The sequence below is a fragment of the Pteropus medius genome, unplaced genomic scaffold, assembly GCF_902729225.1.
Source record: "Pteropus medius unplaced genomic scaffold, Ma_sr-lr_union100, whole genome shotgun sequence".
Lineage (NCBI taxonomy): Eukaryota > Metazoa > Chordata > Mammalia > Chiroptera > Pteropodidae > Pteropus > Pteropus medius.
The window spans coordinates 1,901,143-1,954,200 of record NW_024343105.1 but is presented as its reverse complement, the minus strand read 5'-3'; the positions used below and the strand labels follow the sequence as shown (position 1 = coordinate 1,954,200).

General features: G+C 49.8%; 1 protein-coding gene and 1 pseudogene across 10 annotated transcripts; one reads left to right on the top strand and one right to left on the bottom strand.

Moving 5' to 3' along the window:
* Positions 1-6,417: 6,417 nt before the first annotated feature.
* Positions 6,418-41,838, top strand: ZNF496 (zinc finger protein 496). 10 transcript variants are annotated; one of them, XM_039867169.1, is made up of 10 exons: positions 6,418-6,576; positions 6,768-6,974; positions 8,306-8,421; positions 8,793-9,172; positions 9,555-9,735; positions 12,275-12,351; positions 32,823-32,955; positions 33,323-33,427; positions 34,348-34,461; positions 39,500-41,838. In XM_039867169.1, the coding sequence occupies exons 2-10, from the start codon at positions 6,823-6,825 to the stop codon at positions 40,237-40,239; spliced, it is 1,998 nt and encodes a 665-aa protein (XP_039723103.1). In that variant the 5' UTR covers positions 6,418-6,576; positions 6,768-6,822; the 3' UTR covers positions 40,240-41,838. The 10 variants fall into 10 exon arrangements, with proteins under 10 accessions (XP_039723103.1, XP_039723105.1, XP_039723104.1 ...); XM_039867170.1 differs by having other exon boundaries at positions 6,451-6,576; positions 6,804-6,974; XM_039867177.1 differs by lacking the exon at positions 6,418-6,576 and adding an exon at positions 8,051-8,220 and having other exon boundaries at positions 6,836-6,974.
* A 1,668-nt stretch (positions 41,839-43,506) lies between these two features.
* On the bottom strand, positions 43,507-43,625 carry LOC120606051 (uncharacterized; annotated as a pseudogene).
* Between the last annotated feature and the right edge of the window lie 9,433 nt (positions 43,626-53,058).

The window sequence follows — 53,058 nt, the reverse complement described above, 5'->3', positions numbered from 1 at the left end:
CCTTGATCTACACCATTTTATAGAGGGGATTTGAGCACTTACGGATTTTAGTATCTGGGTGTGGGGTGGGGGGTGCTGGAGCCAACCCCCCATTGGTACCAAGGGTAGTTAAGTATTTAGTGAGTCAAAGTTATACATGAATCTTTGACTGAAAGGGTGATGAGTTCCCTTCACCCCTACATTGTTCAAGGGTCAGCTGTACTTGGAGTATTTGAGGAATGAGGAGTAACTCAAGACTCCTCCCTGTCTGGAGTAAAAATATGTGGTAGTATCAACATGTTCAACACCAGACAAGTAAACAGAGATATGTTACCTTAAGGGGTGTCAAACGCTAGAAAGTGTAAAGTTCACATGCAGCCAATTGAGGAAGAAAGAGGGCTGTGATGAGTAGGCACCTTTTAAGTATCTCTGTCTCTGTGCTGGGTACTTAAGTAAAAAATTTTTTTTGATCCATGTGTGCCATGTGCTATATTCCCATATCATGAATAGAAAAACATCTACTTCCTCCTAGCATCTGAGTAAGTTACAGAGAAAGGCGGCAGAAATAGGATGGACTGAGAAAATACTCAAGGTGAGGACACCACAATTATATGATTTAAACGGTACCTGGATGGGCAGGCTGGATGGACATGGAGGGGCTAGGATGAGGGTCTGAGCCCTGAAATGGGATCAGGACTCTGGCATGCAGCAAGCCCCTCTTCTCTTCAGGACAGATTTCAAAGTGTTTGTGTGTAGGCCTTAGAGCCCTGGCTCCTGAGGGTTCTGGTGAGAATGAGTGATCAAATGCTGTGGTGATCTAGCAGATCTGCGCATACTATGTGCGATGCCTCTTCCCCAGATGCAGCCCCCGCACACCTGCAGCACTGAGTCTTTGCCTAATTTCCTTTCTCTGGGCTTCAGTTTCCATCCTGAAATTTCCAGGACCCTGGGATTCGTCTCATTTAAGGAACAGACAGTAAGGATGAAACTTGCATAAATGGAAACATCCTCACAACTGCAATGATGAGGGCGTTTTCCTCCTAGTGGGGCTGAAGCCTGCCCAGGACAAATGGTCAGTGTCACGAGGACTGACAAGAGAAGAGGCAGTGAGGACAGACACCATGGAACATGCTTCCCCAAGCGTTGCAGCGGCTGTGATAAGCCACATGGCCCCACCTTGGAGTCGCTCTTGCTTTCTTACCACAGACCCCCCTGATTTGCTTGCTACACTCATCTGCAACTCCATGGCTAAGCCACCATCATCTCCTGACCGCCCAGTACCCCCAGTGGAGCTCCACTCTCCTGAGCCCACTTCTAAACAGCCTCCAGTGCAGAAGCGACACCCATGTCCCGCCACCCTCTCCCCCTGCTCCTTATCTATCTTCCAGCTGGAATCCAACCTTATGAAGACATGGCCCTTCTCCCTTTACCCAGTTTCCCTCCAGCCCTGGGTGCCAGGCTCAGGGCACCAGCACAACAGGTGTGTTTATTCCCACCCATCGGGGTTTCCCAGAGTACAGGCTGGCCCCTGTGGGTCTGGCCAAGCTGGTGTCAACCCCCAGTGCTCATGAATAGCTCCCAGAACTGATGTCTGGGGTATTGGTGCTGTTTCCTTCTCACGGCAGCTTTCCCCAGTGACAGCTGGGCCCTTTCAGGGTAGTTTCATTGGAGCTGCTGAGCAGCTATGTGGGCCTCTGTGTAGTCCTCCACACCTTTTTGCTTCAGCCACAGGAAAAGGAGACATAAAACAGACAACAGCCCTCTGTGACAGCTGAGAGGTCTGCATCACGAGAACCTTGGTAAAGCTGAGCTCCTTTACCCAGTAGCTCTCCAGGCCACAGCCTCTGCTGGACAAGGCCACCAATGCCTGCTGTCTGAGCCTCCTGGAAGCCTGTGAGCAGTCACAGTAAGGCTGGGCACTGCCGCTGCTCAGCCTGCTGGTATGGGTATACCCCACTCAGACCCCATGCCAAACAGCACAGCGTCTTTAATGGCAAAACACAACTCTCAGGTCTCCAGTGCCTGGTTAAGTGTGCAGGACAGGTCTGCTGCCCGAGGGTCCTGCTTCTAACTTGTTCCCAGGGGAGGCAGGTGTGCAGGTCCGGGCTGAACGGCAGGGCGGTTTATCTTCACATGTAAGCATGTCTCTGGAGCACTGCCCTCGTCTGAGGGTGGAGTAGTATCACTGCCCTTCCGTGTGTGACACTGAGTTTGGGACAGCTACACACCGTGTTTCACCATCCACAGTTCACTCTGTGTTCATTCTTTCCTTTGCGACAGCGCATTCCCCTTCTCGCTCTGCAAGATGAGCATGTCACATGCCTTTTCCCTGTCAGCTGAGGCCCCTGTGTATGGGGTAGCAGTCTCCAGGGAAACAGATGAATATGGGGTGTGGGTGTGTGTGTGTGTGTGTGTGTGTGTGTGAGAGAAGAGAGAGAAGAGAGAGAGACTTAGAGACATAGGGATTGGCTCATGTGACTGTGAGGTTGGCAAGTGTGACATCTGCAGGGCAGGCCAGCAGGCTGGAGATGCAGGGAAGAGGTGGTGCTGCATCCCTGCTCTGAAGGCAGACTGCAGGTGGGATTCCCTCCTCCTTGGGAACCTCAGTCTTGTTTCTTAAGGTCCTCAACTGATTTGACGAGGCCCATCACAATACGGAGGACAGTCTGCTTCACTCAAAGTCTACTGATTTAAAGGTCAATATCATCTAAGAAACACCTTCACAGCAACATCCAAACTGGTTGTGACCAAAGGTACTGTGGGTACTGTGGCCTGGCCTGGTTAGCATAAAATGAGCCCTGACACCATGCTTCTCACTTTCACACAGCATCTGAGCATTCAAGGGCCACCTCAGACTCATCTCACACAGCCTTCCCTGCTGCCCTTGGCCCTAGACCCCAGATCCCTCCTGCCCACTGGGCCTTGACATCTGCCCAGCCCCTTCGTCCTTTAAGCCACACTATGATTCCTCCCATCCTTAAGACGCGACCTATGCCCCCTCAACCACAGCCACTTTTCTCCACCCAGCACCTCCACTCTGTCACTTCTGTCTCCAAACTGTGCTCCAGCCCAGCAGCCCCAGCACCTTAGCCCAGCCCAGAGCCAGTGTTCTTGTGGGCATGTGCTCCTCACCTCCTTGGACCCCACAGCCACCCTTGCCCCACCGACCAGCCCTCTATCTCGAAATACACTTCCCTGTCTGGGTTTCCGAGGCTCAGAGGTGCCAGCACCTTAGGGTGGCTGCTCCTCCCATCCCCCCCTTTCCAGTCTCCAAAGCTGGTGTTGCCCCAGGTTGGTCCTCCACTGCTTCTCTACCTGCCCTCTTCCATCCAGGGGGCTCAACTGCCATGCCCTTCAACTCCAGATTTCCGCTCCAGCCTCAGGTTTCTCCCAGGACAGTCACTGCTGCTTGTCTTTTAGATACCTCAGACCAGTGAGAGCAAAGTCCACATGTCCCACACCTTTCCAGAAACCTGCTTCTCTGTCTGCTATACACTAGATAGACCCACCCCAGTCACCTAGCTGGGTCCAAGCACAGCTTTGGACTCTAAGGCCATGCAGCACAGCAAGGGGGGATCAGCCGTGCCTACCAAAACTGCCTCCGTCAGCCCACTAGAGAGCTACCTACCATCTCTCGCCTGCATCTCTGCAGTCCCTGCTTACCCATCTGCAGTGACCACAGTGGAAAGATGGGCCCATAGTGCCATGTGGTACACTATGCTCCAGCCACAGTGTTCCTGCTGTTCTTGCTCCAAGGGGCGTGAACTCTTGCCTCACGGCCTTCGCAAGCACTATTCCCTCTGCTGGAACACTCTTCACACATACCTCTATTGTGCTAGCCCTCCACCTGCTCTGCACTCAAATATCACTGCATAGAGGTCCTACCTGACCACCCCGGCAGACTTCTCCTCGTCCTGTTTTATTTTTCATGGTATCTATCATCAACGGCATTATACTGCAGAGTCATTTACTTATGATCTGACTCCCCTTCCAGAAGCAAGGATCTTCTGTCCACCATGGTCTCCCCAAGGATGGAACAGTCAGCAGCACATAGCAAGCATGTCATAAAAGCATACTTAATCAGCAGCAATAACATGATAACCAAGCAAGCACGCACCTTGGCTGTGAGACAGCTGGTGGTCCTCCCACAAGGTTTATGAAAGGGTTCCACGTCTGGTGCTTCATCTGGTGAAGCCTACCTGGTGCAGAAGAAAGCACCTTCCTATGGCCCCAGTGCCTCCCCAGCATTGACACCCCACTCTCCTGGCTCACTGCCCACCTCCTTGTGCTGCCCCTGCCCCCGCTTAGGGTCTTTGCATCTTTGCTGTCACAGTGGCTTCCTGCTGTCACCCAGGCTGGCACTTAGCTCCCTCATCTCAAACATCACTGTGTTACGACGAGCCCGCCCTGATGTCCTTATCCTGTGACCCAGCACCGTCACCTGGTGACATTGCTTTGCTTTGCCTTTACTCTGCAGCACAGACTACACAGCAGATCACTGAGTTGATTGTGCCAGGTGCTGTCCTCACCCCACCCTTCCTACGAGGTTGTGTTCACAGAGCTGCTCTGAGCATCTGGAAAGGCACCCAGCACTACGAGAACCTAATGAGTGCTCAATAGATATTTGTTGAATGAAGAATGATCCCACTCATCCACTCGATGAAGGAGATAGCAGCATCTTTGTTTTCTGGGTGAAGAAATCGAGGCACAGAAAGGTTAAGTAGGCCTGAGATCACCTGGTGAGGAATCAGAGGTAGGATTTAACCCAGGTACTCTGACTCAACCCCTGTGGTTAGGTAACTACAGAAGAAAGGCAAAGTAAGGACAACTTCTGAGCTGAGTGAGTTAACGGCCTGCAGGGAGGTATTGGTTCTATGAAGGAGCAGAGCTGGGCAGTGGGGACTCAGCTGATGCTGCGTGCTAGCAGTCTTGGTCCTGCATTTTAGCTGCTTTAGGGCTGCACTGCGCAGAGCAGTGGGTGAGCACAGGTTCCCAACACTCAACAGCTGGTTCCCCAGCCAGTTACAGGGCTGGTTTGGTGCTTTGAGAGAGGGTCTGGGCCACCAGAGCAGTGCCACTGGCTGGGCTGCTAGCTAAAGCACCTGAGCCCAGCCTGCCCTGTGAATCCGTGGTTCCTTCTTGGGACAACCTCTCCTCCTCCCTTGGTGCTGGCTGCTGTTCCTGGGTTGGGGGCATAACACCGAGTTCAGTGAAGTCTGAAGGGGCTGGCTCCCATCTGTGTCCCCAGGCTCCAGGTGAGATCTCTGGGTGACGCTGCCAGCATCTGGCATTTGGGGAACAGTCAGTTCACTAAAGAGCTTCACTCCTTGGCTTTGGTCCATCTGTTGAAGTCAGAGTCCAGGCATTTGACAAACGGTGGCTCCAAGTAACTCCCGGGTCATTTAGAGGAAGAAGCAGGAGGCATCAGACCACGGAATGAGAACCACTGGACAAGGGTCCCGTGCTTCATCCACCTACTCCCTCCCCTCCCGCTTAGCCACTTCATTTTCTTTGGGGGAAGTGGATTTGTTCTGCTTGCCCTTGAGACGGTCTGATGGGCACCAGAGATGTCCGCAGTTGGGTGGCCCCAGATGACGGGCTAGAGAGAATCAGACCTGCTGGGGGCCATGACGGATTTCGCAGAGCTCCGGAATCTGCAAGATTAGGGATGACCCGGGAGTTCCCTCCTGACTCTGGGGATATGTCTAGCAAAGGGTGGCAGCAAGTCGCCCTGTCTGGAGGTTCTGAAGGTCCTCACTCCTGCTTGCCCCTCACTGCCACATGACACCCAAAGTGCCCTAACCTCTCCCTGAACCTCCTCAGTGCATGCGAATAGCGAGCAGGGCTCCTCGACCAGTAGCTCGGCCAGTTGTGCACACCGAACCTTGTCCTGATGCTCAGAAGAGCCATGCAGCAGCTGCCTTCCTTAAGCTCAAATTCTGCAAGGCGGCTTCTCGGTAAGAAAGCGAGCGCTGACACCTCGGACGTCCTACCGAGGATGAGACCGGCAAGGGGTCTTCTTCTCTTCCGCCCTCCTTGCCTCTCCAGCGGCCACGGGCAGGGGGCGGTCACGGGGTGGGACTCCGAAATGGAGCAGCTCCCTTTTCCCATTCCAGCTTTCAGCCTCGGCTCCCGGATCGGCCCTTTCGGGCGTCCACGGCCTTAGGAGCGCGGGAATGGGGGGAACAGCGGAGAGGAGCCCCCAGACGCCTTCCCGCACGGTGCGATCTCGTGTCAATTGTGTCCTCGATCACCGCCCTCCACGCCTCTCGGGCACGCATCCACCGCGCGAGCCCGCGGGAAGGCCGGGCCCGGCGGCGGGACCCACAAGCCCGCCGGCGCCGAGGCCGGGACGCACGCGGGGCGGGGCGGCGCGCAGGCCGGGCAGAGGGGTGTCGGATGTCACCCCCACGCACACCTCGGCCGGGGGGCGGGGAACGAACCATTGAGACGCGGAGACCTCCGCGGTCCTAGAGCGGAGCAGGAAGTGTCCCAGGGGAGGGAGCTGGAGGGTCCGGTCTTTCCTTTCCACCGCGTCCGGCGGGCTCCGGCGGCGGCCAGGCCTGCGCGGCCCGCCAACGGGGACGCGCCGCGGGGGTGAGTCCGGCCAGGCTCCCGCGACCCGCGCGGCTCCCTCCCGTGCATCCCCCGTCCCCGCCCAGTGCGCTCCTGCTCCATGCTACCTCCGCCGCGGACCTCAGACTCAGCCCTCTGCGCCTCCCATCCCGCAACCCAGCGTCGCTGGATCTGCGGGCGGGGGATAAGGCAGCAGCAATGTTGTTTTTCAGGCGCCTCCATTTGCTTCTGTTCGTTCCCCTCCCAAGCTGAGCCCCGGTTTTCTGGATGAGCAGGAGACGGGGTCGGGCCCTGCAGAGAGCCCGCCAAGGGGAAGACAGCGGGAGGCCGGCCTGGAAGGATGAGGAGCGGCCGCGGAGACTAACGCCGCCGCAGGAGGGGTTTGAGTTGGACGCTGGGAAGGAGCCCCAGGCTGCGAGGTGAGGAGCCGGGAGCTGGTTACGCTGGGAGAGCGCGCGCGGGTCGGGAGAGAAGCGGGAGAGAGGGCAGCGAGGGAAAGCTCGCCCTTCCCGGGGCGTGAAATGCCCTCCCCTTTCCTATGCGCGGATCCCGCGCGGCCCCTCCTCCGCCAGCCGCGCTGAGCTCGCCCCGCCCGCCCTTCGGGAATCCGGCACCTACGTTCGTTCATTCATCAGGCAGCCCTCCTGAGCCTCCTACACGCCAGGTGCCTGGGTGACAAAGAGAAACGCCGCCTCCTGGTTAGGAAGGGCCGCGGCGGACAGAGTGCAAAGGATGGGCCCGGGGTCCCCTAGCTTGGGGCGGACCTGAGGAACCCAGACGCCCTGCAGGTGTGGGCTGCCGCGCAGGGTCGGTAGGGCCAGGAGGGATTAGAAGGGCTGAGACTGGGTTCCAGGTGCCGGAGCAGACACGGAAAGAACTCCACCGTGGGGCCCAGCCAGACTGCGAGACCTTTCCTGCCAGTGTGTGTTTTATGGAGAAAGAATGGGCGGACACGGGTTTTCCCGACTGCTGTTCGGTGGCTTTGTGGCTCCTCCAGCCTCCCTTGCCTTTCTGTGAAACAGTGAGGCCTGCATTCCACACGGGGCCCTTGGGGACCACTGAGCTGTTGGAAGTTCCGGCTGGTCTGGGGCGCCTCGTACAGTAGGGGTTGGAAGGCCAGCGACAGTGTCCAGGGGTCTCAGGCCTGAGTAGGGCGAGGGAACTTTGTGCGTTTCTATTTTTCCCTTGCTTTCTTTGGGTCCCGAAGTCTGTGAGTAGTGGCCATCACTGTGATGTCGTCCTGTGTCCACTGGGGAGAGGCAGGAGCCCTGGGCCCCACTGTGTTCCTGGGGGCTGTGCTGTCTGTATCCTGCCCCAGGAAGGGCCCTTTGGTGTGTTTGTGGGTGCCGTCAGCATGGTTTGAAGATGATAAAGGTTGAGAAGGCAGGTGGAGGGCAAGGCATCTTTAGTGTAAGTTCACTATACAGACTTTACTGAATGGGGGAGGCTGATCTGACAGTGCTGGTGTTTTCAAATGCGTGGTGTTTTTCTCCAGGAAATTTTAGGTGTGGCTGTCACTTGACGTCCCACTTTTTGTGTGGATATCTCCTCAGTCCTGTGCTTCAGCTCTGTCTCCCAGTGCTGAGGAGCCGGGAGCCGGTTACACTGGGAGAATGCTGACTCCCCTGGGCCAGCTCCGTTCGTCCTGCAGGTCCAGTGTGGAAGGTCGGTCCTGGCCTCCAGCAGGGTGGACTCCCACCTGGATGTGCTCTCAGTACGCCCTCCTGCTTGTATGTCTTTGTCTTTCCAGTGCATGTGTAAAGGTCTCGAGGCCGAGGACGGCGACTTTGGCTCAGAAGCCCCAAGATACCAGCCTGCTTGGCTCATCCTTTTTGGGTCCTCTCTGGGAGGACCTGGCCACCGAAGGTACCACAGAGCCTCAACTCCTCTCTCCTGCATGCAGCCCTGGTGCTCAGAACGCCAGTGTCACATTGGAAAGCCACCACTTTTCTCACGGACTCCCTGCCTTGTTTGTCCGGTTGCCCAGTTAGGGGGTCACGTAATGATAACGTTGGGGGTGGACCTTCTCTCTCTCCCTTGCGTAAGGACCCACCACACTGACACTTCTCACAGGTCCCAGTGCTTCTCCCAGGGCTGGTGTCTGGGCCTTGTCACCTTCCCCATCACCACCGCCTGAGCCCACCACAGGAGACCAGAGCATTGAAGCCAGTGATTTCTGTTTGGAAATAGGGTCGTCTTCTGCTGCTGACCCCCATCAAATCCCATCATGCCCACAGCCCTGTGCCCCCGAGTCTTGGCTCCGAAGGAAAGTGAGGAGCCCAGGAAAATGAGGAGCCCGCCAGGAGAGAGCCCTGGTCCCCAGGCGGAGCCTCCCAGCCCTGAGTCCTCCCGCCGTCTCTTCCGCCGGTTCCGCTATCAGGAGGCGGCGGGCCCTCGCGAGGCCCTGCAGCGCCTCTGGGGCTTGTGCCGGGGCTGGCTGCGGCCCGAGCGGCACAGCAAGGAGCAGATCCTGGAGCTGCTGGTGCTGGAGCAGTTCCTGGCCATCCTGCCGCGTGAGATCCAGGGCTGGGTGTGTGCCCAGGAGCCCGAGAGTGGGGAGCAGGCTGTGGCCGCCGTGGAGGCGCTGGAGCGGGAGCCGGGCAGACCTTGGCAGTGGGTGAGCAGAGGGCCGGCTGGGCTGTGGAAGGCCGTGGGGGGATAAAGGGGGAGCAGGGCGCGGAGGGCAGTCTGTGCCCAGGTGATTTGGGGGCCACACACCCCCGGCCAGGGGTTGAAGAACTCTGTCTTAGAGCTTGTGCTTTGTCTGGCCCACATGAGAGTCGATTTCCCAGTAAAGTAGGTTATATTATTCCCTAATGGCTCCAACTGGGGGACGGTTAAGTTGTCCCCCTGTACAGCCCTGTCCAAGGCAGTCAGCTGGAGAGTGGATGATCAGTAGGCCCAGGGTGGGGCTTTGCCCAGTCGAAGCACAATCGCTAGCCCTGACCTGGGTAGGGACCTCTCCACTGAAGCCTGAAAAGCCCTCTCTGGGACTGCAGCTCAAACACTGTGAAGACCCTGTGGTGATTGATGATGGGGACAGTCCTCCGGACCAAGAGCCCCAGCGGCTGCCAGCAGAGCCCCAGAGCCACCTTGCAAAGAGCCAGGACACTGTGCCTGCGGCCCTGCCTCAGGGCCTCGGACTCCAAAGCAGACCTGGCCAGCTCAGCGGGGACCCAGGTAGGGAGCCGGGGGCATGGGGGAGGGGCCTGCATACGCCACCCAGTTCTCTCCTGCCCTGAGGGGCCAGGTATCATTTTCAGGGTCTGGGTTCCTGCCCCAAGCTATTGAATCAGAACCTCCTGGGGGTGTCTGTTCTTTTCTTGCCAGCCCTCCTGCCAGCTGCCCAGAGTCCAGAGGTTGCACCTTCTGTTCTCTGTGAGTGTGCATCTCTGGGCTTTGTCATCTTTGGGGACAGTCAGGCACTGTTGCTGTCCCAGTAGGGCCTGTGTCAGGAGCCAAGTGTGGCCATGTCCTTCTATCTGCCCAAGTCCCTTTCCCTGGCTTAACACTTCCTGTGCTCAGGCTTGTTGCCAGGCTGCCAGGAAATACAAAAATACTCTTGGAGGGAACAGCATGGTGTCTCAGGGTTTGGGGCTTGAGTGTCACCTCGACATGTCTGAGCATCTGTACGAAGTGCATTGGTGGCTATGGGCAGGTGGCTTTGCATCTTCTAGCTGTGACCTGGGCTATGCTCCTAAACTCTGCACACCTCAGGTTCCTGGGCCGCCCGGTAGGCGCGGTCATCTCCCTTGCTGGGCTTTTGAGGGTGAAAGGGTTATACCCATTAAATGCAGAGCAGGGTGTTGGGTCCATGTGATTTCGGTTGAAGTCTTTCTTGTGGGAAGCTGTGCTGCTCTCAGGTTGGGTAAGTGGCCTCTTGGAGTGAGAGTTATTTTGGGTGGACTTACCACGTGGTGCTATAAATACAGGTGGGAAAGGAGCATGTTGGGAGGCCAGCACTGTATTCTTGAGATTCTAAAAGTTGTCCTTGGTGTTGTAATAAGCTTTTCAGTTTTAAATAAATCATATTACGTTTCTTTATGTGTGAAACTATGTTGACTTCTATATACATCAAACTCTTCAGCCTCTATTTGCTTAAAAGTAAAGATAGGTGTGTTCGTTTTCAGGGAGTGTCAGAATGAAGTCCTATAGACAGGGAGGCTTAAACCACAGCATGTAGCCTCCCAGTCCTGGAGGCTGGAAGTCCAGGGTCCCGGTGTCTGCTGGTCTCGTTCTCTTGTGGCCTGTGGATGGCCGTCGTCTCCTTGTGTCCTGACGTGGGCATCCCTCTGTGTCTCAATCTCCTTGTGTTCCTGTGAGGACCCCAGTCATTGGATTAGGGTCCATCCTAAAGATCTCTAGTTAACCTAACTGGCTCTTTAAAGATTCTGTCTTCCAATACAGTCCCTTTCTGAGGTCTTGGCAGTTGGAACTTCAACATCTGAATTTGGTGGGGGCACAATTCAGCCTGAACATGACAGATATAAGGGAACCAGCTGCTAGCCCAAATCAGCATTGTGTGTGATTTGGGCTAGCCTAGGGTATTTAGTGGCAGGGATGCCCACAGGAGCTGCAGCAGCCTGAGCTGGTGGTTCTGGGTGAAGATTGGAGATAAGCCAGTTACCACTGATGGGCTTTGGAAGAAGGGGCAGCTCCCCCTTTTCATTGAGCAATCCATAAAAGGACTGCACAGGCACCCTGAGGTAGTTCCTGAGAAGACCTTAAAGCCCTGGGCGCTTTGTTACTGGAATGAGCCTCCAGTAAAAGTCACATAGTTCCCAACTTCGAAAATCTTCCCCAAAGGTGAAGTCTGTTCAGAAGCTGAAAACTTTCCAAAGTCATTTGCAGGCACCAGGCACCATGGGGAATGGTGGGTGGGGCTGTATAGGTCATCCTCCAGAAGGAAGCAGGTATGAGAGCAGAGGCGAGTCACCTCTCACATCTACACCCACCCAGTCTGAGTTTCCAGCAGCAGAACAAGGGAGCCACCTGCCACCAGGACCCCATGTCCCTGCGGTCTGCTGCTCCAGACCCTCTGTTCTAAGTAGCCACTCCTGTGCCTGCTTTTTGCTGAAAGCTTCGCATTTTGGGTCTGAAAGGGGAGGGACACTAGCTTCTCATGTTAGCTTTGACACTGGTTTAACATGTAACCTGGGGTCAGCTGTCAGGGGATGAGAGTGCAACTTCCCAAGGCTTCTCTGTGAAAGGAGTACCTTTGAAATAGCTTGTTTGCGCATGGCTGTGCCCTGGACTGGCATGTGGCTTGCGAGCAGGGAGGGAGGATTGGGAGGGAAGCCCTGCTCCAGTATTGCCTGCCCCACCCCTGGCCACCCCGCAGGAGAGATGGTGGCCCCAGTACTGCCTGCTGTGTGCGTTCAGTGGCAGTGAGGGCGCTGCACCTTCTACACTGGCGGGTTGACAGTCCTCATGGCCGGCACCTCTACCCTGGGGAGCCCTGACCTTTATGACCATAATTTTGGAGCCTGAGGCTGAGGGCCCTGGACCTATGGAAAGCTGTGTCGCCACTTGGTGGCAGGGCACCAGGACCCCAAAGCCCTTGTTAAGGTTCCCCTCATAGTGTCTGAAAGCAGAGTAACCGATCCTGGTGATTGGCCAACAACTGTCCACCTGCATTACCTCGCTACCTTGCAGCCCGCCTCCTGTGGTGAGGAGACCGGCTGTGACTGCTGTGAGACACCCTTCCCATCTCTTTCAGCCCCACAGGAGGCACCGCCGCTCCAGGAAGCCAGCTTCAGGGACCCGCAGCAGATGACCTCCCTCCAGCCACCCCTGGTGAGTGACCTCCACAAGGGCCCTGGAGACCCCACTCTGCACCTCTGTATGCTGCGGCAGTGTGCCTGGCAGCTTGTGGTGGGCCACATAGGCGTCTCAGCCCCAACCCAGAAAAACTAAGGGAACATCCATCACTCCTCTTGCCTCAGAGTACTGGCTGCTCGCGTGCTGACTGAGATCTGCTGGCTGTGACATCCTCCTCGGGAGCCTTGTACAGACAGCAGTGGTGGAAACAAACACCGATCTGTCCTCTTGGCATCTTGGTGTCCCTTCCTATGAAAAAAGGGAGACCTCTCTACTCTTTTACTTCACAGACTATTTTTATTTAACAATAATCACAGTGATTGTATTTCAGAAATGTGGGGAAATAAAGGGAAAGACACCAACCACCTCAGCACCATCACATAGCTGTGCACAGGGCTCTTAGGGGATTTCCTGGCACTGTCCCTTCCGTGTTTCTGCACAGGCTTACTTTCTCACATGTTCTCACAGGGCGAGAGCTGGTCATGGGGTGGCAGGTGTCCTCACTCACCTCCTTCCTGCCTAGTCTCAGCCTTGGGCCGTGCTTTCTGCCGACACCGCGGCTGTTCTTCCAAGTGGTTTCCACTGTCTGGGAGCAGGCTCAGTTGTCACAGTGTCGTCTTTTCCTGTGAGTGTGGGGGCCGTGAAAGAGTGGCCCCTGTTTGGCTGCTGGTTCCTGGCAGGGGGAAGACTGAAGCACAGTGGCCATGCAGGTTGCTCTCAGCTATGCATTTAGCGTGACTCTAAACCTGGCAGGGGTGGCCAGCACAAGGGTGGGGCATCCATCCTCTGGGCTACTCAGTGGGATACAGCACGTGTGCTCCAGCATCTGTTGCATACTGTGATAGCTGTAGATAAAATTATCCTAAGGAGGTAAAACTTTCTTACTAAGGACTGATACCTTTGACCTGTGCGAGCCACAGGGGATGTGGACTCCGTGTCTGCTGAGCTTCGGTGTTTGGCCTTGAGAGTCCCTGATTCCTATAAGTGCTGGAGTGAGCAGAAGGTACAGATTTGATAAGTCAATGCTGTTTTGTCACCCCATCAAAGATCATTTGTGCCCAGTGCACTGACAGTCACCAGCATGAAGGGCTTATTTTTTAGAGTTTTTAAAAAATGTTTACTTTTAATTGTAAGACACACATCATATAACATTTGTGACTCTAACCATTTTTAATGCACAGTAGCGTTTTTAGGTGTTCAGTGATCTAAGCGTATTCACATTGTGCGGCCAGCCCCAGAGCTCTTTCGTCTTCCCAAACTGAAGCTCCCCACGGCCAAGATAGCTGCCCTACCGTCTGCCGCCTTCTCCATTTGCCTAACCTCCCCAGAGGTGCACACAGGTGGGGCCCCACAGTACCTGTCCTTCCCTGACTGGCTTGTTTCCCTCTGTAATGTCCTCATGGCTCCTCCTTGCTGCAACATGTGTCCGTCTCTGGCCTCATTGAGGCTGAACGACCCTCCATGGTGGCATGCAGTCACTGTGCTTGCCTGTCACTCCCTGGCAGACCCTGGGGCTGCTTTTGCTTTCTGGTTGCTGTGAACATGGGTGCACTCACAATTTTTTTAAATCTTTTTTTAGGTAATTAGATTCACATGCAGTTGTAAGAAATAACAGGCCCCTTGTCCCCTTTACACTAAATGGTGCCATCTTGTAGAAATAGAGTGCAGTGTCATCACCAGCATGTCGGCATCCAAATGCATGGGATGCAGAACGCTTGCTTTCAGAACAGTCCTTCGTGCTGCTTTTTGTAGCTGCAGCCACTGCTCTCATCCCCCTGCTTCTTGTTGCCAGCTCAAGAGTGCTCTATAGATGAGTCCATATAGTGTGTCGCCTTTGGGGGTGGACTGTTTTCAGGTGCTGTAATTCTGGAGCTTTGCCCAGGCTTTTTGTGTATCAGTGGTCCATTTCCTGCAGAGGACACCGCGGCCGGCTGACCACGCTCCTGTCCCTGGAGACCTGGGCTGTTTCCAGTTAGGGCCACTTTGTGTAATGCTGCTGCAAGCATTTGCACACAGGTTTTTGTGTGAACACCAGTCTTCTTTTTTCTGCAGACAGATGCCCAGGTATGCACTCGTTGGCTTGTTTGCTAAGTGCATAGTTTACAAGAAACTACTGCATCTTTTTCCAGAATGATGGTGCCATTTTACATCCCACTACATCCTCCACACCCTAGCCAGCGTTTGGTGTCACAGTTTTTTATTTTAGCCATTCTGATACGCAGTGATATCTCTTGATGGTTTAAATTTACATTTCTCTAATAGCTAATGAAGTTAGACATCTTTTTGCATGCTTATCTGCTATCTCTCTATCCTCTTTGTGAAATGTCTCTTCAATACTTTTGGCCATGTTCCAACTGGGCTATTTTGCTTGTTTTACTGTCAAGTTTTGAGATCTATACACTCTGCATACTCGTCCTTTGTCGGGTATATGCTTTATAAATATTTCCTATTCCTTTCCTATTCCTTTTATAGGGTCTTTAGCAGAGAAACAGTTTTTAATTTAGATTAAGTCTCCCTTGTCAGTTTTTCCTGTTATGGATTTTGCTTTTGGTATAAAGTTTAAGGACTCTTTGCCTGGTTTTAGATCCTAAAGATTTTTTTCTGTGGTTTTTTTCTAAAGGTTATATAAATATTCACATGTTACATTTAGGTCCAGGATACATTTAAGTCCACCATCTGTGATCTATCTTCATTTAAGTCCATGATCTCTAATGTTTGTATAAGGTAGAGATTTAGGTCACAGTTTTTTTGTTTGTTTTTGCCAGTGGATGTCTAGTTGTTTCAGAACCATTGGCTGAGAAGCTCATGTCCCATTGAATGAATAGCTTCTGCTCCTTTGTCAGAAATCAGTGAGCATGTTTGTGGCTCATCCTGGGTTCTCTGTTTCATTCCATCGATGTCTTTGCTCTTCTGTCCACTTATAGCACAGTTTTGATTATTGAAGCTACGTGTTGGTCTTGGCAGTTGGGTAGACTGATTCTCCCATTTTGTTCTTTTTCAAAATAATTTTAGCTGTTTTAGTTCCTTTGCCTTTCTATATGCAATCCAGAATAATTTTGCCTATATCTTCAAAAAGCCTCACTGAGATTTGGTGGGAATTTTGTGAAGCCTGTGTATCAATTCGAGGGGTGTTGACCTCTTTGTGACCTGAGTCTTTTGGCCTGTGAGTGTGATGTGCCTCTCCCTTCACTTCTGTGATTTCGTTCATTGCTGTTTTGTGGTTCTCAGCACACAAGTTCTGTATGTATTCTATTGGATTTATACCTAAGTACTTCATTTTGGGGGCAATTGCAAACGGAATCGTATTTTTTATTTTGATGAGAACATATTCATTTCTAGCATAAGAAACAGATGATTTTTGTATGTTTGTTTTGTATTCTGTGGCCTTGCTGGATTCATTTATTCGTTTAAGAAGGATTTTTTATGTGTGTGTTTGTTTTTAAATAGAGCCCTGTGGATTTTCTATGTAGACAGTCATGTCATCAGTAAATAAGGACAGTTTTATGTCTTTCCAGCTTCTGTGCTAGCAGTAGCGAGAGGAGAAATCCTTGCCTTGCTCCCGAGCTTAGGAAGCGGTTATCTGTCCCCATTAAACATGCTGTTAGCGCTTAGTTTTTGTGAATTATTCTTACCAAGTTGAGGAAGTTCCTCAACTCATATTTTTCTGAGAGGTTTTATTGTGTATGGATATTCGGTTTTGTCAAAGCCTTTCTGCTTCAGCTGACAGTGATCCTGTGGGTTTTCTTTGGGCTGTTAATGTGGATTATGTAGATTGATTTTTTTAATATCGAACTAGCCTTGCGTCCCCTGGAGTAAACCCCTTCTTGTCATAGTATAAACATCTCTTTATGTATTGCCAAATTTTGTTTGCTGTTATTTTGTTCAAGAGGGATGTTGGTCTGTGGTTTTCTTTTTCTTTGTCATCTTTGGCTTTGGTTTCAGGGTAATACCAGGTTCATAAGATGAGTTGAGAAATGTCCCCTCTTCTTATTTTCTACTAGAGATTGTGCAGAATTGGTGTTAATTCTTTGAACATTTGGTAGAATTCTCTAGTGAAGACATGCGACACTTGCAAGGATGGAAAGGAAATGTTGTTTTTGTTGTGCATTCAACTTCCTTCATGGTTGTGAGGCTGTTCATACCATTTGCTTCATAGTGGATGAGCTGTGGTGGTCCACGTTTTTCAAGGGATTGGTTCTTTTCACCTTAAGTTGCCAAACAAATTCATGTGCATGGAGTTATTTGTGGTATTCCTTCATCACCCTGTTATCACAGGGTCTGTGGTATCCCTGCTTCATTCCTGATTTTGGAAATGTGTCCTTCTCGATCTCTTTCTTTGTCAAGTCTTGCTAGAAGTTTCAATTTTTTAAATCTTTTCAAGAAGAACTAGCTCATTGTTTCATTTATTTTTTGCTATTTTTGTTTTCAATTTCATTGACTTTTCTTCTCATCTTTATTATTTTCTTCATCCAGCATACTTTGGGTTTATTTTATTATTTTTTATAGGTTCTTGAGGTGGAAGCTTACGTTTTTATCTTGGGACTTTTCCTCTTGTATAAGCATTTCTAACGCAAGCATTTCAGCACTGCTTAAGTACGTCTCACAAACTATAATATGATGCATTTTTGTTTTCATTCATTTTGGTCTATTTTTCATTTCCTTAGAGCCCTCTTTGACCCAAGGATTATTTAGAAGTGTGTTGTTTAATTTCCAAGGCTTGCAGATTTTCCTGTCATCTTTCTGGTATTGATTTCTAGTTTAATTCCATTGTGATCAGAGAACATACTGTTTGATTTCAATTCTTTCTAATTTGTTGGGGGTTTCTCCTCTCTTTCCAGGACTTTGATGGCCTGGTGTCTCGGGATGTGTTCTGTCCTTGTTTGAAAAGAACATATATTCTGTTGTTATTGGGTGAAGCATTCCCTAAATGCTGATTAGACCCTACTGGTCGATGGTGCCATTGAGTTCTGTATCCTTCCTTATTTTCTAATCGATTGTTCTGTCAGTTTTTGAGAGAGGGATGCTGACATCTACAACTGTAGTAGTCGATTTCTCTTTTCAATTCTGCCTGTTTTTGCCTCACATACTTTGCAGCTCTGTTTGGTTCATGTGTAGTTAGAATTGCTATTTGCATATTTCCGTGCACATTCCAGATTGCCTTTTTGGGGGACTGGCCATTTAGTATTATCACTGTCCCTCTCTAGTAATTTCCTTTCTGCTGAAGTGTACCTTATCCAGTATTAGTATAGCTACTTCTTTTCCTTTTGATAAATGGCTGCATAATATACACTCCCCATCTTTTTACTTCCAACTTGCCTACATGGTTGTGTTTGAGTGAGTTTCTTTTAGATAGCATATGCATATGGCACACGTCGTTTTTCTGCACTTTGCAAATATTGTGTTCTCATCATCGAGGCAAGACCGCCCACCAGCAAAAACATTACAACTCGTCGAGGGCTCAGATGATGGTTTGTATGTTTCAGCAATAACTTTTTATTTTAATTAAGGCATGTGCATTTATTTTTTAGATATAATGCTATTGTACATTTAATAGGCTACAATACAGTGGAAACATGCCTTTTATAGGCACTGGGAAACCAAGAAATTCATGTGATTTACCTTATTGTGATAGTCTCTTCCTTGCAGTGTCTGGAACCAAACCTGCAGTGTGTTGAGGTCTGCCTGTAGTTGAGTCATGTGTTTTAATCCACTCTGCCAGTTGCTGTGTTTTAGCTGATGTGTTTAGGTCATTTGTATTTTAGCATAATTATTGACACATTAGGGCTTATGTCTGGCTTTTTCTCCCGTTCTGTTTTTTGTATCTCTGGTTTTTTTGGTTTTTGTTTTTGTTTTTTGCCTTCCTGAGGATTACTTAAACATTTTGTAAAGTCCATGTTGATTTACCTAGAATATGGTCGAGTATATTTCTTCATATTATAAAGAAAAAGTATTCAACGACACCTGTTTAAAGATGGTAATGCAGACTTTATTCAGGGCCACCACACAGAGATTGTACGGGGGACAGGAGTTGGGCTTCAGTCCAAACACAGCTTGGACAAGTGGGAATTTGTAGCCAAGGGACAGGGTGGGGGTCAAATTGTGGAAAAATTTCTGAAAAACTGGAAAATTACCAAGAGGAAGCATCAGGGGCGATGGGGACTTTGGGGTGTTCTGAGACCCAGTTTCCAATATCGGGAGTCCTCTATGCCCACAAAAACCTCAGACCAGCAGGGTGTCTGAGAAGTCAAGTCAGTTCTGGCACCCTCCACCCAGAGAGAGCCTGGATCCCACAGGCTCAGGGCTCAGTCCTGCAAGGCTGTGCCCCTACCTTCCCACTCCAGACTCAGTCACAAGCCCAGGCTTGTCACCTGTGTTTCTGATTGGCCGGCTATAGATCAGGTTCCCACAAACCCCTCCTCGGATTTAATTTATTTGCTAGAGTGGCTCACAGAACTCAGGCAGCCAGTTTACTCGGCAGATCACCAGCTTATTATAGAGGGTATGACTCAGGAACAGCCAGATGGAAGAGAAGCACAGGGAAAGGTATGTGGGAGGGGCAAGGGGCTTCCCTGTCCTCTGAGCTCACCACTCCCTGCACGTACACACGTTCCCCAACCCTGAACCCCATCCTTTTGGGTCCCTTTGGGTTTCTATGGAAGTCTCATCACATGTTGCGATTAGTTAAATCATTGGTTATTGGTGACCTGTTCAACCTCCAGCCCCTGTCTGCCCTCTAATCACATGGTTGGCTCTCCTGGCAACTGACCAGTCCTCAGGTGGGGCTCAAAGCTACCTCGTTAGCATAACACTCTCATCACTTAGGATATTCCAGGGGTTTTAGGAACTCTGTGCTGGGTGGGGGATGGGGGGTGGTGCGGCCAGGAGAGTGGATGACCAGATATGTGAGCTCTGGCTAAAATGACCTAACAGGATTCTGCTTGAGGACAGGTCAGGGTGATCAGATGTCACCTAGGGATGCAGGTCGAGGAACCTGATCTGATATCCAGCGTGATCAGATATCATGCACAGGGGCTTCAGCTACACTGACTCAGCAGGGTTCTTGTTAAAACTGGATTTTACGAGGAAGCACACAGATGGACCCGGAACATGGTACAGAGCCTGACTACTGTTTGGTCAAGCAAAGAATCTTTGTCAGTAACTTTTTAAGAGATAATTATAGTGTGACATTGTACATGTGCCCCTTCACACACTCCTTTTCTGGATGCAGTTGGCGTAAGTTCTCTCCCTGCACACATCACAGTATTAGGGTCTCTTCTTGAAGTAGCCAGTGTTCCCTAGAAAACTTGGAAGGAGGAGGAGAGCTGGCAGTATTTGTCCACATTTTGGCTTACCACTTCCTTCCTTTCTTGTGTCCACAGTTCCTTCTTTTCCTGTGAGGGCACGGAGAAGTTTCTGTTGTTCTAGGTTTTTTCGGCTGGTCTAATAATTAAATATACAGGAGTCAGATTAACAAGAGAAGATAACCAGACCTAACACACATGTTCTGGGACCCCACACATGAGAGGTCCCAACACTGAGGGGCACAAGGAGGCATGTGTGACGAAAGCTAAGGCTGAGTTCAGAAGCCTGGGGCTCGGAGGTGGGGGTGGGTCACTCTGCAGGATGAGGATGAGAGCCGGTGTCCAGTAATTAGAAATTTGCCTGCCCTTCAGAGAGGTTATAAAATCATTTCTGCTGATAACTCTTATTATGGACAGGGCCCAAATTAAAATGCTTCAGGGGAGAGGTCATTGTCCCATGAGCCTGCAGGCCTCTTGCCCTCAGCCCGGGTACGTGCCTGTGGAGCAGCCCATCTTGGAGGCCTGCCTGATCCCTTCTTTCATTCCTTTGATTCCTTTCTGTGTAAGGTGCTTCCTTTGGCGGGTCTTTAGGGTAAGTCTGCTGGTGGCAAATATGCTATTTCGGATTCACACACAAATGTCTCATCCCCTTCCTTCTGGAAGGGTGTTTTTACCAGAGGTGGGATTGGGCTGACAGTGCTTAACTGCCTCCGTTGCTTCGGGTCAGAGGTCGACTATCTTCGAATATTCTACAGGGAGGATAGTGTTTTTTCTCTGGCTGCTTTTAAGGTTTTTTTCTTCATTTGTCTTTAGTTTGCAGACGTTTATTATGATGCCTCTTGTCATAGATTTCTTTGAATTGTCTGTTTGGGGTTTACTCTGCCTCTTGAACCTGTGGCTTTATGTCTCTTTCCCAAGTCTGAGAAGTTTTGAGCCGTGGTTCCTTCAGGGGTATTTTCAGCACCACCCACTCTTTCCTTCGAGGATCCGATGATACAGAGTTTACTCTTTGATTGCAGTTCCACATGAACCTGAGACTCTATGCATGTTTTTGTCTGTTTCCTCTTGTTCGCATTGGACAGTTTCTCTTCCTATCTCCAGGTCGACTGGTCCTTTTCTCTGTCCCGTCTATTCTGCCAAGGAGCACACCCCTGGATTCCTCATTTCGGCACAGGAGACCTTGGAGACCTGCGGGTTTGGTTCCAGACCACCACCACGAAGCCAGGCACACAGAGTGTTTGGTTTCCCAGTGCATATGAAAATTATGTTGATACCAACCCAAAGTCTATTAAGTGTGCAATAGCATTGTCGTTTGTTCTTTGTATCTATGAGACTGTTTTTGTTTTGCTCGTTCATTTCTTTTTGTTCTTTAGATTCTGCATATAAGTGAGGTCATATGGTATTTATCTTTCTCTGTCTCACTTATTTCACTTAGCATAATACCTTCTAGGTCCATGTCAAATATGATCCTTTTTTATGGCTGACTAATATTCTGTCATGTACGTATATGTATGTATGGGGGTGTATGTATATATATATATCCAGTTGTCTATTGATGGACGCTTCGGTCGCTTCCATATCTTGGCTATTGTAACTAGTGCTGCAGTGAACATAGGAGTACAGATATCTTTTCAAATCATGTTTTGGATTTCTTTGAATAAATACCTAAGTTGAATTGCTGGGTCATAAGATAGTTCAATTTTTAATTTTTTGAGGAAAGTCCACATTGTTTTCCATAGTGACTGCTCCAGTACGCAATCCCATTAACAGTGTGATGGTTTCCTTTTCTCTACATCCTTGCCAGCACTTGCCATTTGTTGATTTATTGATGATAGCCATTCTGACGGATATGAGGTGATACCTCATGGTTTTAATTGCATTTCTCTGATGATTAGGGACCTTGAGCATCTTTTCATTTGTCTATTGGCCTCTTTGGAGAAATGTCAATTCAGATCTTCTGCCCATTTTTTAATCAATTGTTTGTCTTTTTGGTGTTGAGTTGTATGAGTTCTTTATAATTTTGGATATTAACTCTGTATCAGATGTATCATTGGTGAATGATACATCTCAGTAGGGTTTCTTTTGTTCTTGGTAGGTTTTCTTTTGTTTTGTTGGTGGTTTCCTTTGCTGTGCAGAAAAATCTTTTTGATGTGATGTAATATGACAAATTTTTAAAATCAGACAACAGCGGTTTCTTGTATTTTGTTGAATCTTCCATTCACAAATGATTCTCTGTAGGATGTGATGCTGTTTGATAGCATTTTACCCACAGTGGAACTTCTTTCAAAATTGGAGTCAGTCTTCCCAGACCCTGCTATTTCTTTGTCAACATAGTTCATGTAGTATTTTAAATCCTTTGTTGTCATTTCAATAGTCTTCATAGTATTTTCACCAGTAATTGATTCCATATCATGAAACCATTTTCCATGCTCATCGGTAAGAAGAAACTCGTTATCTTTCAGAGTTTGATCATGAGATGGCAGCAGTTCAGTCACAGCTTCAGGCTCCAATTCTAATTCTGGTTCTCTTGCTATTTTGACATCTGCAGTCACTTTCCTCCACTGATCTTTAACCCCTCAAAGTCATCCATGAGGGTTGGAATCACCTTCTTACAAACTGTTGTTAATGTTGATATTTTAGCCTTTTCCCATGAATCACAAATGTTCTCAGTGGCATATAGAATAGGGAATCCTTACCAGAAATTTCTCAGCTTACTTTGCTCGGATCCATCAGAGGAATCACTGTCTATGGCAACTATAGCCTCACAAAATGTATTTCTTAAATAATGAGACGTGAAAGTCGAAGTTACTTCTGGGTGTTGTGTTTGCAGGCATGAGAACAACATTCATCTTGTTGTCTGTCTCCACCAGAGCTCTTGGGTGACCAGGTCCCTTGTCAGTGAGCAGTGATATTTTGAAAGGAATTTTTTTTTTTTTTCCCTGCACAATAGGTCTCAACAGTGGGCTTAAAATATTTGGTAAACCATGTCATAAATAGGTGTGCTGTCGTCCAGGCTTTGTTGTTCCATTTATAGAGGACAGGCAGAACAGATTTAGCATAATTCTTATGGGTCCTAGGACTTTGGGGATGGTGAATTAGCATTGGCTTTGACTTAAAGTCACAGCTGCAATAGCCCCTAGCAAGAGTCCGCCTGTCCCTTGAAGCTTTGAAGCCAGGGACTGACTCCTCTCTGGCTATGAGAGTCCAGATGGCAACTTCTCCCAATAGAGACTGTGTTGTCTACATTGAGAATCTGGATTAGAGCAGCTACCTTCATTCATTATCTCAGCTGAACCTTCTGGATAACATGCTGCAGCTTTTCTATCAGCATGTGCTGCTTCACCTAGCACTTTTATGGTGTGGAGACAATTTCTCTCTTTAAACCTCAGGGACCAGCCTCTGCCAGCCTCAAACTTCTCTTCTGCAGCTTCCTCACCTCTCAGCCTTCACAGAACTGAAGAGATTTGGGTCCTCACTCTGGATGGGGCTTTGACTTGAGAGAATGTGGTATCTGATGTGGCCTTCTATCCAGACCCCTGAAACTCCTCTATGTCAGCAAAGAGGCTGCTCCACCTTCCTGTGAGTCATGTGTTCCCTGGAGGAGCACTTTTCATTCCCTTCAAGAATGTTCATTTTGTTTTCACGACTTGGCTAACTGGTGCAGGAGGCCTAGAGATCAGCTTATTTCAGCTCTCCACAGATGCGCCTTTCTCACTGAGCTTAATCATTTCTAGCTTTAAATTTAAAGTGGACGTGTGACTCTTCCTTTCACTTGGACATTGAGAGACCATCACGAGGTTATTAAGTGGGCTGATTTCAATATTGTTGTGTCTCAGGGAACAGGGAGAACTGAGGAGAGGGAGTGAGATGGGGTGGGGGGCGGCGGCTGGTTGGTGGAGCAGTCAGAACACACCCAGTATTTGTTGGTTACGTTCACCGTCTGATGGGCATGGTTTGTGGTGCCCCAAAACCATTACAACAGAATACTGGTCACAGGTCACCATAGCACACATAATAATAATGTTTAAAATATTGAGAGACTCACTGAAATGTGAGGCAGACACAGGTGAGCAAATGCCACTGGGCTTGCTGGAGGCAAGGCTGCCACAACCTTCAGCCTGTGGAAACGGAGTCCACCCGCCTGAGGCAACGAGGTGTGCCTGTGCTGGGGTCCTGGGCTCTCACAGCTCCCAGAATCTCTCTCATCTTCTGTACTCTCTACTGAGACTGTTTCTTTGTGAGGCTGACTGCTTCTTCGCTTGTTTTCAGTGTGTTTGTCATTGCTCATCAAAGCATTTTTGTCACTGCTTGGTTTGTCACACAGTTCTTACACCTGACACCTGTGGGTCTTTTCATCCAGTTTGAGACCTACTGTGGTCTCCATTGTCCCTGAAGGGGGCTCCTGAGTGGGGGTGGTACCGCGGGCATATGTGTGTGTGTGTGCACATGTGAATACATGTGTGTGCATGTGGTGGGGAGGGGACTCATTAGCCGCTTGGCCCCCATGTGCAGGCTTGACGTGGTTGGCAGGTGGAGGGCTGGTTCCCGATGGTCCTGTGGCACCTGGCCGCACTAGAGTGGCCAACTGTCCAGTTCGTCGCCTGTTCCCTGGGCCTGTGGCCGAGGCAGCGGCTCCCTCTTAGGTTTACCTGTGCTGTATCCCCAGCCCCTGCAGCGTAGCTCCATATGACCTGGGTCTGCACCCACGCTGCTCAGTGGGTCCTGGTGTGAGCTTCCTGGCGTTGGCTCCATGTGCCCTCCAAAACCTGGACTTAAATGGATATGTCTGCCTCCCCTCATCCATTCTCATAAAACTGGCAGGATTCGGGAATGAAGGCACCCTGCATTCCCAGTGAGGTCAGAGGGCCACGAACGTTGTGAGGAGCCTTCTGAGTTCTCTGCCACTGTGCCGTGCCTTGCTGGGGTCATGCTGGAGATACTGGTCCTGTTTCTATGCTTCTCCCCAGTGCAAGCGTCTCTTCATGTGACATAAAATCTCCCTCGGTGTCACACCGAGTGGCTGTGCCAGCACCAGGGGTGACTGGTCACCCTGCTCACTCACGTGTGCGGGGCCACCTTGCATCCATGCCCCCGTGCACCTTGGCCCCTGTACTTTGTCCTGTGTCCAGTTCTGGGTAGATTTGGGTGGCCTCCAGGCTCAGGGGCAAAATCCCTACCTGTTTGACAACAAAGCTACGAGTTTCCCAGGATCTGCGGAGCAGTTCCCCTCTTCCCCCAGTTGCCTCACACCTTTTCCTCAATAAGAGCCTGTCAGAGCCACGAACCTCTTGACTCTCAGGCCTGGTGTCTGGGGCCCTGCACACGGACCTGACAGGAGACAGGGTCACGGGAGACAAAGCTTGATGCAGAGCCATGGGTCCCGTGTGGGGATGTTGTGACCTCTGGCAAGGGGATGCGGGTAGCAGGAGATTTAACACCACTCCATGGACAGACGACAAGACAGAGGCAAAGGGTCTGAACTCCTCAGGGCAGTCAGTTGTGAGCAGGTGGATGCACATGCACACAAGCAGAAGGTGAGCTTATTAGCAGTTTGCTGTGCTGGCCCAGGCTGACCTGAGTCTAGCCTGTGTCTGGTGATGGGGGTTATTCCTCCCTCATGATGGGAAGAAGACCTTCGAGCCCCTTTATCTTCTTATTCACACCTAGGGGCCTGTTTCCTAAAAGCTGGGACAGTTGCTTAGTAACCACAGTGCACCAGGTCCTCAAGGTATTTGCACTGTCCCTTCATTATCATGTTGATGAGAGAGAAGGAGTCAGTTCCCCAGGGCAGCCAGCAAGGTCGCATGTGCTCCCCACATCTTCGGGTTTTCTCCAGGGACTCCGGTTCCCCAGCCCCAGAGATGTGTAGTGAAGGGACTTATGTCTACCACATCCCTATGAGGACGTGTGGCCAGATGGCCCTGCAATGGGGGACACCCAATCCAGGGTGGGTCCCTCCTACGCCCCAAGCTAGACAGACATCATGGTCTTCCTTGTTCTTACTCAGCCTTAAATGTGTGTACAGCTCACCTTTACGTCAGTGTTTAATGTGACAGGTTTTTTGGGTTTTCATTCAGAAGTTTGGTGATGTTTTCGTGACCAGAAATTTGCCATAGGAACTTAAGTCTAGTTTATCCATTAGCCCTTGGTCAAATTGCTTTCCTTATATTTCGTTTTCCATAAAATCCTAGTTTCCAAAAACCTATCATTGCCTGTAAGTGGGCATCTCCTATGTGCTTATCACACTCTGGAACTTTAGCGCTGAAATAACACACCTGGGGTCGTGTGTCTCTCTGCGTGGGCCTGGCCCTCCACGTTTATTCCTGGTGTGCCCATGCCCATCACTGCTGACAGTGCCAACCGTGGACTAGACCGCACTCAGGTTAACTCACCGCGAGGTTCAGGTCGCACGTTTTGGCCGCAGCCCTAGGCTGGGACATGTCCCTGCCAGGCTGACATTGAAGTGGGATGCCCCACATGGGTGTGTCAGCACTGAGTGTGCAGAAGGGCCTTAGGTGGTTTTAATAGAACATATAAACTTTGGGAATAATTGTTCTGTAGTAACTTTTTTTTATATTAACATTGTCTTTAATCTTTACTAAAATGATCACTGAAATGGTGTTTACATTTTTTTAGAATATATTTTTGAGCTATAATTTGCATATAGTATACTTATTTTAAGTGTAAAGTGTAGAGTTTTTCACAAGTGTCTACATTCATGTAACCATCACCTCAGTCAAGATATGGAACATCTTGATCACCCCTAAATTTTCCAGGCCAATACCTGCCTCCTTTCTGTCTCAGTAGACTCACCCTACTTGTTCTAGAATGTTATAAATGGAATCATACAGCATGTTTCTTGTGGTAGGCAAGCTTTTCTTACATAGCCTAGTGCTTTATGCACCATTCCTGCTGTGTGTTCTCAGCAGTTTGTTCCTATTCATTGCTAAGTAGTAGTATTCCACTGTATGTCTGTGTTACAGTTAGTTTATCCATTGACCTGTTGATACATATTTGAGTCGCTTCCATTTCTGGCTGTTGTGAATGAAGCATCTGTGAACATTCATATGCTTGTCTTTTTGTGGATGAATGCTTCCATTTCTCTGAGATAATTGCCTAGGGTTGTGATTGTCATAGGGTAAATGTATGACCAATAATGTGAGAAATGGCTGTTTTCTGTGGTGATTTACCATTACACTCCTGCCCCCAGTGAGTGAGTCCAGTTGTTCCACATCTTTACCATCACTTGGTATTGGTCGGCTAAAAAAAAAAAAAAAAAAGATATTTTAGCCATTAGAATGGGTATCTCATTGTGATTTAATTTACATTTTCCTGTTAAATAATAAAGTTGAGAATCTTTTCATCTGCTGTGGATCATTTGTGCATTGTTTGTGAAGTGTCCAGATATTTTCCCTATTTATTGGGTTGCTGTGTTCATAAGAAAAAAGGGGTAGAAATCTTTTGTCAGCTGTGTGTATTGAGAATATTCCCTACCAGTCTACGGCTTGCTTTTTCATTGTTTTAATGATGTCTTTTGAAGATTGGACCTCTTTTAATTTTAAGGAGGTACAATTTATCAGTTTTTTTCTTTTATCATTTTTGCTGTTTGTGTCCTAACAAATCTTTGTCTATTCCAACGTCACAAAGAATTTCCTTCTGGAAGTTTTATAGCTGTAGTTTTACTTTTAGGACTTTGATTCATTTGAAATTATTTTTTGTGTATGGTATTAATGCCAGACAGAGCAAATTCCCCTGAGAGAGGGGTTGTGCAAGCCCTGCACAGAAAGAGAGAGACAGAGACAGAGACAGAGAAAAGCAAAGACAAGGAAAAAAGCCCCAAATATTGGTGAATTTAGTTTATAATATCATTCTTAGTTTCTGAGAATTATGGTTTAAAGACCTTATTTACCCATTTTCCTTTGACCTGGACATACAGTGAGGAAAGGTAAGAATATGTAGTGTGAAAGGCCTGCTGGAAGTTCTCAGCTTTTACTCCGTAAGTCCCCCCAGTTTTAGCCATAGGGAATGAGTGATTTTATTTGTATAGGGCTCCACTTAAAGACTCTGTTTTCCTGTTTCCCTTTCAGGACGTGGGGAATGGGTTATCAGCAATTCCAGCAGAAATCTTCCTTTGTTCTGCAGGTGTCCTCCTGGCTTAGCTGTAAGGCTGGTCAGCATGGAGCAGTCTCTGAATGTAGCTTGCTTTAACACTTAGTTCTCTTGCCTCCTCCCTATATTAGTATGAGGTGTAGGGTTTTTCCAGGTTCACAGAAAAGATTTTCCTTTTCCCTTTGAATTCCACCCTTGTCAAAAATCAGTTGTCCACACAGGTCTGAGCATCTGGGCTCAACTGCGATTGAGCTGTGTTTTGACCCTTTGTGCCAGTACCGCTGTGACTAAGGTTTGTAGCTGGGTGGTTTGAGTCTTTCAGTTCTCAAAATACTTTTCACTGCCTCTGAGTGTTTTGGATGTCCATATGAATTTTAGAATCTTCCTGGAGTTTTTGTATGGGATTGCACTGAATCAACAGAGCAGTGTGGGGTGAATTGACATCTTAACATATTAAATCCTTCATTTTGTTGGTTCTTTAGTGTTCTGGCGGGGCACATATTTTGTAAACATTTTCATTAAGAATCCCATGGTTTTTGACACTATTGTAAGTGGTCACATATATACATGTATTTCATCTTCAAATTGTTGTTTTTTTACAGAAATACAGTTGACTTTGGCACACTGACCTTCTATCCAGCAACCTCATTAATTTTACTTATTAGTATGGTAGCTTTTCTGAAGATTCCAGAGGATTTTTTAATTGGTTTGTGGGAATTTTGGCTTCTGGGCCAAGGTATTTAAAATGTTTCTAACACATTTTTACGTGTGATGACAAGATGATCATTGTTGAATTTCATCACCTTTCTTTTTGAGTCTTCAAAACAATAATTGATAATAGTATTTTAATGTACTAGTGAATATGCAGTTTTTCATATGTTTTAATTAAAATGTTTACTTTTTTGGTTCTTTTTTTTTTTTTTAATTGAGCTGGCAGGCTCTTCCAGTTGTGTTATAAAGGCTCTGTATATTTTAAATCCTCTTTGCTGCTCATAATGGTGTACATTTGTTCCCAGTTTGTCATTGGTCTTTTAACTTCATTCATGTTGTTTCATTATTGGAGGTATTTATAATTTTTATGTGAATCTCTGCCCATTATTCTTCATATCGTGTTTATTTTTAGTCTCTGAAAGCCGTTTTTTTTTCCTTTTGGTATGTGAATGTTTTTATTTTTATGTTATGATCAAGGATCAGAATCTAGTTTTATTTCTAGTCAGCCAACTACATCAGATACATTGGATAAAAATTATCTTTCCCTTTCTCCATTGATTAGGGTTGTTTTTTTCTTATAGATTAGATTTTTATGTTGGTTTCTGGACTTTTTCTTCTCTTCTGTGTCAATGTATTTTTGTCCCAAAACCACATTTCTGATTTTGAAGCTCTTTTATCAAAATTATAACCGTACTAATTTGTTAAACATTTTCTTGCAGTTTGTCCCATACCATTGATATTACTGGTGATTCATGCCACCGTAAAGTGATTGTAACATATTTAGAGTCTTTTTAATTTTAAAATTGAAATAATGTTATCCTTTCTTTTAAAACAATGAAGTAGGTATATCTATAATTTTAAAACAAGTTGATTGAAAAATAGGAAAAGCAACCCATTAGAAAATAGAAAAATAGGTAAAGAAAATCAAGAAGAAGAAACCCTGATGGCAGAGAATCCAAGGCAGTGACTGCCACTCCCTCGGGGGCTGGACCCACAGGCTGCTGACTGAACCTGGTGTTGGCCACTGTGCAGGGCAGTGTAGGTCGGGCTTGAGCTGCGGTGGGGCAGCGTTTGTGTGCTCTATGGTGAGGATGTGCCCCCGTCATCTGAGAGCATGTGTCCCCAGGGGCTCAGTAGCTCTGCTTCTACATCTACCCAGTGCTCCTGTTGTGTATGTCGGGGACACAGTTGGGGCAGCTTGCGACAGTGAAGTGGTGATGGCCCTAACTTGCACTGGTTCAGCTGACAAGATTTTCCACCTGAGGACAGTAGGAAAGTGATAGGCATTCCATAGAAACCGGACTTCGAGTTTTGAATTTGGGTCCTTCCAGGCCAGCCACGTGCAGGAGACCACTCCGCTGCTGGGCTGGCAGGGCAGGGCAGCACAGCTCTGGTCTGCTAGGATCCCAGGCCGTGCCCTGATCCCCTGCAGCTGGTATCAAATACCCTTTCGACCTAGGATATTTTCAACTTCCAGTGGGTTCGTCACAGTGCAGCACCGTCCAGGTCAAGGAGCATTTGTGCTGGGAAAACCGAAACACTTTACTGAAGTGGGCAAACCAGACCTACATCTGCTCGTGTGGGTGGGGTTGTGAGGCTGTTCCAGCCGTTGGAAACATAAAACAGTGCTGAGATGAGAGTCAAGCCACATTCAGATGTCCTTGGAGTTAAAGGGCCTGCACTGAGCGTGACCCAGCCTGCAGACTTCCTGGGGGAAGGACCAGAAGTGGGACTGGACCTGAAGGAGACCACGTTCCAAACCTGTGACCCACCCTCTGTGCCTTTGCACAGAAAACCCTGGGCAAACACTACCCTGGTAACAGTTTTTATGTCTTAGAGTGAGTACAGCATATTTTGTTTCAGTTTTTAATAAAACAAATGATCCATACACAGGGTAAGTCTTCAGACACTAGAGAACAGTGTCAGGATGAAAAGAAACTCACACGGGGTTCTGCTGACCAACTGACCAGTGTGCCTTATATTCCTTTACACACTCCTGCATGTACCGCTGACAGCTTCCTTAGGAAAGTGCCCTGGAAGTGGCATTACTGGGTCACAGGGTATGATCCTGTTACATTCTCCTCAGATTGTCCAGAAGTGTGCATTTCCCCAGGCCTGTTTTCCTACATCTCCAAGGACCCAAGAGGAGCTTACACTTAATCTCATCTTTTCTAATCAGATGGGTGTGGGCCAAACAAAACAAAATGAGTCTACCAGCATATGACTGTTGTCATGTAAACATAGGGTATTGAATTTCTTTTGTAAATATGATCATTGACATTTAAAGACAATGTATATTCAGCAAGATTTCTGAGGCCCATTAGAAAGCTTTCATCTAGCAATTCCCAATCAACTTCATGTCACAGTCACCTGTGGAACTGCTCATAATTTTTTTCCTTGAAAAAGTAATACTATTTCGTAGTTCAAAAGACCCTGAAGGATATTACTGAGCTGATGGTCTGGTTGTTTTGGGTGTTGTAAAGCAGCCTAGACTGTGGCTGGTGACATTTTGGCTGGATAGTTCTTTGTCCCATGAGACTGCCCTGGGCACTGTGGGGTATTGAGCAGCATCCCTGACCTCTAGCCTGGATGGCCTAGCACCCACCCCCAGTGGTGACAAACGGCTGTCTCTAGGCAATGCAACATGTCCTCTGGGTGCCAAATCAGTTCTCCTTGGGTGAGAACCATGGTGCTGTAGGAAGTTATGCTGATGTGAGAGAAAAGCTTTCTTCTTAGAAGATTCACATGGACAACTGTTGGAGTGACAAATCATGGTGTCTGCCACTCCCCAGTAGTCTGATGATAAGGATACATGCCCACCCACCATACACGTGAGGGAGAAATGTGACAATTGGGCAAAGTGTTAACGTGGCAAATCACACAGTCGGAAGGCTCCACACTTTTCATACGTGTTAATTCTCATCTCTTGATTTTATTTGAAAAATTAAAAAGTGTGTATGTGGGGGAGGAAGAGTCCAGGGTACCTGAGGGCATTCATTGAAAACTCCTTTCCCAGTCTTATCCCCCAACTCCTGTCCCCGTACCCCAGGACACTCAGACGAGTGACTGGCAGCCTTCCAGGGAGTTAGGCAGGTGTGAGGGCATGTGTTTAGGATATTCTTTAAACACATATGTTATACAATATGACACAGGTTTCACTTTCCTCCAAATTTTATTTTGAATTCCTTTCTGTTTGGCTGTATGAGTTATGTTTTATAACCCAAGGTGGAACTTTGTTTTAAATGCTTTGTTATTGAGTCACTTTTCAGAAAATATATGCCTTATTAAACCAATATCCAGAGAATGCTGCACAGTTTCCACAACCATACATGTACGGTGACACACATATGCAGTGACATGCTTAGTAGAGATGTGCTGTGTGTTTCTGTTCTTCTGGGATTAGAAAGTGCAAACAGAAATGTCAGCTTGACCAGTCTCTATCTTCCACATTTCACTTCTCCCAGATATTCTATCAAGTCAATGTTCCAGATCATTACAAAGTAAATAATTTCTCAATGACATTGTTACTGTCAATCTGTTAATTATAGGAAGTTTGAGGCCCTGGCTTCATGTTTCAACTGGCAAAGATCTATAAAGGACATCTTTATTTTTATGGTCTCCTGGTATTTTATGGATATACTATCATTTTTTAAATTAAACTTGACACATCCCCATGGTCCGTGACTCAAAGTGTAAGAGAAGTCCCTGCCCCATCTGTTCCTAGGCCCCGCTGTGCAGCTGCCTGCATTCCAGCCTCCAACACCGTGTGCGTGGGGCCCAGCCTGCCTTTCGTGGGGCCTGCGGAGGGCTCCCTCCTCAGTGTGGAGCCCTGGCCCTTCCAGCGGGGGCGGTGGCACGGGGCAGGAGGCTCTGGAGGTAATCAGCACTCTGCTGGTGGGCACAGAGCTCGTCTTCAGTTGTTAACTGGTATCTGTGATCAATATCTATTGATAACATCCTCTGGGATCACCAGTGCTGCCATGCAGAGGGGCTCGTACAGACCTCATATTGCACATGGGCACAACAGACCCTGGAAATCAATGGTCCGGGCAGGCCTAGCGCCTGGCATCATGGTGCGTGCTCCCCTTTGCCTCTTGGGGCCACATCGAACTGGCAGGCACATTTCTGCACGTGTGTGGCCACCTGGAAGGCGTCACTGTTTGGATAGGGACAAGCAGGTGGGACAGGGGACAGGAACGAGCTGGGTGTCAGGTGAAGGCTAAGGTGCGGCCCTCTGCCCTCGGCCCCTGCTGGCTCCCCGCTGTTGGCAAGTGTCCCTTCCCCAGCTTGTTTGCAGACTGAGGTATCCCTGTTGTGTGGTTTCAGAACCGGGTTTCCCCTTTCAAAGACATGATCTTCTGCTTCTCGGAGGAGGACTGGTCCCTTCTAGATCCCGCCCAGACTGGCTTCTACGGGGAGTTCATCATCGGAGAGGACTGCGGGGTCTCACTGCCGCCTGGTAGGGCTCCCCCCATCCTGAGACCAGGTGCCCGTGTCTGACCTTGCTGTGTACCCCTAACCTTGATGGGAAGTCACTTGCACACAGTGGCCCCGAGGACACTTAGCAGATGGACCATCCCCTGTCCCTGTTCATGTAACTGAGGATGACTAGTTGCTTCCCGTACAAAATCAAATATCACTTGTTCCCACCTCTGCTTAGCTCTGTCATTCCAACTCTGTGGCCTCTTCACTTTTGGCTCTAACCTCAGGGCCTGACAGCTGCCCCAAGCCCGCGGTGCCCGCCTTCCTTCCATGGTTGTCACTGCCATCTCCTGTTAGGCATCCCTCCAGCTCACTGAGGATTGTGTGTTCTTTTTTGTGAACAGATGTCCCAGCTGCCCAGCTGGACCTCTCCCAGGAAGAAAACGAGCCACGCGTCCCGGAACTGCAGGACCCCCAGGAGAAGGGTGCTGCCCAAGCCTCTTACGCAGGTGAGTGGATCCCAGGGGGCAGGGCAGGCTCACTGTGGGGGACCTCCAGAGGCCCCAGTTTCCCTCACAGCAGACTCTGGTAGAATGGGGCTTGCCTTCTCCCCGACTTGTCACACAAAGGATGTGGGGTTTTCACTCCTCTGCGTGTGGGGATTACACTTCCTCACCTGGGACCATGACAGGCGGCAGTCTCCTGTGCTGTTGGCAGCACCTGGTCTGTGCTGACTACCCTGTGGCGCCTCCACAGGTGAGGTCACATAGTGTCCACAGATCAGGTGAGAAGGAGCACTGGGCACGGTCCCTCTGCTGACCGCCCCATCCAGGCCTCCCACCATATCTTGCAGGTATGAGGACACAGGCACAGCTGCAGGGCTTGGCCAACAGCCCAGCTCAGCAGCAGCGTTTCCTGGCCCTCCCTGGGCTCTCCATGTTACCACAACTGGAGTTTTCAACCGCTATAAGGCGTCTGCTCCTTCAGGAGAAAGCTTTGTAGGGTGCCAGCAGCAGCCCCACACCCTTGCCCTGCTCCTCTGGGACCTAGAGGTGGCGCAGAGCCATCAGCTGTGGCTCCTTGTCCTTGCCTGTAGCAAGCACACAGGGCCCCCCAGGGCAGCAGGCTTTGTGCTGCTGTATGCGGCTGTTGTGAGGGGCACTGGGGCCTCTGGAAGTCCCCCACAGGAGTGGAAATGACCACAGGCCTGGCAGTCACATATTCAGTCAAGTTGACAGGGCACAACTGGGACCCATGTGGATTCCACTGGCTTCAGAGCCCAAGCGGCCTACAAAATTCATTCGCTCCACAAACACCTGAGGAATCCCAGGGCTGCCTCGGCCTGGCCAGGCATCTGTTAAGGTGCCTCCCAGTAGCGCTGCAGCTGCAGGACAAACAAACTAGCTTCTCCATTTTCTTCCCTGGGAAGACTTTCCAAGTCTCCAGCCATTCCAGGTCGAAGAAAGAAGAAAACGGGACGAGCTGCAGGTGCCAGAGTCCCAAGCCTGTCAGCAGGTAGTGCTTGCTCAGAGCACCTGCCCAGGTGAGGAGGGTCTGCAGGGCCTGCGGGTGTGCATGTGGTACGTGCGTGTCCACACGTGTATGTGGGTATGTGCTGTATATGTGCAGTGTGTGCTGTTGCAGATCATATGTGCACGTGCTGTGTGTGTGCATTGGCACATGGGTGTGGGTATGTGCCGTGTGTGTGCAGTATGCCTGCTGTAGTGGATCATGTGTGTGGTATGTGTACATGTGGTGTGTATGTGTGCATCTGCATGTGTGTGGGTACGTGCTGTATGTATAATGTCTACTGTGGTGGATCATGTGTGCATGGTCTGTGCATGTGCATCTGTACATGTTGGGGTTGTGTGCTTATGTGCTGTGGTGGATCACATGTGTGCATGTGGTGTATATATGTGTGCACAAGCGTGTGGGTATGTGCTGTGTGTGCAGTATTTTCTGTGGCAGATCACCTATCTGGTGTGTGTGTGCATGTGATGTGTGGGTGTATGCTGTGGCAGATTGTGTGTGCATGTGCATGCATGTGGAGTGTCCATGTGCAGCTACGTGTGTGTGTGTGTGTGCACGCGCGCGCGCGCGCTTTGTGTATGGTTGTGGTGGATCGTATGTGTGTGTGCATGCAGTGCGCATGTGCATCTGCACGTGTGGGTGTGTGCTGTCTCCTGTGGCAGATCACATGTGTGCATGTGTGCACATGCATGTGGATGTATTGGGGCAGGTTGCATTGTGTGGTGTATATGTGTGCATGTGATGTGTACATGTGCATGTGAGTGTGTGCTGTGTGCGTAGTGTCTGCTGTGGTGGATCACGTGTGTGTGTGGATAGTGTGTCTGGTGTTCATGCATGTATGCTGGTGGGGAGAGGAATTGAACTCTGAGGTTCCTGAGCCCATCGCTCCCATGGGTTGTCAGCTGCTTGCGCTGGTCCCCTTTCCCAAGATCTTTCTCAGCTGAGCCCCAGTTCGACACCCTCCCCTCCTGGCTGTCCCATTGGGGGTTGGAGCCGGTGCGATGCGATGTGGCTGGTCACGTGGAATATGTTTCTTCCCTGAGCATGGGAGGCCAGGGTCCTGACCAAAATCTGGAGGCTAGCAGGGGTGCGGGATGTGGGAGCCAAGGGACTCTGCAGAGGGCCCCCCCTGCCCCCACACGGCAGCCGGCTTTTGGACTCCAAGTCATGTGGTGAAAGTCACCACCTCCAGTGGCAAAGACTAAAATGTGACCATCTTCAGCATCCTTGGGTTCCCTCACTCCACTCTTTTTTCTTCTATTAAAGAAATTCTTTTTTCAATTCCAGTTGACATACAATAGTATGTCTGGTTCTTACTTGAACCGACTATGTTACAGATTTTCCACAGCTGTGTGGACTGACTCATGCACAGCCTCTTTTACCTGAGATGCAAATGTTTTGGAGGCAAGAGTGTCCTAGTAGTGTGGTAATTGTACCCAGGTCTGTGCAGGGCTTACTACCATTTGTGTTTGCTGCATGTCGTGTGTAGACAAAAGGGATTTCATGTATGTATAAACCAACAGCAGATCCAGGAGGAGGGCTCCTCCCCAGCCTGAGTGGCCAGGCTCGGTGCCCGTCTCTGTCGAGCGTGACGGTGCCCACTGCTCATGTGCACTCAGGCCTCTGGCCTATGCCTTCCACCACACATCTCATGTTCTCCCTCTCCTGGGCTCTGACAATCTGCTCTGAAAAGGCAGGACCGGGCTGCCCAAGCACAGGGCGGGTGTGGGTTTTGGAGAACAAGCCCTGCTATTTGGGTAGCTCCTGCCCACTCCAGCAGCGGGTCAGGGGTCCCTGTCCCTACCCTGGAGACTCACACAGGATGCTCCCACCTGTCCCATCAGTGCCTGTCTGCCCTGCTGCTCGGAGAGGGATGCTCTTCGTGTTCATTTGTGTTTTCTCTGGGATTTGGGTGGTTCCTGTTGCTTAGACTTGTTTCTGGTTTTGCCTTTTCCCCTTCACGCTGGACAAGGTCTGCATATGTCCTTGTCCCAAGTGCCAGGGCAAGGTCTTCATTTGACCTGTGCTGTGGTCATAAGCACCACCCAAGACAGACGGCCTCATTGATGACACAGCAGCAGTCATGGGTGGGGCGGCTGGAACAGGGACAATTCCTCTCAGGTGTGGGGAAGGTGAGGCTGGGGCGCTGGCAGAGTCTGATGGCAAGGCCCTTCCTGGTGGTAGACACTGCCCTCGCCACACGCGCACTCGGCCATTCCCTAGTATATGTGGGATAGGAGGGCTCCGGTGTCTCTTCTCTTCAAGGATGCTTTTCCCAGCATGGGGCCCACCTGTAAGACGCATCTCACCCTAATCACCTCCCAAAGGCCCTACCTGGGGATAAGACCTTGGGCATGCGCATTTTCAAGGGGACGCGGGCTATCAGCCCGTGATGGGTGCTGTGGCATCTCTGTCTTGCCCCTGGGGCACCCGTGCTGTGGTCACTGGCCTGGGGCCACACTTGGGCCGTCTCTTCCCACACATCACCTGTGCTATGAAATCAAAATTATAAGTCTCAATCCATGGTCTGTCATTTGCACATAATTCCTCTGTGTTTCTTTTTTTAAACTTTGTGTCTTTCAGCACATAAATTTCTCTTTCATGTTTTTGCAATGTAAATACATTTATTAGTCTCCTTTTTGCTTTTATGTCTTGCAAGAAATCCTCTTCCTAACGTATACATTCTGCAATGCCTTGTCATCCCGCTTTTCTACACCTGCCTTCCTGTCCTCCCCACTTCTCTGCTCGGCCCCTCCAGCCTGCAGAGTGTCCTTCTGAAGAGTTTGCTGCCAGTCTGGGTAGCACCCACTCCTCTGATGGGGCTCAGTTCCCTGAAGCCTTGGGCAACTTTCTCTGTTTTAATTTCTTTTTCTTTTAAAATAGACAAATCATAGCTGCCTTGTGGGGTTATGCAGGATTACATGATTTAATGCACACAAGAGCACTCAGACCCACAGCTCTTCCCCGTTCCCCAACTGTGGGACCTATCCCACCCCACACCTCCTCTGTACTCACCACCACTGACTCAGAATCTCTGGCTTTCCTGCTCCTCTGATGTTCTGGGCACAGCTGTGAGCTAGCTGGTCTACTAGGCAACCTTCAGTGTTGCAGGGTTGGCTCACGACAGCACTGTTGGTTGTTTAGTCCCCCATTTTCAAGAACTCTGCATCTATTTTTGGTCGCTTCAGCTGATATGATTGAGAGATGCCACCCCATACGTACTATAGTGATTTTCTCACAGTTCTAGAGGCTGGAAGTCTGAGCTCAAAGTGTCAGCATAGTGGGCAGACGCACTTGCCTGTAGAAGGCCATTTCCCCCCACCCCCACCCTACCCCTCCGGTGCTCACAGGCCATCTCTGCATGTTTATGTAAGGATGCCAGATGGATCAGGGCCCACCCTAAAGATCTCATTTTAGTCTAATTACCTCTTGGAAGAGCCCGACTCCAAATATAGTCACATTCTGAGGTATTTGGGGTTAAGACTTAAACATAACATGGATTTTTAGGGGAAGCAATTCATCCCTTAACACCACCCTCTGCTCCCCAAAATTCACGTCTTTCTCACATGCAGAATACATTCATTCTTTCTCAATAGCTTCCAGTGCTGCAGCCTAGTCCAGCTTCAACCCTAAGTCTATAATCTCAGCTAAATAGTGTAGTCAGCTGTGGGTACATTCCTCTCCAACTGTGAACCTGTGACCCCAAGCATCAAATTGTGTGTTTCCAAAACATTAGTGGGATGGGCACAGGACAACATTCCTTTCAAAAAGGAACAGGTCCCTAAGGAGAAGGACTCCCTGCTGTAAGTAACAGACACCCAGCAGCTCCAAGCGCATGGGCCTTGAGGGCTTCATACTGACCTCCTGGCTCAGCTACCCCTAAGCTGCCTTCAGGGCCACCTCCCTTTCCTCCCAGGACAATGTGTGTTTGCAGCCAGTGAGTACTGTGGGCCTTCTGCAGAACCCCAGACATCTGACCACTGTTCTTCAGCACGTCCTGTCTGTCCTTAGTCCAGTCTGGCAGCATTTCTGCTCACATAGGATTTTTAAAACAAAGCTGGCCTCCTATGGAGGCCAGGCCATGCAACAAGACTGTCCTCTGCGGCTGTTCCCGGTCACCCTATCCCCACTGCCGGTTTCTGATATGCTGGTCAGAGCTGTAGTGGTCAGCCACGCCCTTGGTGCTCTCTTGAGAATACTCGTTTTGTGCAGTGTGGGCAGACAGAAAATCCCAGATCTTCCGGTCTTACCTGCTCCCCAGCCCCCTCACCCTTGTCTTCTGATGGATGCCCCCATGGGCCCTGGCATTACCTGTGTCTGCTGCACTCTGGCTCCTGGGTCTTCCTGCCCTGCTGCTATCTGTCCAGCTCTGCCTGCCCTTAGGCTCCCAGACTTGCCAGAACAGCCTTCCCTGCAGAAATTAAGTCCAGAACAGCCCTGTTCCTACCACTGTCCTGAAGGGTGCAGTACCACCACCCTGTTTTAGGCCCAAGTCCCACACTTCAAACTAAAACGATGGCCCGAGGGTAGCTGTGCCGCGTGCGCGGGGCTTCAGGCCCGGACCTCAGGCCTTGCAGCCTGGTGACCCACCACCTCCCACTGCAGCCCTCTGACACCATGGATTCAGGGTCCATCAAGCCCACCTGGGTTGCGAAGTCCAGGATGTCTCCCTATTGCCATTGTTGGCCACTGGTGGGCCTCAGGTGTGACAGTGAGGGTGAGATGTAATGTATCATAGGTTATGTCCAGGAATTACTGATGTGCAAGTGGTTGAGACTTTACATACATAAATATAAACTCCTAGTGTTTGGAGAGGTCTCAGTGGCCAGGAAAGAAAGAGGCTTGGGGCTGGGCCTTCAGAGGAAAAGGACAGAGAAGGGAAAGGGAGGAAGAAGTGGGGGGAGTAGGGGAGGTTGGCGCAGTGTGGCCCATGTTCCCCCTGCTCCTTGTGGGCTACAGGGTCAAGCTGCAACTCCCTGGGTGGGGTTTCTAGGAGCCGGGTTGTGGCCAGGGTGGCACCACTGACCTACACATCGCTTTCTTTCTTGCAGCCGGAGGTGACACACCGTCCCCCGCGAACGGTGTGGATGAGGAGGTGACCATCGAGATCGTCCTGTCCAGCTCTGGGGATGAGGACTCCCAGCTGGGCCCCTACTGCACTGATGAGCGGCGGAGCCCCGTGGAGCCGCAGCATGGCCTCTCTGCCCCGCCACAGAGCGCTCCAGTGGGAGGCGGGGTGCAAACCTCTGGGAAGTCCTATGTGTGTCCGAACTGCGGGAAGGCCTTTCGCTGGAGGGTCAACTTCGTCCGCCATCTGCGCAGCCGCAGAGAGCAGAAGCTACACGAGTGCTCGGTGTGTGGGGAGCTGTTCAGTGACAGCGAGGACCTGGACGGGCACTTAGAGGCCCATGAGGCCCAGAAACCTTTCCAGTGCGGTGCCTGCGGGAAGAGCTTCCGCCTCAACTCGCACCTGCTCTGCCACAGGCGGGTGCACCTGCCGCTGGGGGACAGCGAGCAGGGCCCGGCAGGGCCTGTGGGCGGGGGTCCGGACCCCGATGCGCTGCTAGCAGAGGGCCGGACGCGGCTGAATGTCCAGTGCCGTGACTGCAGGAAGGTGTTCCAGCGGCCCGAACACCTGGCCCGGCATCGCAGCACCGCTCACAGGAAGGATGAGGGGCGGCCCTTCCGCTGCCGGTACTGCGTCAAAAGCTTCTCACACAACTCCGACCTCCTGCGCCACCAGCGCCTGCACATGAAGCGCCGCTCCAAGCAGGCACTGAACTCCTACTGAGAGGTCTCTCCCTGCCCGCAAGAAGTGCAGACCCAGGACTGACCTTGTTCTGTCCCGCACTCTCAGGTAGAAACGAGATAGTGGCCAACTGAGCTCTCTTCTTCCCAGGAAAGAGGAGAGGGCTGTCACCACCAGCTTTGACACCCTGTTTCCAGTGGGAGAGAACCCGACCCAGGGCTCCCGGAGCGGGCAGAGGGTCGCGGTGACCCCTTGGCGTCTGCTGCTTGCCGGACTTACCACACTCCATTCCAAGGTTCCAGGATAACTGCACTTACCTCTGACGACCAGGAGCTGTGCTGGGGTGCTGGGCAGAGCAGGGTGGGGAGGCAGCAGTGCAGGTGGGGACGGGGCGGGGCACAACAAGCCTGCAGTCATCAGTGGTTCCAATTCCTGTCACCGTCCAACCCAAGGAACACCTGCAATTACCAGGTGACCCTTCACGGGCGAGCCATGTGAGGGGAAGCATATCACACCCTTTAGTTGTGATGGTAGCTGCTTGTTAGGGGTCCTGAGCTCACCAAGAGCGATGCCCACATTTTAAACGATATGTTCCACCCCCTGCCCAGATGTTTCTTAGTACCTGAATGTGGGCTGGGAGCACAGTTGTCATCACTTGAAAGGCACTTAAGTTGTGTGGGGTTTGAGAGCTCAGCCTGGGAGTGAGGAATTCTGTCAGGGAGCAGGCCACAGTGAACCTCCTGTGAGGGTGAGCTGTGTGTGTCTGTTAACCTAGCCTGTGGTTCTGCCCATTCACCAGGGCTTCCTCAACAAAGTACCCAAAACATAGTGGCTCAGAACAAAGAAGCACCTTGAGAACCGAGGCTGGAAGTCCAAGATTGAGGGCAGGTTGATACCCTGTGGAGAGGTGCTGTCTGAGCCTCCCCCTGGCTTTTGGTGGTTGCTGGCACCTGATGATTTTCCTTGTAGAGGTGTCACCCCACCCCCCCCCACCTTCATCTTCATGTGATGTCCCTGTGGTCGTGTCTGTCCTTAAGTTCTCCCTTTTTGTAAGGACACCAGCCATATTGGGTCAGGCCCCCAGCCTGCTTAGCCAGCCAGTCACATCTATAGTGACTGAATGAATACCTAGGGAAAGCTATGTGTTCTGACATCCTGAGATTAGGGTGCACATGGGTCTGGCAGGAGGGAACACCATTCTACCTGCAGCCCCAGGCAGCCTTGGGACATGACCTTTCTCCCCAGCTGGCAGACGCATCCACACAGGGCAGCCTGCCCCCGCCCCACCCAAGCGACCTTCACACCCAAGTCGCTACTTCCAGGCTAGGAGTCTTTGTCACAGTAGCGTTGCAGCTTGTGGCTTGGACCTCTAGACCGGGGGTGACTGTTGGCAGTGGAACCTCCAGCAGTGGGATCCGTGGTCTCACTGGCAGGCAACTTTGGCAGGCAGCAAGGTTCCTCATCACTTATGTCATTGTCACATTGAGACACCACTGCTACAAACCCAGTGGAAGAGCCACAAGATTGTATAATTCTGATTACTGTGCCTGTGTAGATGCAACTACACACTCAGGAACAGTAAATGCAATAAAACTGGTCAAACCCTGAACAAGAAATAAATGTTGGGGCTCTGTTTCTAAATAGTTTGCTCTTGTATTGATCCACCAGGAAAAGGGGAAAAACCACATCTTTAAGTCCAAGGAAGGGGTGAATTCCAAACAGAAGCCAGGCTTCACATTCGTGACCCCCACCGTGATCTCTCCTGAGTGTCCAGCAGCGGGAAGCCCCCCACCCAATACACACATTCAGACGTTTGTCTAAAGGAGGAACATTGTTCTCCTTACTGATGTGTCTTACCTGTAAAGTCAGATCCTAAATAAGACACAAAGGAATGGAAGAGAATTGAAATCTAGGAGGAGGCCAGGCATCTTAAGTTTACCAGACACAGTGGGAAGCCCCCTGCTCACTGACCCAAAACACCCAGGTGCCCACCTAATCAGAAGGTCACAAGGCCCCTCTGTTCGGAAGCCCTCCTGGGTGATGTAGCTCAAATCCCAGTTTATCTGTATAGATGCAACCAGTGGGGTTACCTGTACTGGGCAGAGCTCCAGACACCAGGACAGCTGACCACTTGCTCCCTCCCTTGGCTTGGGCAAGGAGCTGAGCCACGGCTCTGCCTTGCCATGGAGAGAGAGACTGCACGTTGGAAAAGCATCTGCCCTCCCTGTTCTTGAGTCACTAGCATGGTAAACTCAGATCCACAAAAACGCACCAAATCAATATTCACATTAGACGCCACTTTAGTTGAAAAGTGTGTGCGGCACAGCTGAGAGACAATTGGCCTGACGAGAGCTTAAGGTGTCAAGATGCTGCAAATGGCCCTCTGGGTGTCAGATAGCCTTGTGACACTTAAGGCCTCGGATAGGTAGCTCTGGTCACCCGATCTGATCCCTGTCTGGAGGAGAGGACGTCACTGCTTCTCTACACCAGGGGGGAAGGGGGAATTTTACCCCTGGTCACACCACAGTTGCTTCACCTGTGTATCCTCAGTCTCCCGACCTCTCTCCCCAATGGGTGAGATGGCCAGTGGTGGGAAGGGCCCTTGCCATTTCTAAGTCACAACTGGCACAAATGAAAGAGAAGGTGCAAGTCCACACCTACCTTGGAGACTAGGTCATGTCACTCCTGTCCCATGAATTGGTTGCCCCTCTCTGCCAAAAGCAGAGTCGGATGAGGCACAAGCACTTCTGCTTGCAGTGTAACTGAAGGATGCTATGATACTTACCATTGCTACGTCTTGTCAAAATGTGGAGGGCCTGGGAACCTGCCGTGAACATGCTGAAGGCCAGAGGAGACACCGCTGACAGTTGCAGTAAGTTGACACACCTCACCCAAGTTGAGTCGGAGCCCCTTTGAAGGTGTCTGTGTGCTCTTAAAAGAGATGGGCCTGCCTCTGGCCATCGACAGTAAATTCAGAGTGAGATTTCTGGGTATTTTAAAGTTTTCCCAGAAGAAGATCTGGAGTGGGAAAGAGTATAAACTCATATGGAAATTGTACCCACACTTCGCATTGTCAGCAAACAATGACCCGTTCATTTTCGGGTGGGGTGCAGGGAGTGCTGGGCCAAGTTTATCTGCATCTCTCTCTCTTTTGGCCATTTTTCTTTTCTTTTTCTTTCTTTCTTTTTTTCTTTTTTCTTTTCTTTTTTTTCTTTTCTTTTTTTTTTTTAAGCAAGGCAACCCTTGATTGACCTCATAGATTGCAAGGACCTTGTCAGCTTACAATCCCCTTATTTTTTTATTTTTTTATGGCTCCAACACCCGGTCTTCCTAGGTGGTCTCCCATCCAAGTACTAACCAGGCCCATCCCTGCTTAGCTTCCGAGATCAAACGGGATTGGGCTTGTTCAGGGTAGCATGGCTATAGACTCGGTCATTTTTCTAACCTGGCTTGGCTGATCTCAGGATATTCTGGATGATCTGAAGTTTCACTAGCAACTTCCTTTAACTATCTGTGAGCAAGAAGCCAAAATTGCCCAGGTGTGCATCCACCAAATCTGTAGAAGTAGAACCAGGTGCTCCAGCAAGGATGGCACGAGACGGGAGCACCTGGCCCCAGCCACCTGAAGGCAATGTTGGGGCCTTGTGGGGGGTCTCATGTAGCTGCTGCTGGTGTCTGGCTTGTGCACACTCTGTTCTGTGAGAGAGTGCTGGGTAGGTGGGCAGTCTGGGGCTCAGAGAGGAGAGCACAGATCCCTATTCTACTCAGGAAGAGATGCCTGGTGTATCTGTCTCAGCACCTCTCCACTGCTGGTCACCAGGGAGGAGACCTCACTGTGTTCCTCTGCGGTCAGCTTGGTGTCTGATACACAGTGGGACCATGATGTGCGCCATATGAAACACCGTGTTACTTCTGTCCTCCTGAGATGGTCAACTCCCAATGGAGCAGGGCCGGGTGCCGAGCACAGCCTGAAACCGATGCTGACACCACCTGGGTGTCCAGCATTCAGCTCCACCCTGACACTGATGACTGGGCTGGCATTTGGTTCCCCAGGTAAAGGGCAAAGGCCTACACCAGGGGTCTCGCTTCAGACCAGTCACACCTCCACTGGGCTGGCTCCACATAGGGGCTTTGAAGGACCCTCAGGTTTGATTACTCACTAGAATGACTCCCAGTAACTCACTGGAAGTATTGTCCTTATGATTCACTTTTATTACAAAGGATGCAACTGAGGAACACCAGAAAGGAAGAGATGCACTGGGCGAGGTCTGGGGGGTCCGTGCAAGGCCATCCCCATGTCGGCACTTCCCCTCCCAGCCCCCCACCATGCCTACAACCAGCAAGCCCCGGAACTGAGCTGTCTCAAGTTCTTACGGGGGTTTCATTAGCATATCTCATGATCATCCCCATCTTCTTTCTTCCAGTCCCCAGAGGTTGGCCTGGCGTAAAGTCCCACGTTCTCATAGCACACATGGTCTTTCTGGTGACCAGCCCCACTGCCCCTCAAATCACCACCTCAACATGACAAAGACCCTCCTGACACTCGGGAAATTCCAAGCGTTCTTGAATTTCTGTGGCAGGACCCAGACCAAGCCTAGGGTCCTTGCCTGCCTCCTTCAGAGAGGTCTTGTGTATCTGCCACACTTGGTCCTGGGGCCAAACTGTGGCCCTCCAGTGCAGGCTGCACCCCACTAGGGTGCCTTCACTTAAGAGATGAGTAGGAGTGACATCAGGACCCCTCCCCAGAGCCACTAAAATGAAAAGCAGCCTTGAACAATAGCTTTGACGTAGTGAAGAAGTTTTGTAGTTTAAAAGTTCCTGCTAAAGCAGAAAATAAAGGAGAGAGGAAAAGTCCTCGACATAGGCATGTGAAGGATATCTAGTGTGACCCAGGAGTCATCTTGCTTCATTATACAATCATTACAATAAATTAGTATTACCGTTAAGGCTGTACTCGGCACCATCTGACACCATGACAGTTCCAAAAAGCCCAAACATGGCAAGAAAATTCCACTAGGCTGTGCTCACCAGGGGTTTGCTGCGACTGGGGCAATTTTCCAAGAGTCCCCATCCCTGCTGCTCCCGCGTGGAATCTTCCCGATGCTGCAGCACAGACAGCTCTTCATGAAGGAGCACAGTCAGGGGAAAGGCAGGCTCCTGCCCCACGAAGAGGCAAGTCCAGAGCCTCTCCTGGCCACACACTGTGAAGCAAATCAGGTGCAGAGGCTCATAGACATGAAATAACTTAGGCTGAGCTGTGTCTACTTGACCCAGCTTCCCCGCACTGCTAATCACTGTACAGTTTATCCACAAAACCCTGGGAGACAGAAGCCCTTCTGCGTGGCTCCTAGCCAGCAGCAGATTATGACAGGAACAGAAGGAGAGAGGTAAGGAAGGCAGGTCGCCTCTTGGTCCCCTGGGAATTATCAGACTGTGAGCTTATGCTGGACGGGTTGCCTGGTGTTGGCCTTGATTGACACAGAACTCCCCAGACCAGGACCATGGGCCCCTGAGTGCTCTTAGTGGGACCCTGCTCCTGGAGCAGCAACAAAAACCCTCCCTTCACGCCCAGCAAAGCTTTATAGGCTTCACTTGTAGGAGCAAACCCGAAGTTACAGCAAATAATCTTAGGAGAGAGAACGTCCATTTGAAATTTCTGAGAACCTGGTATAAGCAAGGTGATACTAATAGTAACAACCTGCATGTAACATGAGGTTAAAATATGGCCCCAGGGATAGTGAGAGAAGACACTTGGAAACTAGATGGTGATGAAGGAGTCACACACAATAGGTTGAACTGTGTTCCCCTAGAGATGTGTCTGAGCACTAACCTCCAGAGCCTGAGAATGTGGCCTTGCTTGGAGAAAGAGCCTTTTCTGATGTGATCCAGTTAAAGGTCTTGTGTAGATCATCCCGGATTCCCTGGCTGAGCCCTAAATCCCATGACGAGTGTCCTTATGATCTGAAGAGATATGACAGATGAGGAAACACAGGGGAGCAGGCCATGCAAAGATGGAGGCAGGAACTGGAGTAATGTGGCCACAAGCACTGGGCTAGCTGGAGTCAGCGGAAACTGGAAGAGGCAGAAAGCATCTGTTCCCAGAGCCTTCAATGCCTGGATTTCTCGCTCTGGCCTTCAGAACTGTGAGAGAAGAGCTTTTTGTTGTTTTAAGTCATCCAATTTGTGTCAATTTGTTACACCAGCTTCTACTAGTGCCAGGCATCCCTTGGCTTGTGGCTGCATCATTCCAAACTCTCTTCTTCTTCCCTTATATTTCTTATAAACACCCATTATTGGAATTAGGGCCAACCCAGACAATTCCTGATGATCACATCTCAACCCTTAACTTAATTACGTCTTCCAAGAAACTTTCTCCAAGTACGGTGACACTCACAGGTCCAGGGAACAGGTCTCTGTGCATTTAACCCACAATGGAGATTATCAAGAGTCTGATTCTTTCAAGGAAGGATCAAATCAAAACCAGCCAGGTGATCAGTGATATCCTATGGCTGGCAAATTGAAGCTGCCCTGTGCGTTTTGATTTTCCAGGTAGAGTGATGCTCCCCCAGGAAATAACTCTCTTCAGTCAAGAATCCAATGTTAAACCTGAGAGGATGCAGTGAGTTACCCAAAGGCTTCCTTGGCAGACAGAGCAGTTCAGTTAGTATTTTGACTGGATAATAGACGACCGAGGGGAGAAGCCAGAGTTCCACCGGTGGCTCAGCATCATGGCATGCAGCAAAAAGTGGCAAGAGACCGAAAAGAGAGACAGAAACCTTGGCACACCCGGCAAGATTCTCCAGAGAAACGGCACCGTAGCATGTAATCAGACACAGAAAGAGATAGATTGCAGGAATTTGCTGTCATGACTGAGGGGGCTGGCTGGTCTAAAACCTACAGGGTGGGCTGGCTGGGAGAGCCCAGGAGGGCACTGCAGCACCAGTGTGAAGGTTTCTGCTGTCAGGGTTCCTTCTTTGAGGGAAGGTAAGTCTTCATTTTATTGCAGCCTTTGTCTTAGTCAGTTTAGGGTACTCTAACAAAAATACCACAGACTGGGTGGGTAAAAAATGTTTCTTAGAAGAAGCATGTATTTCTCACAGTTCTTGAGGCTGGGAAATCCAAGGTTCAGGCACCAGCAGGTTTGGTGTTCAAGGAGAACCCACTTTTAGCTTATAGATAGCCACCTTCTTGTTGTGTTACCATTCGAGCGAGGGACTGTCTGTTATAAGGGCACCAATCTCCTTCCAAAGGCCCCACCTCCTAACACATAGGGATGAGGTTCCAACATGTGCATTTTGAGGGACATAAACATTCCGTTCATAGCAGCTTCGATTGCTTAGATGAGGCCCACCCATATTATGGATGGCAATCTGCTTCCTTCAAAGTCTGCTAATTTAAACATTCATCTTATACAAAGAACTCATACAACTGAACAACAAAAAACCAAACAATCCTATTAAAAAATGGGCAGAAGACTTGAATAGATATTTCTCCAAAGAGGACATACAGATGGCCAATAGATGTATGAAAAGACGCTCAAGGTCCCTAATCATCAGAGAAATGCATATTAATACCACTATGCAATATCGTCTGACACCTGTCAGAATGGCTATTATCAATAAATTTAAGAATAAGTGTTGGCAAGGATGTGGAGAAAAGGGAACTCTGGCACACTGTTGATGGGATTGCAAATTGGTACAGCCACTATGGAAAACAACCTGGAGTTTCCTCAAAAAATAAAAAATGGATATACATTTTGACCCAGCAATGGCACTTCTGAGTATCCAAAGAAATCCAAGACACAATTCGAAGGTTTTTGTACCTCTATGTTCACAATAGCATTATTCTCAGTAGCCAAGATATGGAAATATCCTAAAAGCCCATCAACAGACAATTGGATAAAGAAGTTATGGTTCATATATACAATGGACTATTACTCAACCACTAAAAAAATAAAATCCTACCATTTGCAATGACATGAGTAGACCTAGATGTTATTATGCTGAGTAAAATAAGTCAGACAGAGAAAGATAAATACCATATGATTTCACTTATATGCAGAAGCTAAGGAACAAAAAGAACAAACTAATCAAAAACAGACTCATAAATATAGAGGACAATTTGGTGATGGACAGAGGAGAGGGGGGTTGGGAGGCTGGGAGAATGGGATGAAGGGTTAAAGAAGTACAAATCAATAGTTGATAGATGGTCACAGGGATGGGGAGCACAGCATAAGAAATGCAGTTAGTATTAATGTAATGGCTAGGTAGAGAGCCAGAGGAGAGAAAGAGCAATCAGGGGGATCATTTTATAAACTATACAAATTTCTAACCTATGTACTGTTTATTTGAAACTAATAATAAAATAAAATTAAAAACAAAACAGAAAACGTTAATCTTATCTAAAATAACACCTGTCTAGAAACATCCAAAAATTCTTCAGACCAAATATCTGGGCACCATGGGCCAGCCACATCGACACAGAAAATCAACTGTTATACCATTTTTTCAGATCTGTGTACCAGAAACCTAAGCCCACTTTCTTAGATATACGGTGAACAGAAGTCTCAGTGAGTTAAAGATTTGGGTCCCAAACAAGCCAGGTTGATGGCTGAGCGGGCCTAGAGCTAGCTCTTCATCAGGGAAGCAAACTTGGGTCTGGTCAAGATAGAGCTCAGTCCAAGCCTCTTGCTGTGTCTCCTGCTCAGAGTCCCTTGGGTGTCTTAGATGATGTCGTGACAGGGTCAACCAGTGCCAACCACAGGCATACGGGGGTAGGCCATGGGTCAGGCTGCACATAGCCCTCACACTACTCTGGCCAAGGGGAAATGATCCTCCTGGTCACCACCAGTCCCACCCATACCCAGGTCCTGCCACTACCCCACCCCCCACACTCCCGCCAGCTTAGGGAAGAAAAAGGGGGAGAGGAGCACCTTTATCACCTCTGTGGTATGCATAGGAGGCTCTCAGGATGAAATTTTTCAGTGAGCACTCAAACTTCGATAGGGTAGATAATTGGGACCAGGAAGATGGACCTTAGAGCTGAGATGAGCCTTCCCAGGTACTAGATGCTGCCACTCTGATGTTTCCCCACCCTGGCTGGTAGAGGGTCCCTATGTGCCTTAGAGAGTGTGGGGCCTTCCCTGGTTTCCCCAGATGAGCTCTGGACAGGCCCAGGAGGGCAGCATTTGAGGCAGCGTAAAGTAGACAGGTGGATGTGGTAGCTTCTTGGGCATCCTGCCTCCAGGCTCCGAAGGCTGTGGCCCTGACTGCTCACCCCATTTCATGTCTCATGTCCACCCAGAGGCCCAAATGAACAACTGCCCTCTTTTCTATCGGCTTCTGTGACTCACTGCTAGAGCGACTGACACAGAGTAGGCACTCAGGAGCTCCTATCCTCCCCTTCCCCCATCAGCCCCAGACCGGTTCCCACCACCACCACTCCCCAACCAAAGCCTCTTGTTCACCTCCCACTCCTTCTGCACGGGAGTTTTCCAGGCCCACCTGCTGAAGAAGCTGGAGACAAGCTGAGAAGGGCACCCCAGTGGCCTGGCTTCTACTGCGTGGACCCTGCTTTGCTCTGAATCAGGGGTGTCTGCCAGCTACAGGCTCAACCACATGTGCTGTTGACCTGGGAGATTAGATTCCAGCTGCCCGCCACCCCCCTTACCTGCTGCTGTGAGACAAATCACTTTGAGTGTGAGTGCGCCTCTCCTCGGCTGAGCAAGACTCAGCATGGGGAGTGGAGACCCTCTCACTTATAAGTCCTAGTTTCAAGGTCCTTCATAATATACCCATCTAGAATGAAATAAAAGGACAGGGACAAGGAACCCTTTGCAGAAACTCGCCATCTCCCCTAAGAGTAAGATCACTTCTCTAGCTTTCAGGGGAAACCCTGTCCCCTTACCCACAACAAGCTCAGTCAGCCTCACTCAGGGCTGGAACCTGCCTCCAGGTTCATGGCCATCTGTCTCATTATGTCTATCCAGTCCCACATTTCCTGCTGCATCTCCATCTGGTTCTGTGCATGGTCTCATCGGGCATTTTGGGGGAGAAAAACATTTTCTCTGCTCTCTTCTGTGCAGTGATTGGGCAACTCAAACTGACAAAAGATGGGTAAGCAAGAGAAAAAAAATTTTATTCATTTGTGTGCAGAAATTCACGGAAAAAATGTGACTCTAGCTGTTGTTTAGAATCTGGGTCTTAATATACCATGTTACTGAGGTGAGGAGGAGCAGAAGGGTGATTCAGGGAGAAGAATGACTTGTGGGGGAAGTCATGACAGAAACCCTCTGAAGGGTAGATGGGAGGCATGATAGCCAGTGACAAAGTCTGTCCCCTTGTGGTGCCGACTCCCAGTTCCCTTTCCTGTGATGAGTCCACATCCCTGCTTGATAAAACTCTGAGTGGGGAGGGGCCTTGAGACAAGTGCATTATTTTGGGACGCTCTGCTTTTAGGCAGATTAGGGATTTCAGGAACCCCAATGCCTTTAGCTGGAAACAGTTCTTAGCCACAGCAGCATGTTTTAGGGTGGTATGTCTCCACCCCCAGGGCCTACACTGAGGCGTGGCTTGCTGGGTTTCCAGTATTCTGCAGGCCAGGAAGCAGGAGCAGACTGCAAAGCGACTCTCCCGTGGATTGCCTTAAGAAGCTATGTCTATCTAGGAGCTGGGGTGGCAGCAGAGGCCATGTCACCAAGGCCCCTCCTTTCCCCACCTCTCCCCCTGGCTTCCCTAGGAGGAAGAACAAATGTAACAGTTGCAGTGGTTCTCCACCAGACAGGCCATCCCAGAATGTGGGACACAGGATTTTTGTTTGTTAGGTTTTTCTCGATGGAGGTGACATTTTTTGAGCTGTGTTTTAAGAGGCAGAGGAAAGCAGATTTCTTTTTTTCCTGTTTTCATGACCACATGGGAAAGAGAAATCTAAAACAAAGGCTTGTTTGAAGCCAGAAAACTTCCTTGCCCTGCCCCTCAACTGAGCTCCTGAACCTGAGGGAGGGCCCTGGGGAGAGTGGGGTGCTGGGGGCTCTCGAGCCCTCCCTTCCCCGAGGTCAGGGCTGAGGTTGCTAGAGCTGGCTGAAGACAGGACTGCAGCCCTGGATGAGTGTCAGGCTCCAGATGGCAAAGGTGGAGTCAGGACAAATCCAGGACAGACAAAACCACTTTTAAGAAGACACTGGCCTGACCGTGGGAAAGAGACTCACTTTATCTGGAAACACTCTAGAGAGGCTGTCCTCCCTCACTGCTCTCCTTGGCCACCTTGGCGGCTCGCTTTCAGGACCTGAGCAAGGCTGGGACTCTTTGGCTTTGCTGCCATGTGCTGACAGGAGGACATTAATTTCTGTCCTCAGAAGGGCAGCTCTCTCTGGGGATGAAAGTATGGCTTTTGGGTTCGGTAGATTCCAACAAGGCTGCAGCAGAAGCTCGGCACTGGAGTGGGGTGGGGGAGGGAGGGAGCCCATTTCTGGGCACTGTGTATCCCAGTTCCCCTTTCGTCTTGATAATCAGATGGAGCCTGGGAGTACTGGGCGCAGATTGCTGGAAGGCGCTCTGCTCTCCACTCCCCGACTTTCCCCAGACTACGTCCCTCAGTGTTCCAGAAAGGCCAGCCAAGCTGTGGAGACGCCCGGGAGGCACCTGAAGATTCTGGTGTCAGCACTGTCTGCGGGCCCTTGAGCAGTTTCTTGGGAGTCACCTCACTGCTCTGAGCTTCCAGGGTGAACTCAGCCCTGTGTCAGAGGTCACATGTTAAGAAGTTAGGTGCCTCCCGCAGGGGTTTATCTGAACCTCACCGTGTCCCTCCCTTTGGTAGGTGAGCCCAGAGCAGAAAAAGGGAGCTGGTAACTTTCCCATGGCCTTGATGAAACTTGAGCATTGCATCTGAGGGCGAATGCTGCTGTGTGTAATTGGAAGAGCCTTCGCACATCAGCTTGTTTAACCTCAGGGTCATTTTGCGACGCGGGCATGGTTGTCACCCTCATTCTGAAGATGAGATACCAAGTGGCTAAGGAATTTGTTTGGGAACATACGGTCGACCCAAGATTCCAAGTCAAGCAGCTTGTCAAGGTTGTCTGGACATTTCATAGTGTGCTGAACAGCTGCTGCTCACCCATTTTTTAAATGACTGCTGTGATGAGCACCATGGACCAGGAACACAGAGAGGGTATAACAGTATCGGGATTCAGAACCAGTCACTCCATGATGTGCCTGTGTGGCACATGGGTTGTTTTGGGCTAGAGGCAACCGAGACCCTGTAGGATATAGAGAAGCTCTGCCATTTAAGCCCCTGGAAGAACTTGTGTTAGGGGCCTGGCCCATAGCCACAGAGAAGCAGAGGTCACCTCTTTTGGCCTGTCTGCAGGGCAGGGAAGACTTCTGGTTACCAAGCACCTGCTCTTCTCATCCCAAAGGTGCCCTTTGAAGCCCCCGGCACCACCTCACCCACAGCTTGGATGCCAGTACACCAGGTCCCCTGTGTGTCTCTGACCTCGTGCTGTACCTGGGGCCTCCAGCTCTCAGGCATGCGGGGCTCCCATATGTGTGTGTTAAATTGGGTAGTTTCTCTTGTTGGTCTGTCTCTCTTTCATCTACTTGATTATTAGACCAGCTGACGGGACCTTGGGGGACAGGAGTCCCTCCCTCCCACACATCAGGGAGGTGTTCCTTAATCTGTGGTGTTGGGAAAGGCTTCTATGAGAAGTAACCATGAGATGGGGCAAAAGGCAGCAAAATAAAGGGAAGACACAGCGCTTTCCACAGCTGGAAGGACAGAGGGGAGCAGGCCAGAGGGATTCCAGACCATAAAATTTACCTCGAGAGCCCACCTGGACAGGAATGAGACATGACCAGGTTTGTGTTT

Excerpts from the sequence above, each read along its gene's own strand:
- ZNF496 (XM_039867169.1), top strand. The coding sequence starts at position 6,823 with ATGAGCAGGAGACGGGGTCGGGCCCTGCAGAGAGCCCGCCAAGGGGAA. Across the intron at positions 9,736-12,274 it reads CCAGCTCAGCGGGGACCCAG|CCCCACAGGAGGCACCGCCG; the intron begins GTAGGGAGCCGG and ends CATCTCTTTCAG. Across the intron at positions 12,352-32,822 it reads CCTCCCTCCAGCCACCCCTG|AACCGGGTTTCCCCTTTCAA; the intron begins GTGAGTGACCTC and ends GTGTGGTTTCAG.